Here is a 68,267-nt window from a genome sequence, read left to right on the forward strand (position 1 = left end):
AAAAACAACAACAACAACAAAATCCACTAGTCTAGCCCTACATGCTCACCCACTGCTAGCCAGTTTCCACCCTCTACAGCAGAGGTCCCCAACCTCTGGGCCAGGGGCCGGTACTGGTCCATAGCCTGTTAGGAACCAGGCTGCATAACAGGAGGTGAGTGGCAGGTGAGTGAAATTTCATCTGTAGTTACAGCCACTCCTCATCACTCGCATTACCACCAGAGCTCCACTCCCTGTCAGATCAGCGGCGGCATTAGATTCTCATAGGAGCTCGAACCCTATTCTAAACTGTTCATGTGAGGGATCTAGGTTGCAAGCTCCCTATGAGAATCTAATGCCTGATGATCTGTCACGGTCTCCCATCACCCCTAGATGGGACCATCTAGTTGCAGGAAAACAAGCTCAGGGCTCCCACTGATTCTACACGATGGTGAATTGTGGAATTATTTCATTATGTATATTACAATGTAATAATAATAGAAATAAAGCACACAATAAATGTAATGCGCTTGAATCATCCCGAAACCATCCCACCCTGGTCTGTGAAAAAATTGTCTTCCATGAAACCGGTCCCTGGTGCCAAAAACGTTGAGGACCACTGCTCCACAGAATCTATCGGTCACTCTTCCTCCCCTCACCCCCTTGCCCTAAAAGCACACCCTGCAAACCTGCCATGAATTGACACTCTGTTTCTATCCCTTTTCCCCTTGTGTCTGTGTCTGGAGGAAGAAGATAAAGGACAAGCTGCCCCAAGTCCTAGCGGGCAGCTCGAAGAAGTGAAACTTACACGTTGGTCTCCTGTTTCCTTACCAAGCTTTTACCATGGTAACCCCTGGTCCCGTTCAGCCACCACCACCCCACCCAGCACACCTCCAACCTCAGCCAGACAAGGTTGTTGACACAAGAGAGCCCTCAGGGGCACAGAGAGAGTCTGGACACGTGGGGGAGTCAGCCGTGTATCATCGGAGGTGGCCGGGCACATGGCAGGGATGAGGGAAAGACCAAGAGTCCTCTGTTGGGCCCAAGTCCTAGACAGACAAAACCTAGACAATCATGTGGCTGGCTGCATGCCCTGTGGCTGTTGGGCTGGGCCCAGGAGGAGGGAGGGGCGCTCTTTCCTGGAGGTGGTCCAGAGCACCGGGTGGACAGCCCTGGGGGAAAACTTCCACGTTTTGATGGAGGTTATCTTTGATAACTCCACAGTGACCTGGTTCTCCAAAGGAAAAGCAGGCAACGTGAGCTGTTTTTGTTTTTCTCCAAGCTGAACACTAGGGGTCCTGGGCTTTTTGGGTCACCCGGCATGGCAGACAGTCAACCTGGCAGGACATCCGGGAGAGACAGACACAGGCAGAGGGCAGAAAGGTCAAGGGAGCTTCTCAGGCCAAGGCTATTGGGGTTTGCTCAATTGTTCCTGAATGCTCTTACACACGTACACACACAGAGCAGCACACACACACACACACACATGCCTCAGCAAGTCCCAGAGAGGGAGGTGTCGAGGGGGACCCGCTGGCTGTTCAGACAGACTCCCAGAGCCAGTGAGTGGGTGGGGCTGGAACATGAGTTCATCTATTTCCTGCCCACATCTGGTATAAAAGGAGGCAGCGGCCCACAGAGGAGCACAGCTGTGTTTGGCTGCAGGGCCAAGAGCGCTGTCAAGAAGAGCCACACGCCCCACTCCAGCAGCTGAATTCCTGCAGCTCAGCAGCCGCCGCCAGAGCAGGACAAACCGCCAATCGCAAGGCACCTCTGAGAACTTCAGGTAGGAGAAAAGCAAACTCCCTCCAACCTCTTACTTCGGGCTTAAGGCAGAGAACTCGCCTCCCCAGAATCTCCTCCCTCCATGATCCCCCGCTATTCCTCTATTTTCTTTTCCTCGGACCTGCAGCCTTGGGTCGACCCTGCCCTAGGGGTGACTGCAGGAGAGCAGGGAGGATGGTCAGGCGTCACCAACAACCCCATCACCCAGTAACAAGAACCTTGACACTCTCAGTCCCTCTGCATCAAGACACTTACCCATTTCCCACCTCATGCCTGCTAACTTGAATGAAACAATCGCTGGGAAAGCATTAAGAGAATTAAGGCTGGGCACTGTGGCTCATGCCTGTAATCCCAGCACTTTGTGAGGCTGAGGCAGGCAGATAACTTGAGCCCAGGAGTTTGAGACCAGCCTGGGCAACATGGCAAAACCCTGCACTCCCAAAAAAATACAAAAATTAGCTGGGCGTGCTGGTGTGCCTGTATTCCCAGCTACTTGGGAGGCTGAGGTGGGAGGATTGCTTGAGCTGGGGAGGCGGAGGCTGCAGGGAGCCAAGACTGAGCCATTACACCCAGCCTGGGTGACAGAGCAAGACCCTGTCTCTAAAAATGAATGAAAGGAAGGAAGAAAGAGAGAGAAAGAGAGGAAAGAAGGAAGGAAGGAAGGAAAGAAGAAAGAAAGAAAGAAAGAAAGAGGAAAGAGGAAGAAAGAAAGAAAAGAAAGAAAAGAAAAGAAAGCAAATTTAAAGCTTATGCAAATCAAAGATGTTGTGATAACTGATAATTGAGTCTGGGCTAAATTCCCCCTGGGCTGCAAAGGCAGAGAGTGGTAATGACTTCTCACCTGCTTTTCTTCTAAGGCTTTTTTTACGGGACACAGAGGGAAGGGAGATGGACTGGATTCCAAGATTCCCACAGGGCAAGATGGGCGAAGACTCCCTGCCACTGCCCGGGGATAAGTCAGTCTGAGTGAGACGGAGTGGGATGGGCTTAGAACCTGAACGTGTCATGGTCTCTTCCTGCACCTTGCCCTAGTGTTCACTTACCACCTGCTTGCAGGAAACAAGAAGAGCAGGGCCCACAGCTGGCCAGCTCCCCTCCCCTCCCGCCTGTCTTCCAGAACGATTCCTTCACCAGCCCTCTTTCCATTGCTCTAGGATGCAGATGTCTCCAGCCCTTGCCTGCCTAGTCCTGGGCCTGGCCCTTGTCTTTGGTGAAGGGTCTGCTGTGCACCATCCCCCATCCTACGTGGCCCACCTGGCCTCAGACTTCGGGGTGAGGGTGTTTCAGCAGGTGGCGCAGGCCTCCAAGGACCGCAACGTGGTTTTCTCACCCTATGGGGTGGCCTCGGTGTTGGCCATGCTCCAGCTGACAACAGGAGGAGAAACCCAGCAGCAGATTCAAGCAGCTATGGGATTCAAGATTGATGGTGAGCCACGGGACACCAGGGGAGGTGGGTGGCATGCAGAACAGACCTACCAGAAGCCAAGGAAAGGCTGGCTCTGGCTTAGCCGAGCCAAGCCCCATACAGCTGTGCTGCAGGGGCCACCCCATCTTCTTCCCACTACACTCCAAGTCACTGGACCCTTGAATCTCCAAGGGTGTCTGACCAGTAGATTTACCGCTTATTCACCACAGTGTGATCTTAACCTCGTTAAGTTTGCCCATCTACAAAATGAGGATTATTTGCTGTCCTAAAGAATTCATGAGCCGGGCGCGGTGGCTCAAACGCCTGTAATCCCAGCACTTTGGGAGGCCGAGGCGGGCAGATCATGAGGTCAGGAGATCAAGACCATCCTGGCTAACACAGTGAAACTCCATCTCTACTAAAAATACAAAAAAAATTAGCCAGGCGTGGTGGCAGGCGCCTGTAGTCCCAGCTACTCGGGAGGCTGAGGCAGGAGAATGGCATGAACCCAGGAGGCAGAGCTTGCAGTGAGCTGAGATCGCGCCACTGCACTCCAGCCTGGGCGACAGAGAGAGACTCCGTCTCAAAAAAAAAAATAAAAGAATTCATGGAATTACACTTGTGAAATACTTAGCATAGCCATCACTATAGGAAAAAAATCTAAGGCCAGGCACAGTGCCTCATGCCTGTAATCTCAGCACTTTCAGAGTTTGAGGCAGGAGGATCACCCGAGGCTAGGAGTTCAAGGCCAGCCTGGGCAATACGGTGAAACCCCGTCTCTAATAAAAATATAAAAATTAGTCTGATGAGGTGGTGCACCTGTAATCCCAGCTACTCAGGAAGCTGAGACACAAGAATCACTTTAACCCGGGAGGTGGAGGTGGCAGTGAGCTGAGATCACACCATTGCACTCCAGCCTGGGTGACAGAGTGAGACCTGTCAAAAAAAAAAAGGAAAGAAAGAGAGAGAGAGAAGAGAGAGAAAGAAAGAAGAAGAAAGAAAGAAAGAGAGAGAAAGAAAGAAAGAAAGAAACAAACAAACAAACAAAGAAACAAAGAAAGAAAGGAAAAGAAAAAAAAAACTAAGGCCAGGCAAGGTGGCTTATGACTGTAATTTCAGCACTTTGGAAGATTGAGGCAGGAGGATCACTTGAGGCCAGAAGTTCGAGACAAGACTGAGCAACAGGGAGACCCCTGCCTCTACAAAAAAATTTACAAATTAGCCAGATGTGGTGACACATACCTGTAGTCCCAACTACTCAGGAGGCTGAGGTGGGAGGATGGCTTGAGCCCAGGAGCTGGAGGCTGCAGTGAGCTATGATTGTACCACTGCACTTCAGCCTGGGCAACAAAGGGAAGCCCTGTCTGAAAAAAAAAAAAAAAGAAAAAGAAGAAGAAAGAAAATATTTAGGGTTCATCCAGGAAGCAGAGGTTGCAGTAAGCTGACATCGCACCATTGCACTCCAGCCTGGGAGACAAGAGCAAAACTCCATCTCAAAAAAAAAAAAAAAAAACAGGAAGAAAATATTTAGGGTTCATAACTTAAGAACAGAGAAAAATATTCTAGCCCAAAGAAAGGGTTGGGATCTGAGACTTTTGAAGAAAGGAAGGAGATACAGAAAAGAGATTTCATCCTGGAATGAAATCTCCCTCCAGAGAGCCCTGGGAAAGCACGGTAGCCCCCATCCATCAGAGTGGAGCCCCTTGTGAGGGAAGTGGGCTCGGCTGGGAACCCTCAATTCAGCATAAGCCTCACATGTCCTCTCCTCTCTGTCCCGGTGCAGACAAGGGCATGGCCCCCGCCCTCCGGCATCTGTACAAGGAGCTCATGGGGCCATGGAACAAGGATGAGATCAGCACCACAGACGCGATCTTCGTCCAGCGGGATCTGAAGCTGGTCCAGGGCTTCATGCCCCACTTCTTCAGGCTGTTCCGGAGCACGGTCAAGCAAGTGGACTTTTCAGAGGTGGAGAGAGCCAGATTCATCATCAATGACTGGGTGAAGACACACACAAAAGGTGAGCAGGCAGGGAAAGGAAACCCATTCCCTGGGCCTCAAGAGAAAGGGAATTTGGAAATAAATCCACATATCCCAGTTGGGTGCAGTAGTTCACACCTGTAATCCCAGCCCAACACTTTGGGAGGTCTAGGCGAGAGGAAGGCTTGAGGCCTGGAGTTTGAGACCAGCCTGGCCAACATAACAAGACCTCATCTCTTCAAAAAATTTAAAAACCAGCCGGGCATGGTGGTGCACACCTGTAGTCCCAGCTACTTGGGAGGCTGAGGTGGGAGGATCACTTGAGTCCAGCAGTTCAAGGCTGCAGTGAGCTATGTTTGCACCACCACACTCCAGCCTGGGTCACAGAACAAGACCTCATCTCTAAAAAACAAACAAAAACCAAATCCACATATCCTAAAAAATGCTCCTTTTCAGCATTCTCTTCTCTATGGACAGAGGGCTGGATGCTTTAAGAACCAAATCTTACGCTGGGCACGGTGGCTCACGCCTCTAATCCTAGCACTTTGAGAGGCCAAGGCGGGCAGATTGCCTGAGCACAGGAGTTCGAGACCAGCCTGGCCAACATGGTGAAACCCTGTCTCTGTCAAAAATACAAAAAATTAGCCAGGTGTGTTGGCGCGTGCCTATAATCCCAGCTGCTCGGGAGGATGAGGTTCAAAGAATCACTTGAACCCGGGAGGCAGAGGCTGCAGTGAGCTGAGATCATGCCACTGCACTCCAGCCTGGGTGACAGAGCAAGACTTTGTCTCCAAAAAAAGGAACTAGACGGGTTCATTTAAACCCCTGACTGCAGCCCTTTGACATACATCCAATTGAGGACTGGGGACTCCGGGAAACATCTAAAAGGCTTAAAAACTTTGTCTAACTTCAGCCAGGCATGGTGGCTCACACCTGTAATCCCAGCACTTTGGGAGGCTGAGGCAGGTGGATCACAAGGTCAGGAGTTTGAGACCAGCCTGACCAACATGGTGAAACCCCGTCTCTACTAAAAATACAAAAATTAGCTAGGCATGGTGGCAGGCGCCTGTAATCCCAGCTATTCGGGAGGCTGAGGCAGGAGAATTGCTTGAACCCCGGAGACAGAGGTTGCAGCGAGCCGAGATCGCGCCACTGCACTCCAGCCTGGCAATAGAGTGAGACTCCATCTCAAAACAACAACAACAACAACAACAAAATCGTCTAACTTCCTGATCTTCCTAATCATTGATTTTCCCATAGGTATGATCAGCAACTTGCTTGGGAAAGGAGCCGTGGACCAGCTGACACGGCTGGTGCTGGTGAATGCCCTCTACTTCAACGGCCAGTGGAAGACTCCCTTCCCCGACTCCAGCACCCACCGCCGCCTCTTCCACAAATCAGACGGCAGCACTGTCTCTGTGCCCATGATGGCTCAGACCAACAAGTTCAACTATAGTAAGTCCAAGAGCCCCTTCCCCACAGCCCACAGCAACTGCATCTCATTCCTGGGGTCTCCCAAGGAATACCCAAAATGTCACCCTCTGAGGGAGGAAGACCACAGGGAATGCTCCCCTTTAAGGGAGGAGAGACCCTAGAATATACTCCAGCTTTGACAAAGATTTCCCAAGCAGGAGACATCAGGATAATGGGAACAGAAGACAGGAGGTTTATCCCATGAAGGATGAAGAAGCTGAAATCCAGAGATTCCCTCAGGGCCACATTTGTCCACCTGACTCCAGGGTCTCACCTTCGTGTGTTGCTAGTGTGATTACCTGGGGATGAGAAATCCTGCTGGGGGAGTTGAGGTTAAGAGGATGAGGACTCCAGGTGCTGTGGCTCATGCCTGTAATCCCAGCACTTTGGGAGGCCATGGCAGGTGGATCAGGAGTTTGAGGTCAGGAGTTTGAGACCAGCCTGGCCAACATGGTGAAACCCTGTCTCTACTAAAAATGCAAAAATTAGCCAGTTGTGGTGGCAGGCGCCTGTAATCCCAGCTACTCGGGAGGCTGAGGCAGGAGAATCACTTGAGCCCGGGAGGTGGAGGTTGCAGTGAGCCGAACGAAATTGAGCCACTTCACCCCAGCCTGGGTGAAAGAGTGAAATTCCATTAAAAAAAAAAAAAAAAAAAAAAAGGATGAGGACTGGGATGAATTGGTGGCTGGGTGTGGGGAAAATGGAAGTGAAGGAAGGCCAAAAGAGACAGAGAAGGCCTGGCGCGGCGACTCACGCCTATAATCCCAGCACTTTGGGAGGCTGAGAAGGGGGATTGCTTGAGGCCACAAGTTGAATACCAGTCTGGGCAGCATAGCAAGACCCTGCCTCTACAAAAAAAAATTTTTTTTAATTAGCCAGGCTTGGTGACATGCATCTGTAGTCTACTCAAGAAGCTGAGGTGAGGCCAGGCACGGTGGCTCACGCCTGTATTCCCAGCACTTTGGGAGGTCAAGGCGGGTGGATGACCTGAGGTCAGGAGTTCAAGACCAGCCTGGCCAACATGGTGAAACCCCATCTGTATAAAAATACAAAAATTAGCTGGGCATGATGGCAGGTGCCTGTAATTCCAGCTACTAAGGAGGCTGAGGTGGGAGAATCTATTGAACCCGGGAGGGGGAGGTTGCAGTGAGCCGAGATCATGCCATTGCACTCCAGCCTGGGCGACAGAGTGAGACTCCTTCTCAAAACAAACAAACAAACAAACAAAATACAGAAGCTGAGGCGGGAGGAACATTTGAACCGGATTCGGAGGCTGCAGTGAGCTATGATTGCACCACTGCGCTCCAGTCTGTGTGACAGTGAGACCCTGTCTCTTACACACACACACACACACACACACACACACATGCACACACACAGAAAGAGAGAAATTAGAAGATACTGAATTGGCAGAAGAGAAGGGAAATAGAAATTAAAATACTGAATAGGGGAGCAGTGAACAGGGGATACCCAAAAGCCAAGAGCGAGAGAGAGCCTGGCTTCCAGAAATAGTGGAGAAGCCAGGAGAACTAGGTGAAAACCCAGTGCTGGGTTGCCATCAGCGAGAGCTGGAGCCATTTCCAACGAACCATCTTGTCGTCTTCACAGCTGAGTTCACCACGCCCGATGGCCATTACTACGACATCCTGGAACTGCCCTACCACGGGGACACCCTCAGCATGTTCATTGCTGCCCCTTATGAAAAAGAGGTGCCTCTCTCTGCCCTCACCAACATTCTGAGTGCCCAGCTCATCAGCCACTGGAAAGGCAACATGACCAGGCTGCCCCGCCTCCTGGTTCTGCCCAAGTAAGCCACCCCGCTATCTCCCCGACCTACCAACCCCTCTCTCCTGGCTCCCTAAAGTCACCGCCCCCAGGTTGAATTTCCCAGATCTGTGACGCTTGCAGGACATGCATGTGTGGGAGGCTGATGGGAAACTGTGGCCTGGGTTTGATTATGAGTCTTGCAATCATCCCTCCCCCTGTTTCTGCTGGAGGGCAGGAGACAGCTCTTCCTGACCACACCCCCACATTGACTATCCCCAGAATACCCAGCAAAAGCCCCCAAAAGGAGAGTCAGAGAAATGAGGGAGGTGGGGGCCCAATCAGTCCACATCTACTTAGGGTCGCCCCATCAGCACTTCCATCCCCAACCCTTTCAAGTCAACATCCAAACAAAAGAAATCACTTCCAAGGATGGAGCAGCTCAAAGCGCAGCTTCTAGCTGGGGTTCCAAGAAAGCAGATTTTTCGAAATCCTTCTGCAGAAGGAAGCAAAGAGATTTTTTGAAATCTTTCTGCAGAAGGAGAAAGCTGGAGCTGGGGAACTCCAGAATTATAGGGAAGCCTCCCACCACGCTCATCCCAAATTTCCGGATGCTATAATGCCAGGCTTGGGGAAAGAGGAGAATTTAGTTGGTTAGCTGGTGCGTGCTCTCACTTGCATCCTCTCTCTTCCTCTTTTTTTTTTCTCCTCTCTCTCTGGCTCATAAAAATGGAGGTAATTAGTTGTGCCCTGGTGAGAAGCAGAGAGTGCACAAAGGCCCCCTGCTTGAGTCCTCTTCAGGGTTAGCTCTCAGAAACACAATCTGCAGAACAGATTTTTGTTCCAACATCCTTGCAGGAGAATTTGCCCTTAGCTTCCCCCACCCCAGCCAGGCTGAATAAAATTATGCTGAAACTACTGTCTTATTTGAGGAAAGTAATTAGTCATAGGTGCGAGGGGGTGGGGAGATTGCAGAAGAATGTTCATGAATATTAGGATTTTCAGCTCTAAGGGGGGACTTTGTAAACAGCTTTAGAAGAAGAACAGGCCGGCTGGGTGTGGTGGCTCATGCCTGTAATCTCAGCATTTGGGGAGGCCAAGGCGGGTGGATCACTTGAGGTCAGGAGTTTGAGACCAGCCTGGCCAACATGGTGAAACCCTGTCTCTATTAAAAATACAAAAATTAGCCGGCCGTGGTAGCGAGCGCCTATGATCCCAGCTACTCCGGAGGCTGAGGCCAGAGAATCACATGAACCTGGGAGGTGGAGGCTGCAGTGAGCCGAGATCGCGCCACTGCACTCCAGCCTGGGGGACAGAGCAAGAATCTGTTTCAAAAAAAAAAAAGAAAAATAGGAAGGAAGGAAGGAAAGGAAAGGAAAGAAGAGAGAGAGAAAGAAAGAAAGAGAGAAAGAAAGAAAGAAAGAAAGAAAAAGAAAGGAAGGAAGGAAGGAAGGAAGGAAGGAAGGAAGGAAGGAAGGAAGGAAGGAAGGAAGGAAAGAAAGAACGAACGAACCAGGCCTCCCTCTCCAACCTTCACCTCCGTCCCTATTCTGGCCACTTGATTCGGGGGACACCTGGTAGGGGATGGGGAAAGGTGGGAGCTGCCAGCCAGAGGGGACCCCGGCTTGAGCAGCCTCTTGCTGCTATCTGCAGGTTCTCCCTGGAGACTGAAGTCGACCTCAGGAAGCCCCTAGAGAATCTGGGAATGACCGACATGTTCAGACAGTTTCGGGCTGACTTCACGAGTCTTTCAGGTAAGAAGACTTTCCTTTGCATTTTCTCACCCCAGTGGACTGCGGGGGCCCCTAAGAGGAAAAAGGAACCTCTCCTTGAGAGCGGCAGCTGATCTAATCCTGTATCCACATCTGTTTCAGACCAAGAGCCTCTCCACGTCGCGCAGGCACTGCAGAAAGTGAAGATCGAGGTGAACGAGAGTGGCACGGTGGCCTCCTCATCCACAGGTGAGTCTGGCTCAGGTGAGGCTCCACGGGTGTCGCCTCCATCGCCCTTCAGGATAACTGGTCCCCAGACCCGGAAAGGACCCCGCAGCCCTCTCGGCACAGAGCAGCTCTGTCTGTGCTCAGCCATCACCCGCTCCCCACCTGTTTCTCAGCCTGGAAAACGGGCTTGGGACCATGGAACCCTGTTTCCTCACCTGATGGCTCCTAAGTTCCCTGACTGTGAAAAGGCCTCCTAAAGGAAAACCCAAGTTGTTCCCACAGTGGGAAGTAAACTTAAGAAACATGCTTATCAGGCTGGGCGTGGTGGCTCCCACCTGTAATCCCAGCGCTTTGGGGGACCAAGGCAGGTGGATCACTTGAGGTCAGGAATTTGAGACCAGCCTGGGCAACATGGCAAAACCCTATCTCTACTAAAAATACAAAAATTAGGCAGGCGTGGTGGCATGTGCCTGTAGTCCCAGCCACTTGGGAGGCTGAGGCAGGAGAATCACTTGAATCCAGGAGGCAGAGGTTGCAGTGAGCCGAGATCACGCTGCTGCACTCCAGCCTGGGCAATAGAGCACGACTCTGAAGAAAAGAAAGAAAGAGAGAGAGAAAAGAAAGAAAGAAAGAAGAAAGGAAGGAAGGAGAAAGAAAGAAAGAAAAAGAAAGAAAGAAAGAAAGAAAGAAAGAGAAAGAAAGAGAAGAAAAGAAAAGAAAAGAAAAAGAGCTTATCAATAAGCCCTTAAAGGATTTAGATAAATGTGTGTAAGGGAAGAGCTGATCCATTGCTACCAAGCTCCTGGAGGAAACCAGGTCTCAGAGGATGTCCCTAAACTTTTAAGGTTCATATTCAGGAAAACAAACAACTTCCAGCTGGGCTTAGTGGCTCACACCTGTAATCCCAGCACTTTGGGAGGCCGAGGCAGGAGGATCGCTTGAGCCCAGGAATTTGAGACCATCCTGGGCAATATAATGAGACTGTGTCTCTATAAAAATTAGAAAAAAATTAGCCAGGCATGGTGGCATGCACCTGTAGCCCCAGCTACTTGGGAGACTGAGGTGGGAGGATCACTTGAGCCCATGAGTTCAAGGCTGCAGTGAGCCATGAAGGTGCCACTGCACTCCCGCCTGGGCGACAGAGGGAGACCCTGTCTCTAAGAAAAACAGCGGGGGTGGGGGTGGTGCCAGTGCCAGCATCCCTCTGTTCTAAGACATTGTCCCTTCTCTTGCAGCTGTCATAGTCTCAGCCCGCATGGCCCCCGAGGAGATCATCATGGACAGACCCTTCCTCTTTGTGGTCCGGCACAACCCCACAGGTGAGCCTGGAACCCATCACGTTCCACATCCTCCCACCCATTCTTTCTCTCAGGAACTAGTCCCGACAGATGCAGACATCCCTCTATCCCTGAGAGGGCTCTGGGCAGGGAACCCATAACCCTACCCTGCTTCCTGTCCCAAGAGGAGGCTACCTTCTATCACCCACAGACAGTGCCGGGTCCCCGCTCTGTGACTCAGGCAGCTGCGACTCCAGACAGCTCACTCATCTGCCTAGATCTCAGTCCTTCCACCCACATCCAGCCTGATGAGCTGTCCCACTCCTTCTGCTTCTCAACCCCCATGATTCTTCCACCCTCAGGAACAGTCCTTTTCATGGGCCAAGTGATGGAACCCTGACCCTGGGGAAAGACGCCTTCATCTGGGACAAAACTGGAGATGCATCAGGAAAGAAGAAACTCCGAAGAAAAGAATTTTAGTGTTAATGACTCTTTCTGAAGGAAGAGAAGACATTTGCCTTTTGTTAAAAGATGGTAAACCAGATCTGTCTCCAAGACCTCGGCCTCTCCTTGGAGGACCTTTAGGTCAAACTCCCTAGTCTCCACCTGAGACCCTGGGAGAGAAGTTTGAAGCACAACTCCCTTAAGGTCTCCAAACCAGACGGTGACGCCTGCGGGACCATCTGGGGCACCTGCTTCCACCCGTCTCTCTGCCCACTCGGGTCTGCAGACCTGGTTCCCACTGAGGCCCTTTGCAGGACGGAACTACGGGGCTTACAGGAGCTTTTGTGTGCCTGGTAGAAACTATTTCTGTTCCAGTCACATTGCCATCACTCTTGTACTGCCTGCCACCGCGGAGGAGGCTGGTGACAGGCCAAAGGCCAGTGGAAGAAACACCCTTTCATCTCAGAGTCCACTGTGGCACTGGCCACCCCTCCCCAGTACAGGGGTGCTGCAGGTGGCAGAGTGAATGTCCCCCATCATGTGGCCCAACTCTCCTGGCCTGGCCATCTCCCTCCCCAGAAACAGTGTGCATGGGTTATTTTGGAGTGTAGGTGACTTGTTTACTCATTGAAGCAGATTTCTGCTTCCTTTTATTTTTATAGGAATAGAGGAAGAAAGGTCAGATGCGTGCCCAGCTCTTCACCCCCCAATCTCTTGGTGGGGAGGGGTGTACCTAAATATTTATCATATCCTTGCCCTTGAGTGCTTGTTAGAGAGAAAGAGAACTACTAAGGAAAATAATATTATTTAAACTCGCTCCTAGTGTTTCTTTGTGGTCTGTGTCACCGTATCTCAGGAAGTCCGGCCACTTGACTGGCACACACCCCTCCGGACATCCAGCGTGACGGAGCCCACACTGCCACCTTGTGGCCGCCTGAGACCATCGCGCCCCCCGCGCCCCCCCCGCGCCCCTCTTGTTCTCGTCTTTTTCCCCTTGATGGAAATTGACCATACAATTTCAGCCTCCTTCAGGGGATCAAAAGGACGGAGTGGGGGGACAGAGACTCAGTTGAGGACAGAGTGGTTTCCAATGTGTTCAATAGATTTAGGAGCAGAAATGCAAGGGGCTGCATGACCTACCAGGACAGAACTTTCCCCAATTACAGGGTGACTCACAGCCGCATTGGTGACTCACTTCAATGTGTCATTTCCGGCTGCTGTGTGTGAGCAGTGGACACGTGAGGGGGGTGGGTGAGAGAGACAGGCAGCTCGGATTCAACTACCTTAGATAATATTTCTGAAAACCTACCAGCCAGAGGGTAGGGCACAAAGATGGATGCAATGCACTTTGGGAGGCCAAGGCGAGAGGATTGCTTGAGCCCAGGAGTTCAAGACCAGCCTGGGCAACATACCAAGACCCCCGTCTCTTTAAAAATATATATATTTTAAATATACTTAAATATATATTTCTAATATCTTTAAATATATATATATATATAAAAGACCAATTTATGGGAGAATTGCACACAGATGTGAAATGAATGTAATCTAATAGAAGCCTAATCAGCCCACCATGTTCTCCACTGAAAAATCCTCTTTCTTTGGGGTTTTTCTTTCTTTCTTTCTTTTTTGATTTTGCACTGGATGGTGATGTCAGCCATGTACAGGATCCACAGGGGTGGTGTCAAATGCTATTGAAATTGTGTTGAATTGTATGCTTTTTCACTTTTGATAAATAAACATGTAAAAATGTTTCAAAAAAATAATAAAATAAATAAATACGAAGAATATGTCAGGACAGTCACTGCCTTCACCTTCTCCATTTCACACCGGTGGTACAAGAAATCAGAAGCCTAGGCCAGGTGTGGTGGTTCATGCCTGTAATCCCAGCACTTTGGGAAGCCGAGGTGGGTGGATCACCTAAGGTCAGGAGTTTGAGACCAGCCTGGACAACATGGTGAAACCCCATCTCTACTAAAAATACAAAAATTAGCCGGGCGTGGTGGCTGGTGCCTCTAATCCCAGCTACTCAGGAGGCTGAGGCAGGAGAATCACTTGAAGTCAGGAGGCAGAGGTTGCAGTGAGCTGAGATTGCACCACTGAACTCCAGGCTGGGTGGCAGAGCGAGACTCCCTCTCAAAAAACAACAACTACAACAACAACAACAAACCCAGAATCAAAATCCTGTTGGTCCATAGACCTCATGGGTGGAAGGGACCTTCCTACATCCAGGTTGGCCCAACATGGGGGAGTCCATGAAATGGTCACCTCAGCTCTGCCACAAGCCCCAGGGATAAGTTGATTCTGCCCCTGGGAATCATCCTCAAAAAGGAAAAAAATGTTCCCCTGCCATAAACTTTCCACTTACGCAGATGGGCCTGCTCGTAAGTCACTGTCACTGTGGGTTCCCAACTCTGTTCATGACACTTCCTTCCAGCACCAAATGCTTCCCACCCCTCTACTCCCACTCCCCATTCTTCAAACCCAGCTCAAGTTCCAGTTCCTCCACCTAGGACTTCCCATGGATCCAGCCAATATCACTCTCAGGTCCAGTGCAGTGGCCCACGCCTGTAATCTCAGCACTTTGGGAGGCCGGGGCAGGAAGATTGCTTGAGGCCAGGAGTTTCAGACCAGCCTGGACAACATAGTGAGACTCTTCCTCTAAGAAAAGAAAGAGAGAAAGAGAGAGAGAAAGACAGAGGAAAGAAAGAGAGAGAAAAATAAAGAAAGAGAAAGAGAGAAAGAAAGAGAGAGAAAGAAAGAAAAAAAGAAAGAAAGAAAGAAAGAAAGAAAGAAAAAGAAAGAAAGAAAAAGAAAGAAAGGAAGGAAGGAAGGAAAGCAAGGAGGGAGGGAGGGAGGGAAGGAAGGAAGGAAGGAAGGAAGGAAGGAAGGAAGGAAGGAAGGAAGGAAGGAAGGGGATCAAAACATCATCACTCTCAACTCGACACTGACTGAGTTTTCTTCTCCCTGGTCTGTAACAGTGCTTGGATTCTCGAGTGTTCTTTAGCTTTGTGTGTGTGTGTCTTACCCTCCCCAAGCCCATCAAGGTATCAGGTTTCTTGAAAACAAGGCTCTCTTGTTATATATACTCTAGCATCTTCTTGAAAATGGCTTCCTGAAAAGTCTTTTATTATCTTCCTCCAGCATCTCGAAGGCTTTTGGCAGAGGGCACACTTCCCTCCATTAGTTTCTGTTCAAATATTCAAAAATAATTTTTTAAACTGAAAAAAGACCAATAACCATCTGTCGAACTTGTATACTGTCTAACTCCAGAACCCTGAAGATAGGATTCAGAGATGCAGCCCCCTGAACACCCAGCTCATTTCTATTGCTTTTTAAACAATTTTTTGTAGAGACGGGGTTGCACCATGTTTTGAACTTTTGGGCTCAAACAATCCTCCTGCCTTGGCCTCCCAAATTGCTGGGATTACAGTTGTGAGCCACCATGCCCAGCTTGGCTCAGGTGTATCTTTCAACCTCCTTATACCCTGAAAGTATGACTAATTCCAGGCCCCAGGCTAGTGGCTGAAAAGTTACCTGTCTCTAACAGATTTGCTTGGAAAGCTAAACAGCCTCTTTTTGCACAAAATGCTTCAAAAAGCAGAACAAATTAGCCCTAACTCTGCAGTATACAGTTCAAAAACTGCTCATCCATGCTGAGATGGCTCTAGAGGAAAAAGAGTTCTTCAAAAAGCCCCCTCACCACAGAGAAGGCTTGTTCCAGGAAATGCCCCATTTAACAGACTCTCAGCTATTGTGAGGACAAAAATGATGTAGACTCACAGCGCGAGACCTGCCCAGCCCTGTTTGACTTTGCCTGGCCCTGTCCCTTGCCTGTTCTAAGTTTGTCTTCCCTTCTCTATTTTTTTTTTTTCTTTTAAGACAGGGTCTCGCTTTGTTGCTGAGGCAAAAGTGCAGTGGCACAATCTTAGCTTATTACAGCCTCCATCTCCTGGGCCCAAAGCCATCCTCGCACCTCAGCCTCCCGAGTAGCTGGGACCACAGGTGTGCGCCGCCAAGCCCTGCTAATCTTTGCATTTTTTGGAGAGATGGTGTCTCACTATATTGCCCAGGCTGGTCTCGAATTCCTAGGCTCAAGCAATCCACCTGTCTCGGCCTCCCAAAGTACTGTGATCACAAAGTGCTGGGCCACCATGCCTGGCCCGCTGTTCTTTAGGGATGAAAAATTAAAAAGATCTGCCTCCAGCTACCATTATTGTACATTTCTTGTAAACCTCAAACAGTGGAATTATTTATCTGCTCATCTGTGGGCAAAGAGTGTGAATGTTGTAAATCCCTTAACGGTAAAAATATTCAGTCAAAAGCAAATTTGTCAAGGAGACACCATCTTTTTTTGAAATCATTTTTTTAGGTGGTTTCTCAAGTAAGGTTTGTTGAAATAATAGTAGCAAGCGGCTGGGCGCGGTGGCTCAGGCCTGTAATCCCAGCACTTTAGGAGGCCAAGGTGGGCGGATCACCTGAGGTCAGGAGTTTGAGACCAGCCTGGCCAACAAGGTGAAACCCTGTCTCTACTAAAAATACAAAAATTAGGCTGGGTGCGGTGGCTCACACCTGTAATCCCAGCACTTTGGGAGGCCAAGGCGGGTGGATCACGAGGTCAGGAGTTCAAGACCAGCCTGGCCAGGTTGGTGAAACCCCGTCTCCACTAAAAACACACAAAAAATTAACGAGGCGCAGTGGCGGGCGCCTGTAGTCCCAGCTACTCAGGAGGCTGAGGCAGGAGAATGGCGTGAAACCAGGAGGCAGAGCTTGCAACGAGCCGAGATCACGCCACTGGACTCCAGCCTGGGCAACAGAGTGAGACTCCGTCTCAAAAAAAAAAAAAAAAAAAGTAGCAAGCACTCAGGAAAACTGAGACACAGAGAGGTTGAGTAACTTGATCTCATTATTATCATTATTTTAGAGAGAGGGTCTCTGTTGTTTAGGCTGGAGTGCAGTGGTGCAATCACAGCTCACTGCAGCCTTGAACTGCTGGGCTCAAACAATCCTGTCTCAGCCTCCCAAGCAGCTGGGACTACAGGTGCGCACCACTCACTACCCAGCTAATTCGTTTTCTTTCTTTTTTTTTTTTTTGAAAAAAAAAGTCTCACTCTGTCGCCCACGCTGGAATGCAATGGCTTGATCTCTCTGCTCACTACAACCTCCGCCTCCCAGGTTCAAGAGATTCTCCTTTCTCAGCCTCCTGAGTAGCTGGGATTACAGGCATGTGCCACCATGCCCGGTTAATTTTTGTATTTTTAGTAGAGATAGGGTTTTGCCATGTTGGCCAGGCTGGTCTCGAGCTTCTGACCTCAGGTAATCCACCTGCCTCAGCCTCCCAAAGTGCTGAGATTACAGGTGTGAGCCACTGCACCTGGCCCCAGCTAATTTTTTAATTGTATTTTTTGTAGACACAGGGTCTCACTATGTTGTCCAAGCTGGTCTCGAACTCCTGGGCTCAGCCTCCCAAAGTGCTGGGATTACAGGCGTGAGCCACTGCACCCGGTCCCAGCTAATTTTTTAATTTTATTTTTTGTAGAGACAGGGTCTCACTATGTTGTTCAAGCTGGTCTTGAACTCCGGGGCTCAGCCTCCCAAAGTGCTGGGATTACAAGCATGAGCTACTGTGCCCAGCTGCTGCTATCATCATTATTACTTAACAGCCACAGGTAGTTGGGCACCCTGTGTTCCCTGCCTCTACACCATATTGCCTCTCTCTGTGGCACGTGTGAACAGGAACAGGTCTCCCCAAATACCAAGAAGGGCTCAGACGTAGGCAGGACGCGGTGGCGAATCACTTGAGGTCAGTAGTTTGAGACCAGCCTGGCCAACATGGTACAACCCCATCTCCATTAAAAATACAAAAAAAAAAAAAAAATAGCTGGGCGTTGTGGCGCACAACTGTGGTCCCAGCTGCTCAAGAGGCTGAGGCAGGAGAATCATTTGAATCCAGGAGACGGAGGCTGCAGTGAACTGAGATCGCACCACTGCACTCCAGCCTGGGCGATAGAGCAAGACATCAAGAGAGAGAGAAAAAAGGAAAGAATGAAAGAAAGAGAGAAAGAAAGAAAGAAAGAAAGAAAGAAAGAAAGAAAGAAAGAAAGAAAGAAAGAAAGAGAAAGAAAGAGAGAGAAAGAAAGAAAGGGAAAGGAAGGGAAAGGAAAGGGAAAGGAAAGAAAAGAAAGAAAATGAAGAGAAGGAAGGGAAGGAAGGGAAAGAAGAAAGAAGGGAAAGAAAGAAAGAAGGGAAAGAAAGAAAGAAGAGAAAGAAAGAAAGAGAGAAAAGAAGGGCTCAGACGTGGTCGAGTATAAAGGTGCTGGCCAGGCAGTGGCTCATGCCTGTAATTTGAGCACTTTGGAAGGCCGAGGCAAGTGAATCACCTGAGTCCAGGAGTTCGAGACCAGCCTGGGCAACATGGCAAAACCTCGTCTCCACAAAAAAAAAAATACAAAAATGAGCTGGGCGTGGTGGCGGGCGCCAGTAGTCCCAGCTACTCTGGAGGCTGAGGTGGGAGGATTGCCTGAGCCAAGGAGGTCGAGGTTGCAGTGAGCCAAGATCACGCCACTGCACTCCAGCCTGGGGTGACAGAGCAAGACCCCGGCTCAAAAAAAAAAAAAAGTGCTGCCCTCACGTGCCAGTCATCAGCAGCTTCTGTGTTGCCACCAGCCGCGGGGCCAGCCTGAACACTTGCTTCCTGAACCAGGTCTTTGATCTCCTCGCCACCAGAGGTCGCTTTCGCTCCAGTGGAAAGCTCTTCCCTGAAGCAAAGCAGCTGTGGCTTCCACCAAAATCTTGCCAAGTTGGAACTCCATTCAATTTAACGAGTATTTATTTAAAAGCTGACCTTTAGACTGGGTACTGTGAAGCATTAAAAAGAAAGTGTCAGCTATTCTTAATAGCAGATATCTAATGACAAGGGACATCAAAAAGCTGGGGAAAAAAAGCTATGCTGACCAGGTGCAGTGGCTCATGCCTGTAATCCCAACATTTTGAGAGGCCAAGGTGGGAGGATCACTTGAGGCAGCCAGGAGTTTGAGACCAGCCTGGACAACATGGCGAAACACGCAACTAAAAATCAAAAAACTTAGCCAGGCGTGGTGGTGCATGCCAGTTACTCTGGAGGCTGAGGCCGGAGGATCACTTGAGCCCTGGGAAGTCGAGGCTACAGTAAGCTGTGATTGCACCACTACATTCAAGCCGGGGCAACAAAGTGAGACCCTGTCTTGAAAAAGAAAAAAGAAAAGAAAAGGAAGAAAAGCTATGCAAGTCACTGCAAAAATAATGGAAAGGAACACTGTATAAATGATCGCTATAGTCTGAAATAGAGTGTAGACTCATCAGAGGAGGGGCTGTTTGAAACCATAAAGGATAGGCTGGGCGCAGTGGCTCACGCCTGTAATCCCAGCACTTTGGGAGGCCGAGGCGGGCGGATCACGAGGTCAGGAGATCGAAACCATCCTGGCTAACACGGTGAAACCCCGTCTCTACTACAAATACAAAAAATTAGCCGGGCGTGGTGGCGGGCGCCTGTAGTCCCAGCTACTCAGGAGGCTGAGGCAGGAGGATGGCGTGAACCCGGGAGGCGGAGCTTGCAGTGAGCCGAGATTGTGCCACTGCTCTCCAACCTGGGCGACACAGCGAGACTCCTTCTCAAAAAAAAAAAAAAAAGAAACCATAAAGGATAAATCAGATGGGTTTGGGGTCTATAGGGAGGGAATGGCAGGGCATTCCAGAAAACAGCATGAACAAAATCACGAAGGAAAACGTATAGCAGGGCAGATGCAAGGGACACGTGAGAATGAACTCTCAGATCTCCAGCTGGTTTCAGCCTGTCTCCTCCTCCCTCCTGATAACCCAGCCATTCCTCTCTAGGCCCTCACCTAATCTAGTCCAGCAAGTCTTCCCTGGGGCCCTTGAATAAGCCACAATTTCGTGTTACCCCCCTCATGTCCCAGGCTTACAGCTTGCAAGGCTAGAAAAAGGCAGTAACATCAACCACAATGGAAAACCAAGAGGGGATAATTTCAGGGGAAGGAAGTGGCAACACGTTTTTGGCAAGTGAAGTTTGAGATGACAATGGAATACTTACTTTATTTCATTTTATTTTTAAAAAATGGAAACCGGCTGGGTGCAGTGGCTCACACCTGTAATCCCAGCACTTTGGGAGTCCAAGCATGTGGATCACATGAGGTCAGGAGTTCGAGACCAGCCTGGCCAACATGGTGAAACCCCGTCTTTACTAAAAATACAAAAATTAGCCGGGCATGGTGGTGGGCACCTGTAAACCCAGCTACTCGGGAGGCTGAGACAGAAGAATTGCTTGAACCCTGGAGGCGGAGGCTGCAGTGAGCCGAGATCACACCATTGCACTCCAGCTTGGGCGACAGAGTGAGGCTCCAAAAAAAAAAAAAAGGAGGAGGAGGAGAAGGGAAGGAAAGGAAGGAAGGAAGGAAGGAGGGAAGGAAGGAAGGAAGCAAGGAAGGAAGGGAGGGAGGGAGGAAGGAAGGAAGGAAATTGGGCATTTCAGGGAATCGCTGGGGCAGCCAGAGAACCAAATTGGAGGGAGGTCTCACACTATTGCACTAGGAACAATGCCCCACATCAAACCTGTGCCCCTGCCTGTCCTGTGGATGCAAGACACCGCTAATAGCGCCACTCCACTGCCACCCTAGGAACTTGATCCTCTGTCCTTCTGCCAGGGCTTTAACTACTTTCCATCTCCTCATGCCCACCCCAGTCTCTCCTGGAGCAAAGTCTGGCAGGTGCACAGATGGGCAGAGTCCAGCTGACATGCCCATGCTATGCCCAGAAACAACGCTGCAAAAGTGAATATCTGGAAATTGCAAATACTACTCTGGGAGGTTGGTCTATCTGCTCCCTAAATTCATAAGACATGGGATTCCCACACTCCAAGAAGGGGGGTTAGAACCTGAGTGCTGAAAAGAATGACAAACATCAACCACAGAGAGTGTTCCAGCCGGGTGTGGTGTATAGGATTACGTCTGTAATCCCAGCACTTTGGGAGGCCAAGGCAGGAAGATCACTTGAGCCCAGGAGTTTGAGACCAGCCTGGGCAACATAGCGAGACCTGGTGTCTGCAAACAATTTTTTTTTTTTTTTTTGAGACAGAGCCTCACTCTATTGCCCAAGCTGGAGTGCAGTGTCGAGATCTCAGATCATTGCAACCTCTGCCTCCCGGGTTCAAGCAATTCTCCTGCTTCAGCCTCCCAAATAGCTGGGATTACAGGTGTGCGCCATCACGCCTGGCTAATTTTTGTATTTTTAGTAGAGACAGGGTTTCACCATGTTGGCCAGGCTGGTCTTGAACTCCTAACCTCAAGTGATCCACCCACCTCGGCCTCCCAAAGTGCTGGGATTATAGGCGTGAACCACCACACCCAGCCCTACAAACAAATTTTTAAAAATAGCTAGGTATGGTGGTGCATGCCTACAGTCTCAGCTACTTGGAAGGCTGAGGCAGGAGGATCACTTGAGCCCATGAGTTTGAGGGTGCAGTGATCATGATCACACCACTGCACTCCAGCCTGGGCAAGAGAGTGAGACCCTGACTCTAAAAAAATTGAAAAAAAAAAGGTGGGGAGGAACATGGATCATAGACTCACAAAGATGAGAGACTTCAGAATCCATCTGGCCACCTCTCAACCACCGCAGGAACCACCTCTACAACCACATGAGAAAAGGCATGGGGAGGTGTCAGTGTGGTTTGTAGGATGACAGTACAAACACCATTCCTAATAGTGAAGAAGAATCTCACCTCTTCAGCTAGGCGCAGTGGCTCAGGCCAGTAATCCCAGCAATTTGGGAGGCCGAGGCGGGTGGATCACTTGAGGTCAGGAGTTTAAAACCAGCCTGGCCAACATGGTGAAACCCCGTCTCTACTAAAAATACAAAAGTTAGCCAGGTGTGGTGGCGTGCGCCTGTAATCCCAGCTACGCAAGAGGCTGAGGCAGGAGAATTGCTTGTACCCAGGAGGCGGAGGTTGCAGTGAACTGAGATCGCGCCATTGCACTCCAGCCTGGGTGACAGAGCGAGACGCCATCTCAAAAAAAAAAAAAAAAAAGAAGAAGAATCTCACCTCTTCCATGTTTCCATTTATACAAGTGGCACCACTAACCCTCCAGGATTTTTCTCCCTTCCTCTCTACTTAGATGATGATCAACTTCAGATCACCAGCTCCTTTGAGGCATCTCTCCTGATTTGTCCCTCCCATTTCATCCTGGAGTCAGGATTCCCAAAACTCTCAGACGATCTTTCAGCTTTCCAATTGTCCTTTCAAATTCTCCCACATATGACTATAAGATTAATCTTTTTTTTTTCTGAGACAGGGTATCGCTCTGTCACCCAGGCTGGAGTGCAGTGGAAAAATCGACTCACTGCAGCCTCTACCTCCTGCACTCAAGCGATCCTCCCACCTCAGCCTCCTAAGTAGCTGGGACCACAGGCACGTGCCACCATGCCTGGCTAATTTTTTTTATTTTTTCTAGAAACAGGGTCTACGTTGCCCAGGCTGGTCTCAAACTCCTAAGCTCAAGCAATTCTGCCACCTCAGCCTCCCAAAGTGCTGGGCTTACGAGCCTGAGCCACCATGTGCCTGGCCAAGATTAACTTTATTAACACTGTTTTCACCAAGTTATTCACTGGTTCACACAACCATAATGACCCTAAACTGCCAACTGCATCAAATCTCAATTCATCTCCATGCACAAGCTGTATCGGATCAACTAACTCATAGATCCTCCACATTCACCATTCGCTAATAATGAAGAAATCCAAGTCGGGTGTCGTGGCTCACGCCTGTAATCCCAGCACTTTGGGAGGCCAAAGCGGTGGATAACTTGAGGTCAGGAGTTCGAGACCAGCCTGGCCAATATGGTGAAACCCTGTCTCTACTAAAAATACAAAAAAATTAGCTGAGTGTGATGACGCATGCCTATAGTCCCAGCTGCTCAGGAGGCTGAGGAGGGAGAATCGCTTGAACCTGGCAGGCAGAGGTTGCAGTGAGCCGAGATCATACCACTGCACTCCAGCCTGGGAGACAGGGCAAGACTCTAGTTTCAACCACTTGAATTCTATGACTCCCTACAAGCAAAACCCATATTTCTTTTCATTTGTAATTTCTTTAATTTTTTGAGACAGGTTCTTGCTCTGTCATCCAGGTTGGAGTGCAGTGGTAAGATATCGGCTCACTGCAACTTCCACCTGCCAGGCTCAAGCGATCCTCCCACCTCAGCCTCCTGAGTAGCTGGGACCACAGGTGTGCGCCACCATGCCCGACTAATATTTGTATCTTTTGTAGAGACAGGGTTTTGCCAGGTTGCCCATGCTGGTCTTGAATTATTTGGCTCCTGCAATCCTCCCACCTCAGCCTCCCAAAGTGCTAGGATTACAGGCGTGAGCCACTGTGCCTGGCTGCAAAACCCACATTTCTAACAATTCTCTCATGAAGCCTATCTTTTCTGCAGTTAGGCGTATCACATTGAGGCAAGGAATTTTAAAGAGTGTCGGCTTTCCAAGAAGTGTAGGAGTTGATATCTCTCGAGCTTCCAAACTTCTGCAAGCTGCTGCCCGGCCCTCTGCTTTATTTCTTTTTCTTTTCCCTTTTTTTTTTTTTTTTTTTTGAGGCAGAGTCTTGCTCTTTAGCCCAGGCTGAAGTGCAGTGGCATGATCTCTGCTCACTGCAGCCTCTGCTTCCTGAGTTCCAGCAATTCTCCTGCCTCAGCCTCCTGGGTAGCTGGGATTACAGGCACCCGTATTTCTAGTAGAGATGGGTTTCACCATGTTGACCAGGCCTAGTCTCGAACTCCTGACCTCAGGTGATCTGCCCACCTCGGCCTCCCAAAGTGCTGGGATTACAGGCCTGAGCCACTACACCCAGCCTGCTTTATTTATCTCACCACTCATACCACTCATTCCTTCCTTATACCTTCTCATCTCTCTCCTAAGCACGTTTCCTTTTTTTCTTTTTTTCTTTTTTTTTGAGACAGAGTCTTGCTCTGTCTGGAGTGAAGTACAATGACACGATCTAGGCTCACTGCAACCTCTGCCTCTCGGGTTCAAGTGATTCCCTAGCCTCAGTCTCCCGAGCAGCTGGGATTATAGGCACCCGCCATCACCCCTAGCTAATTTTTTTTGTATTTTGTAGAGACAGGGTTTCACCACGTTGGCCAGGCTGGTCTTGAACTCCTGACCTCAGGTCATCCACCTGCCTCCGCCTCCCAAAGTTCTGAGATTACAGGCACGAGCCACCGCGCCCGGCCATACTTCTAGTCCTTGCTTTCATTCCATATGATTTATCCTTTCTAATCCTAACAACTTGCTTTATTGATCTTATTCTTGACCTAACAAATGATAGCAGGTGAAGGGGTGGGTTGCCCCCCACACCTGTGGGTGTTTCTCGTTAGGTGGAACGAGAGATTTGGAAAAGAAAAAGACACAGAGACAAAGTATAGAGAAAGAAATAAGGGGACCCAGGGAACCAGCGTTCAGCATATGGAGGATCCCGCCAGCCTCTGAGTTCCCTTAGTATTTATTGATCATTCGTGGGTGTTTCTCCGAGAGGGGGATGTGGCAGGGTCACAAGACAATAGTGGGGAGAGGGTCAGCAGACAAAAACACGTGAACAAAGGTCTTTGCATCATAGACAATGTAAAGGATTAAGTGCTGTGCTTTTAGATGTGCATCCACATAAACGTCTCAATGCTTTACAGAGCAGTGTTGCTGCCCGCATGTCCCACCTCCAGCCCTAAGGCGGTTTTTCCCTATCTCAGTAGATGGAACGTACAGTCGGGTTTTATACCGAGACATTCCATTGCCCAGGGACGGGCAGGAGACAGATGCCTTCCTCTTGTCTCAACTGCAAGAGGCATGCCTTCCTCTTATACTAATCCTCCTCAGCACAGACCCTTTACGGGTGTCGGGCTGGGGGACAGTCAGGTCTTTCCCTTCCCACGAGGCCATATTTCAGACTATCCCATGGGGAGAAACCTTGGACAATACCTGGCTTTCCTAGGCAGAGGTCCCTGCGGCCTTCTGCAGTGTTTGTGTCCCTGGGTACTTGAGATTAGGGAGTGGTGATGACTCTTAAGGAGCATGCTGCCTTCAAGCATCTGTTTAACAAAGCACATCTTGCACCACCCTTAATCCATTTAACCCTGAGTTTGACACAGCACATGTTTCAGAGAGCACGGGGTTGGGGGTAAGGTCATAGATTAACAGAATCTCAAGGCAGAAGAATTTGTCTTAGTACAGAACAAAATGGAGTCTCCTATGTCTACTTCTTTCTACACAGACACAGTAACAATCTGATCTGTCTTGCTTTTCCCCACAACCAGGATAGTCCAGCCAGCTAACTGTCTGTGCCATCTTATTCTTGACCTAATAAATAGCTGCCGGGCTTGGTGGCTCACACCTGTAATCCCAGCATTTTGGGAGGCCGAGGTGGGTGGATCACGAGGTCAGGAGTTCGAGACCAGCCTGGCCAACATAGTGAAACCCCGTCTCTACTGAAAATACAAAAATTAGCTGGGCATGGTGGCATGCACCTATAATCCCAGCTACTTAGGAGGCTGAGGCAGGAAAATCACTTGAGCCCAGGAGGTGGAGGTTGCAGTGAGCCGAGATCACACCATTGCAGTCCAGCCTGAGCGACAGTGCAAGAGTCTGTCTCAAAAAATAAATAAATAAATAAATAAATAAGTAGCACCACAATAGTTCAGGCAGCCAATAATCTATGCCACTGGTAAGATATTCCACTAGAATATGTCATATATCTTAGACGATGGTGTTGAAAAGCCTAAGGTGGAGGCAGAGGAGAAAAGAAAACAAAAGCAAAAGGAAGAAGAAAAAGTAAAAGAAGAAAGAAGTTGGGCCCGGGCGCGGTGGCTCACACCTGTAATCCCAGAACTTTTGGGAGGCCAAGGCAGGCAGATCACTCGAGGTCAGGAGTTTGAGACCAGCGTGGCCAACATGGTGAAACCCCATCTCTACTAAAAAAATAAAACTTAGCGGGGTGTGGTGGTAGATATCTGTAGTCCCAGCTACTTGGGAGGCTGAGGAAGGAGAATTGCTTGATCCGGGGAGGTGGAGGCTGCAGTGAGCCGAGATCGTGCCACTGCACTCCAGCGTGGGCAACAAGAACAAGACTCCGTCTCAACAACAACAACAACAACAAAAAAAAAAAAAAAAAAAAAAAAGGAAGAGGCTGGGAAGAGGAAATGACAGGTACCATTATGAAGTGTTTACAGATACTTGCTATACATTACCTCTAATCCTCAGAACCACCTTGCAAGATATGTACTACTGTCCTCTTTTTTTTTTTTTTTTGAGACAGAAGGCTGAGTCAGGAGGCTGAATCAGGAGAATCACTTGAACCCGGGAGGTGGAGGTTGCAGTGAGCCGAGATTGTGCCACTGCACTCCAGCCTGGGCAACAGAGCAAGACTCCATCTCAAAAAAATAAATACACAAAATAAATAAATAAAGTGGAGACAGGAGGTGAGGCCTTAACAACAATTGCATCATGTGCTGCTCAAAAATAATAGCACATTAGTTGCCAACAATTATCTACCATTAACTTTTCTGCATGACAAAATTTAAGATTTTCTCTTATCCTTCTATCCAGACCTCTTTACTTTATCATTTGTGCTAGGGAAGCAGGAGCCTCAGAGAGCCAGCATAAAGCCATTTTAAGTTCAGCTCCATCTTGAAACTAACAAGGCACATTCCTTGTCAGTCACAACCCATAGCTGTTTACAGTTGGGGAAACAGCTTAAAGATACCTGCAAGGACAGACTCCTCCAACTACAGAAAATCCAGATGCCCCAATACCCATAACAATATGTGCTTTTAAGATAATTATAATTCTGGCTGGGTGTGGAGGCTTAGGCAGGAGGATTGCTTTAGGCCAGGAGTTCGAGATCAGCCTGGCCAACATTGCGAAACCCCCTCTCTACTAAAGATACAAAAATTAGCTGGGCGTCGTAGCACATGCCTACAATCCCAGTAGTGAGACCCCATCTCTACAACAAAATATTTTTTTAATTAATTGGATGCACTGGTTCATGCCTGCAGTCACAGCTACTTGGGAGGCTGAGGTGAAAGGATGTAGCTGTAATCCAGCTACTAGGGATGCTGAGACACAAGAATGGCTTGAACCCAGGAGGTGGAGGTTGCAGTGAGCTGAGATCACGCCACTGCACTACAGCCTGGGCGACAGATCAAGACTCTGTCTCAAAAAAAAAAAAAAAAAAAAGGAAGAAAGATAATTATAGTTTTGCTTTGATGTACTTACCTACTAGAATGTCAAGGATAGTTAAATTAACAGAATAATAAATTTTGTCATGCCATTGGCCCATCTGCACATTGACTCGGCTTAGTTTAGTCTCTACAAAAACAAGACCCCTATATAAGAAAAACTTAAAGGTCAGGGGCGGTGGCTCATACCTGTAATCCCAACACTTTGGGAGGCTGAGGAGTGTGGATACCTTGAGTCCAGGAGTCCCAGACCAGCTTGGGTAGCATGACAATACCCTGTCTCTACAAAACATACAACTATTAGCTGGCTGTGGTGGTGCATGCCTGTAGTCCTAGCTACTTGGGAGACTGAGGTGGGAGGATCGCTTGAGCTCAGGAGGTGGAGGCTGCAGTGAACTATGATCATGCTACTACACTCCAGCCTGGGCAACAGAGTAAGACCCTGTCTCAAAAAAAAGAAGAAAAAAAAAAAAAGAAAGAAAAGAAAAACTTAAGACAGTGTGTTCCTCTGTTTGATTTCTGAAGACGCCCTACTCCGTAAGGGTGTAGCTTTCAATAAACTCTCTCTTCTCATTGCACTCTGCGACTTGCTTTGGGTTCCTTCCTGCATGAGATCCAAGAATTCTCTCTTGGGGTCTGGATTGGGACCCCTTTTTCCAGTAACACGTAGACACACACACACATTCAGTTTAAAAGCCCATATTACAACGTACATCCACCTCATCTTCACACTGAGATTTGGGTGACATCTGTCCCTTTTTGAGTTTTGACCCAAGTTAACCTTTTAAGACGCTCTTTATTTCTTCCCCTTTTGCCTCAGTTCACGTTCCTCCCCCTTCTCCTTACATGCCTTTTATAGCAGCCTCTCCTTTTCTCTTTTATTCTTTTTCTACACATTTCTCTTACTGTAAGATCAGAAGCCAGGCGCGGTGGCTCACGCCTGTAATCCCAGCAGTTTGGGAAACCGAGGCGGGAGGGTCTCTTGAACCCAAGAGTTCGAGACCAGCCTGGGCAACATAGTAAGACCCCCGTCTCTACTAAAAAAAAATTAAAAATTAGCTGGGCATGACGGTGTGCGTCTGTAGTCCCAGCTACTCAGGAGGCTGAGGCGGGAGGATCGCTTGAGGCCAGGAGTTCAAGGCTGCAGAGAGTCACGATCCCACCACTGCACTCCAACCTGGGTGACGCGGCCAGACCCTGTCTCTAAAAAGAAAAAAACTAGAGGGGTGTATCTATCACGCTTTCAATAGATATTTAGCTTGGGTTCTATACTTTTCTCATGACCCTTTGTCTTTCTGTTTTCCAGGTCACTCCTCCTCCCCTACACTTAATTCCCACCCTGCTCCCTTTTCACGGCCCACTCCCCTCCCAGGAGTCCTGCCTGCTGCTTCGAACTCCAATGATCGTCCCATTCACCTCTCACCCCTTTTCCCGCCTTTTTGCCCCACAAGGCTCCAAAGCGCGAGGACCTTATTGTCCTCCTCCCCCATCCTCCAACCAGCCCACAGGACAGCCGCGTTACCATGACGACCGGGCTCCTAGAAGCTGCAGTCAAGGACCTGGTTACCATGGTTTCCGCTTCTCCGCCTCCAGCCCCGCCCGCGCTCCCCGCGGCGTCGGCGCCTGCGCAGTGCGTGGCGCGCCGGGAGTCAGAGCCTGGGCGGGACGGGGCGGGGCTTCGGGCGAGAGGGAGGGAAGCCGGAGAAAGGATAAGAAAGGGAGTGGGACTGGCGCCTACGGTGGCCGAAGTGGGACGCGCCGAGCCGGAGGCTGCAGGATGGTAGGCTGTGCGAAGAGGGAGGGGAGGGGGAAGCGAGGGGCGTGGGCTGCACCTGCGGGGGTCCTCGGGGGCCGCCCTCGGGGTGAACCGCCCTGTCTTCCCTCTGGTCCTCAGAGGCCTCCCTTGCCTCGGCGGGTGGGCGAGCCGGGCTCGGGAGGAAGAGGGGGAGGTGGCATTCGGGAGAGGGGCGGGGAGGGGGCGCATTTGCAGGGCGAGCGGGGGCTGACGAAGGGGCGGCGGGGCCGTCCCGAGCCGGGAGGGGCGCTCTGGTCTTGGCCCCTGGGGTCCCTCGATCCCCGCTGCAGGGAAGCCGCCCGAAGCAGAGGGTTGCGGGAGTCTCTTTGCTGAGGGAGGGAGCGGGGGTCACCAGTCACCGAGACCCTCTTCCCGGGCTGCACAGGCGGGAGCGGGGACCCGGGTGGGGAGAGGGGTGTGGGAGGGGAGTTTCCGGGTCGGAAAAGGGAGCGCCCTACTGGGTTCGTGGCCGTGCTTGCCTAGAGGCTGGGCCCAGGTAGGGAAGCGAAGTGGACTCGTGGTTTTTCTCCGAGGGACCCAGGCTTTGGGATCCCGGGCTCCGGCGCTCTCTGCCCCCCTTCCCACTCTCTTTCCGGAATCCAGGCCTTCCGTCTTCCTGCTTGCTCCCCACCCCCCTATCTGAGCGCCGCACGAGGCTCCCCAGCGCCCCTCTTTTCCCCTCCACCAAAAAAATCAGTTCTCCTGAATTCTGATTTTTCACTTACTAAGCTAGTACAGTGCCACACACCCAGGGATTCCAAGCCTGGGCATGTCCATGAATAGAAGAGCTATTGGGGGAAGGAGAAGACTCCAGGATGTGGCCCAGACCCCCCGGAACTGGGAAGCTGGGGTACACTGGGCAGTGAGGGTTCTGTCTTCCATCCCACTTGACCCAGCTTGCTGTCTGTTCTGTAGACATTCTTTTAGGGGAACCCCCTGGGTGGCGGGGCCCTAACTGAGGGAAATTGGTCACCTGGTGTCTGGGGAGGAGTGGGCGCTTAGCAGGAGGCACCCTAAAAGGAAGAAAAGTTAAAGAGAAATGTCGAAGACCAAATGCCTGGGTGCCTGCAGAGAGGAAGATAGGATTTGGGCATCTGCATACCCTGTGTGGTGTTGGAGATACATACTACAGAGGAGGATACCCCTGGGCATAGGCCTGGCACTGGAGGATGATATGTTTGGGAGATCATTAAGATCTTATGGCTATGATGGGGTGGAAAATTGAGGTAGCTTCTCCAGGGACAAAATACCAGATTTCAGCATGGTGATGGATAGAGAGAGGGTGGAAGAAAACAGGCATTTCTTTGGCGTCAGTTACTGTCGTCTTGTCACTGTGCTAGGCATTTTACTTACCTTTAGAAAGCAGACCAGAAAGCAAGAGGTCAGGGAATCATGGTAATAATAGTAATAACTAACGACCGGGCGCAGTGGCTCATGCCTTAATGCCAGCACTTTGGGAGGCCTAGGTGGGTGGATCACCTGAGGTCGGGAGTTCGAGACCAGGGCCTGGCCAACATGGTGAAACCACGTCTCTACTAAAAATACAAATATTAGCCGGGCGTGGTGGCACGTGACTGTAATCCCAGCTACTCAGGAGGCTGAGGCAGGAGAATCGCTGGAACTTGGGAGGCGGAGATTGCACTGAACAGTGATTGCACCACTGCACTCCAGCCTGGGCGACAGAGAGAGACTCTGTCTCAAAAATAATAATAATAATAGCTAACATGTTATACTGCCTGCCTGTGCTAGGGACTTGCATATATCAACTCATTTAGTCTCACCTAACAACTGTGCAAGGCAGGTACAATGTCCATTTTACAGATAAGGAAACTGAGGCCCAGAGACTTACAGTAGTAATTGGCCCAAAGCCTTGCATAACTAGTAGAGCCAGGATTTGAACCCAGCTGACAGACTCAGAAGCTCTGACTTCCCCCTGCTGGTGGAAACACCCAGCCTTGAGAGCAAGGGGCTGGATGTTGGAAGAAAGTAGAGAAGAATTAGCTGGAGATAAGTTTGGGGAATGTGTGGTTACCCTCCGTTCTGCCCTCCCATCCCCCACAGATGCGGTTCATGCTATTATTCAGCCGGCAGGGAAAACTGCGGCTGCAAAAATGGTACCTGGCCACTTCGGACAAGGAACGGAAGAAGATGGTGCGCGAGCTTATGCAGGTTGTCCTGGCTCGCAAGCCCAAGATGTGCAGCTTCCTGGAGTGGAGGGATCTCAAAGTTGTCTATAAGAGGTGACTCCCCACCTACTTTCAGACCTGCCTAGATTCAAGTTGGGCAGTGGGTTAAAATGTCTGAGAAATGGTCGTCCCTTAGGTCAGGGAGACCTGGGAGCTGAGGACATCTGGAGGACAGTAATGAATGTCAGCTTACTTTTTTTTTTTTTTTCTCCCCAAACTCTTAAAGAAGTTCTTGTTTACCACTTGGTTTTGCTCACGTGCAACACCTGCCTCACTCACGTGTCCCTTTGGGCCCTGTCTTGCCCCACTGCGCATGTCCCTTGCAGTCAAAGGTCCTGCCCTACTTTTCCTAACACACACGCACACACACACCCTTTCCGGTTCCTTCTCCTCGGAGCAGGTAAATTACTTGGCTCGGGTTTTTGCTGAGTCAAACTTAGGAGGTCAGAGGGCAGGAAGGAAAAAGCATGCGTTCTTTGCATGTTTTTAAGACAGCACAAAGAGGCAGGTGAGTTACTCTTTACATGCCCTAGGGCCACCTCACCTGTGGCCAGCCAGGGCACAGACCACCCCCAGGCTGGTGAGAGGTTGAGAGCAGAATGCCTGGGTCCTGAAGCAAGCTTGTAGCGATGTCTCATGCGCTCCTCTCCGCAGATATGCCAGCCTCTACTTCTGCTGCGCCATCGAGGGCCAAGACAATGAGCTCATCACACTGGAGCTGATCCACCGATACGTGGAGCTCTTAGACAAATACTTCGGCAGTGTAAGTCTCCTCTGCCCACCAGTTTCCATTCCCAGCAATCCCCTTTGGTAATCCACCAAACTTTGAGGCCCCTCCAGTCTCTGCCCTGGAAGTCTCAGGGGAGAGGTGAAGTTGGAGCAGTAAGAACAGTAATTAATTTCCCTTTTTAAGCTTTAAGCCTATTAACCATGTCCCATAATCGTCCCTGAGTGGGGAAACTGGGGGCAGGATCAGGCACTTAATCTCCACTTAGAGCTTAGCTCGGACTTTTCACACAGAGACCAAGTTCAGATGTTTTGTTTAGTTCAAATTTTTATTTTTTTAGAGACACAGTCTCACCCTGTCACCTGGAGGAATGCCGCCTATGGCTGGAGTGCAGTGGCACAATCGTAGCTCACTGCAGCCTTAACCTCTGGGCTCAAGCCATCCTCCTGCCTCAGTCCCCTGAGGAGGTGGGACTGCAGGTGCACACCACTATGCCCAGCTAATTTTTCTATTTTTTTTTTAAGAGATGAGGTCTTGCTATGTTGCCCAGGCTGGGTCTCTAACTCTGGGGCTCAAGTGATCCTCCCACCTCAGCCTCCCAAAGTCTGGGATTATAGGCGTGAGCCACTGTACCCAGCCCCATATTCAGATTTTTATCACTGGTTGTTGATCTTGGATTTGCATTGGAGTTTTCTGGAGAATTTTTTTGAATGGCAATGTCCAGGTTCCACTCCCAGAGATTCTGAATTAACTTATCTGAGGGACAGCTCAGATCTTAGATGGGGCGTAGTAGTAACTCCATAATTTGTGTTATAAAGTGCTTTTGCGTCCTCTCGTTTGCTCCTTATCCCATCCTAGCAGTAGGTGTTGGTATCCCCATTTTTGAGGCCAGAAAACTGAGACTTAGAGATGTTTCATGACTTGTTTAGCTAGATGGTTAGTGGCAGAGCCCTGCTTGGAACTCAAGTCTTCCACCCCATGGTCCAGAATTCCCTCATTCCCTGCCCCACAGTGTCCAGGAAGCGGGGCTACCACAGCCTTTGGTGGGAAGAACGTCACAGATTTTGGGGGGAAGGCAAGGGGAACCATAGACAAAGGTAGATAAGGCAACTAATGTTTCATGATCAGGAGGAAAGATGCAAGAGGAAGAGGGAAAAAAACTGATCCAAGGCAAGGCGCGGTGGCTCACGCCTGTGATCCCAGCATTTTGGGAAGCTGAGGCAGGTGGGTCACTTGAGGCCAGAAGTTCGAGACCAGCCTGGCCAACATGGCAAGACCCTATCTCTACAAAATATTTTAAAAATGAGGTGGGCGTGATAGCATGCACCTGTAGTCCCAGCTACTCAGGAAGCTGAGGCAGGAGGATCACTTGAGCCCAGGAATTTGAGGCTGCAGTGAGCTGTGATCATGCCACTGCACTGCAGCCTGGACGACAGAGCAAGAGACCCTGTCTCTAACAAAATAACGAAACAAAAAAACTGAAAAAGCTGACCAATGACTAAGGCTTGGAGGTTGGGGGCACAACCCAAGGTGGGAGGCACCGTCTTGAAAAGGAAGTGGCTCCAGTTGCCCCTCCATGCTCAACTTAGCCTCTCCCCGCCCTCCCAGGTGTGCGAGCTGGACATCATCTTCAACTTTGAGAAGGCCTACTTCATCCTGGATGAGTTTTTGATGGGGGGGGATGTCCAGGACACCTCCAAGAAGAGTGTGCTGAAAGCCATCGAGCAGGCTGACCTACTGCAGGAGGTACGGGCCAGGGACAGTGAGGAGGAGGAGGAAGCACACAGTGGCGGACAGGGTCCTCCCTCCCCTGGACGCCCTGCCTGCCCTGCCCACCATCGCCAAGGAGCCCCCCCTCCCTGTGGTATCTGACCCCCACCACGCCCAGCTCTCCACCTTACTCTCAAGCCCTGACCCCATGGGGTGGAAGTTAGGGTGGCAGATAGCCCACCTGTGCACCCCTCATTCCAAGCTCTGTCCTTCTCCCAAGCCCCCAGATGTCTCGTGGCCACCCAGTCTCCTTTGTCCAATTCTCTGAGCAAGGCTTAACACCAAAGGGTTAAGGGTTTGCTCTGGAGTTAAGGGTTGCTTGGAGAATTGGAGAAGGGGCACCTGGTAGGTCATTCTTTTCTTCCCTGATTTCTTCCCCCACCTCTCTTTTTTTTTTTCTTTTTTCTTTTTTTTTTTTTTAACACACACATACTCCAAAGCCTCTGCGTCTCAGGAGGAAAAGGCTATGGGGATTTGGGGGCTGGCAGAGGGCACCTGGATGTTGGTTCTCCCTGCTCCCCAGCACCCCCACCCTCACCCCATTACTGCCTGCCCCCTCTCTGCTGTGCCATCACCGAGCCCTGGTGCAGGGAGATGAGTCACCGGAATCTGCAGTGATGAGCGAGCCCGGCCTGAGCTGGCTCTGAGGAGGGGGAGAGATGGGGGGCGAGGGAGGGCTCATCTCTGCAGTGGGGGAGAGGGCAGAACTGAACTTGCCACCTCACTGGTCGAGCTTCACCTTCCCACACGCACACACACACACACACCCTGGCACACACACACACACATGCCCTGGCACACACACCCATCGTGTCACCAGTGTTGCGCTCAGACCCTAATGACGCATCTCCCTGCGGCCTGGTTCACCTTCCCTCAGGGACCTGGCACTCACCTCCCTCTGCCTTTTCCCCACTCTGAAAAACAGGACCCAGTCAGCTGTACCCCCCAGGGCCCCAGAAAGATCCCCCACCTCCTTGTCCCGGCTTCACTCCCTTTACCCCCAGGTGTCAAGGCGGGGCCCCTGCTTACCAAGGTCCTGGCTTTGGGTTCTCTGGGTGGTGACGGACTCAACCTGGACCCCCCCTGCCACTGTTGGCTGGCTCTGGGGCTGGCCCTGGGAGGCTGGTGGGCGCCCCATAAAGGGCTCACTGGTCCGGCCTTGGGCTCACATTGGCTTCTCTCCCCCTCCCCCGTGTCTGTGCCTCCCCCGTCTGACTCCTCCTCGTGACTGCTGTCTTGCCCACCCTGTCGGCCTCTCCTGGTGTCTCTGCGTCACCCTCTGTCTGTCTCTGCCTTAGGAGGATGAGTCGCCGCGGAGTGTGCTGGAGGAGATGGGTTTGGCATAGCCCCTGCTGGGCTGGGGTGTGGCGATGGGGTCCTGGCAGCGTGGCGGGAACGGCTGCTTCTCCTCTGCCCAGGGCCCTGTTCTTGGTGGGACTCGGCTGCCCCTCCTCTGCTGCCTCACCTTTCGGAGTGAGCTGTGGGCTCAGGCCCTTCAAACATTCCCTCCCTCCACCCCCTACCTCCACTTTCCCCTTTTCCCACTGAAGGTTTTAGAAGCTAGGAGGCAGGAAAATGTGACCCAGATGGGGGTGCTATTTGGCTTTTATTCCCTGCCTTTGCAGAACTGATGTCACCCCAGACGTCCTTCCCTCCCTAATAACTGTAAATATATAAATATGTCAGGTTAAAGGGAAAAGGTGTTCAGGGCACTTCTCGTCCTCTCTGTCCCATAACCTACCTCCACCCTCCCCCTAGCCAGCCAGGCAGCTTCTCTGCCTGGGAGGGGAGCCTGGACCCCCCTCTTTCTCCTTGGCTGCAGTGGGGCCTTTATCCAGTGCCAGGGAGGAACAACATAGTTAATTTTTTTCTAACCTTGCCACTTTGAGGGAAGGAAGGGTTGGGGGAAGGGCGAGCTTTATGGGACCCTGGTCCTGGCCCTGGCCTTCTTTCACTCCAGTTCTGGGTGAGGCAGGAGCTGGGAGGGGCGGGGAGGGGGAGGAGGAAGTGTCTGCCTTTATGTCCTTTCTTCTGAAATAAAAGGAAAAGCATTTCTGGACTTTGCTGGCCTCGGGCTCTGTGAAGGAAGGCAGGGCTGCTGGCATCATCGGGAGGCCAAGGGGATCCTGCCAGCCTTGGGAAGAAACGGAGAGCACGCTGTTAAATGAGAATTCCAAATACACAACAAATCATTTTAGGGATAAATGTGTTGCATGCAGTGTTTGGGACACACTTAACTCTAAAACTCCATCTGTTGTGTATCTGGAATTTCAGATTTCATTTCCTGTATTTTATCTGGCCACCCTACCTTAAACGGATTTTTATGCCCAATGCGTCTCCAAACGGGCTGCCCCCAACTCCCTGAGCTGCCTTTATGGAAGGAGGAGCAACTCTTCAGGATGCGGGTCTGTTGTGGGTGATTTCGTTTGCCCAGTTTAGTTTTATTTGAATCAGTTCACAAGTACCTGCGATTAGAAAAGGCTTAAGATGGGAGGCCAAGGTGGGGAGGTCGCTGGAGCCCAGGAGTTCCAGACCAGCTGAGCAACCTGGCAAAACCCCATCCCTACAAAAAATGCAAACATTAGCTGGGCATAATGGTGCACACCTGTAGTCCCAGCTACTCAGGAGGTTGGGGTAGGAGGATCACCTGAGCCCAGGAAGTCGAGGTTGCAGTGAGCTGTGATTGCACCACTGCACTCCAGCCTGGGCAACAGAGTGAGACCCTGTCTCAAAAAAAAAAAAAAAAAAGTTAAGAAGTGGCTTTAGCCAGCATGTCTCTGTGGCTGCCACTCCCTCCTCCCCGCATTTCTTGCAAAGTACCTAGGACCAGGAATGTAGGGATCAGTGGAGGGAGGTGGGTGGGTGAACACAGGAAACTCCGGCATTACCCGCGCGGCCCCAGGATCTTGGGAAAAAGGAGCCCACTGGCACCCAGAGTTGTGGCACCTTCTGCGGGTCGCCTTTTTCTTTTGAACCAGAGGTCGCTGGACTGATCGCAGACAATTGGCTCTTTTATTGCATTCCGCTGGGCCTCTCTCTGTCAAGCCCTGGGGAAAGATGACTTTACCACCAGCCCCCAAGCTGGAAGTGGAATTTCGGGTTTCTTAATGGGTGCGAGCCACATTCTTCTCCTCTAAAAACAGTTTGAGGACTTTCCCCACTTACCCCTCGCCTTAGTTTGGGGGCAGGAAGCAGGAGGAGATGGGGACTGTGGCTGGCGCTTCCCTCACCGCCCCTTGGGAAGGACCACACAGGCCCAAGGGGACGGGTGAATAACCGAGAACAAAGTCCTAATAAAATAGTCACTTTTATTTCTTAGCAAAACTATTTCCTCCGTGAGGGGTATTTACAACAGAGAAAGGAAAGAAGGGGTCAATTCACAGCGACTTGGAGAGGCTGGAGGGGCTCGTGGGAGGCCCGAAGGGCTGGAGACAGACACACTTCACACAATTAACTGGAACTGCTTTTTCCGGTTTCCGACGGGGACGTCCCCAGAGGGACTTGATGGGGCCGGGGCCCCGCGTGGGAAGGGAACTCGCACAAACCACCCGCCCTCCTGGGCTGGTCCCCGGTCACCCGCGGGTGAGCTCTGGGAGTTCGGGCTGAGGACCCGGGAGCGGGGTCTGGCAGGTCCCGACGCAGCCCGGGGACGGGGGCAGGGCCAAGGGGCAGGACCGGGGCGCATGCAAACACCGAGGGGGAGCGGGCAACACGGAGGGGGGCGCCGCCGGGAAGGGCAGTCACGGGCGCCGGAGCAGCACGTGCTCGATGTAATTCTCCAGCTCCTCCTGCTCCTGCAGCCGGCGCTCCTCCGCCTCCGCCTCCTCCTGCGCGCGCCGCGCCTGGGCCTCCCGGCCGGGATAGTGACGCGAAGGCGGCAAGGCGTGGTGGTAGTGGCGGCGGCGCAAGGCCGAGGGCGGCTGCAGTGTCCGCGGCCGGATGTAGTTGGGGAAAGGGTGGTACGGCCCTGGCGGGTACACCTCGTCCTCCTCCCGATCCCAGGGCGGGAGCACCTCGTTCCAGTCCGGCAGCTCGTCTCGTGCGGGAGCGGGGGCGGGGGGCGGGGGCTGCGGGGAGCGGACGTGGGCGGGGGCGGGGGCGGCACGGGGGGGCGGCACGGGCTCGGGAGGGGCGTTCTTCTTCCGCTTCCGCTTCTCCTCCACCTCCTCGATGATGCTGACCACGTCGTCCGCTGGCAGGTGGAGTTTGGTGGACAGCTCAATGAGGCTGTCGATCGTCTGCGGATCCATCTCCTCGTCGTCCTCCTCCTCCTCGCCCTCCTCTGTCCCCTCGGCCTCCTTCCGCCGGTGGCCCGGCGTCTCCTCCTGGGAGCGCTTGTCCTCGGCGCCGGCTTCCCCGTCCTCCTCCGCGAACAGGAGCGCGTTCTGCCGCGCCCTCTCCGCCTCCTCCGCCTCTGCCTCCGCCTCCGCCGCCTCCTCATCCTCTTCCCCCACCCTCTCCTCCCCGCCGCGTCTCTCCTGCTCCGCCTCCTCCTCCTCCCTTGCACTCTCTCGCTCCTCCGCCGCCTCCTGCAGCCCCCGACCCCCGAGGCCGCGCTGCCGGGCCCCGCCCTGCAGCAAATACTGGAGCAGCAGGTCCGAGGCGAGGTCGGCCAGCCGCTCTTCCTGCGCCGCGGCCTGCCGCGTGGCCTCCGCCTGCCGCCGCCCGGCCTCCACCTGCGCCAGCCCTTGCTGGAGAAGGCGCTCGCCCGCCTCGGAGCCGCCCAGGAGTGCGCTCTCCGGCCGGCGCGCCTTGGGGAACGGGGCGGCCAGGCCTTGGTACGCCTTGGACAGGGGTGCCAATGCCTCGCCTAGGTGTGTTTTGGGGGAGGACACTCCTTCCCCGAACTTGTGGGTTTCGGGAAGGGGCCCGCTGTCGGGCATACGCGCCTGGAATTGAGAGGGGGCCGGGGGCGGCAGGGGCGCGCGCTCCGGGACACGCGCCTGGAACTCTCCCCAGGAAGCGCGCCATACGCGCTCTGGCCCCGGGCTCTCCAGATTCACTCGGGTCAGCGTGTGCGTGCGGGTTTCCGTCTCTGCTGCCGCCGTCTCCTGCTGGCGCTTGGCGCTACTTGGACTGAAATCTCGCAGTTCCTGGAGCAGGGACGCTAGCGCCTCGAGCTCCTCGGAGGGATCGCTCGCCTCGGGCCCATTCTCCGGAGTCTGAGGGCGAGGCGGAGCCGCGGGCTCCGGGCTCTCCGGCGCCGGGAGGCTGTGGGTCTGGCTGCGCACGGTCTCGGTCAGCAGAGCTTCAGCTGCTTCTTCCTCCGGCCCCTGCTGGGAGCCGCTTGGTGCCGGGGGTGAGGCGGGACGGTCGAGTGCCTGCAGCAGCACCGCGGCCAGCGCCCGGGGATCCACGCCCTGGAAAAGCTCTCCCTCGTCCTGCGGCTCGGAATTCCGAGCGCCTCGGGCCTCTGGGGCGCTGCCATCCTTTGGCCCGGGCACTGCGTCCCCGGCTACCGGCTCTTTATGCTCAGAGCTGAGAGGAGGAGGCTGCGCCTCAGGGCGACCAGGGGGTGCTGCCCCTAACCCGTTGATCAGCAGAAGGCAGAAGAGGGCGGAAGCCGACAATCTGAGGGCTTTCATGACCAAGAGGCTGCCGGAGACTGAAAAATAGAAGGGACCAAAAAAAGAGGATTTCTGTAAGAATTCCCCTCTCTAGGTCTACGTTCCCTTCCCCCACCTTTCAGCAGGAAACCCGGGGCTTCCCTGATCCCCCAAACCTTACCCAGAAGAGGAACGTTTAGGAGCAAAGGAGGAAGATGTTGTGCCGATCTCTGGAGCCGTGTAAATGGGAAAATAACCCCCGAAGCCCTCGCTTACCCAGGGCCTCCTCGCCCCCTTCCCTGAGCCATCTCACTGCCATCGCCCACGTACTAAGCAGCAGCAATATGGGGGGAAAAAAAATCTGTGCTCCCTCCCCATAGGACTCCCCGGATGGTGCGTGGGCGACTTCAGCAAGAGAAAAAGCTGCGACTCCCCCGTTTACCGGGGACCCTTACCAGGGGGCTCCCCGCTGTGTTTGCAACACCCCCATCGAGAGGAGAGAGAACCCTCCCTCACGCCCACGGCTGGCTGCCGAGGGTTTGAGGGACGAACAGCGGAGTATTTACCAGCTGGTGTCACGACGCGAGAGGTGGAGAGGAGGGTCGGGGCAGGGTGGGGACAGGGGAAGATCGGGACGCGTCCGCCTCGGCTCCGAGCGGTGGCCGGGGTAGGAGCGACGGTCGAGGTCTGGCGTCCCGTGGGCTGGGCTCAGCTGGGTCGGCGCGGCTCCGGGCGGCTAGCTCGCTCCGGCTTCAGCACGCTGGACAGCGCCCGCGCCTCCACCGCCTTATAAAGGGGAGAGCGCGGGGTCACGTGGGCGCGCCCCGCCCCATTGACGTCAATGTTCATTCATGGGGAAGCGGGCGGCCGCCCGGAGGAGGAAGGACGCCCGACGATTGGAGGGTGCCTGCCTCTCCCGGCCTGCGCCTGCGCGCTGGGGCCTTCGGCTGAAGGGGTGTGCGCTAGCGGAGCTCCGGGAAATGAATGAATGAATGAATGAATGAATGAAATGCTGAAGCGGGCAGGGCGGGGGGCTATGAATGAATGAAGGAGGGACGAGGAGAAAAGGATGAATGAATGAATGGGAGAATGAATGGAAGGGTGGATGCAGAGGCGCTGGAAGGCGGGAGGGTGGGTTGCAGAGCAACTTGGAGCTGCTGGATGGAGCCCGCGTTGCTGAGTGGAATAGAAAAAGGGTAGTCCCAGCGTCTGACTGGGCACCAGTGGGAGATCAATACTGGGGAGGGGAAGGATAAAGATTCAAGAGCCGACCAGGGGGCCGGGTTCCCCACCCCGAGACCACGCGCCCAAGGACGGCGTGAACCTGAGTGCAGAGGGACAGATCTGCACGCCTGCGGGCGCTGTCCGCGAATCAGCAGTGCAGGTGGCAGCCCCCTGACAGGGGCAGATGGGTGGATCTTGCGGTTTTGGTAATCCCATCGGGAAGGGTCCGAGTCGGAAGAGAAAAGGGAAAGAATGAGGATGTGTGTGCCTCTGGGTCGTGTCTGTTTCACGACCCGTGCTGTGTCTGGAGAAAAAGGTGTGTCTGTCCTTCTGTCCCCTGACTGCCGCTTGTGTCAAGGCCCCCCGCTGTGCCCCCTTCGGCCCATCTCTTCCCACACTCCCCCAGTCGCTTTCCCTCCTGCTGCTCCCCTCCCCCAAGGACGTTTGGAGGGCGAGACCAGAGCAGGTGGGGAGGGGGTTGCGCAGGTTGGGGGGGGGGTGACTCAACTCCAGCTCTCTCCACCGCTTAAAGGGAAGGTTTGAACGCGATGGGAGGGGGACCTGCAACGTCAGAGATAGCCCCTCTCTGCCACCAGCCCCTTCGACCGTATCTCCTGCCAGAGAGGTTGGGGCTGGGGGCTTGGACAGCTAGAGGTTCCGGGGGTAGGGGGCGATGACGCACAGATTTGCGCAAAGAGAATCCATCAGAGAGCTGGGTCCGGTGAAGGGAGACCAGCCGTGGGCGGGGGTGGGGGGGAGGACGGAAATGGGGAGGGGGCAGGGGAGAGGAGAGGGTGGCAAGGGGGGCAGCCACTGCAGGAATGAAGGGGAGGGAGGGAGGAAGCCTGGAGGGGGCTGCGGTGCTGTCAGAGAGCGGTGCGGGGGCGTGGGCAGGGAAGGGGGGAATGACAATGACACACGCCAGACACACACGAACTGCGGACATAGGGGTGCTCGTGGGCACACGCAGGGCACCCGCACCCTGAGACTCTGGAAACCGAGGTCAGGGCTGTCTGTCAGGGTCTTAGAGACTCTTTCAGAAACGGTCCTCGCCCCCCTCCTCACCTCTTCCTGGCACTGACCCTCCTTCTAACCTCCCCCTCCCTACACACACACTCACGTGCTTTCTCTCTATAACCAGCAGTGGCTTCTCGCTTCCATCAGTGGCTCGACTTTCCCAGAAGAAAGCCCATCAGCTCTGCGGGGAAAGAAATGGGGAGGAGTGGAGAGGGAGAAAAGAGAGAAGAGATGGGGGCAGGGGAGGAGGAAGGAATGAAGGGATCTGGAACAGGTAGAAGGAGCAGGCTAAAGGAGAAAAAAAAAACTGAGAACCAAGGTGACAGTGGAGATTCCAAAGAAAGGAGGGAAAAGAGGGGGTAGGAGACCCCGAGGCAATGCCTCCCATCCCCACGCACAACTAACCACGGCCTCCTCTCCTTCCTCTCCCCGCCCCCATCTCCCCTTCATCTTCCCAGCCTGGATACAGAGAGCAGTGGGATGGGGAGGGGGTCACGTTACCTTCCTGAGGAGGATGAATCAGAGAGAGATGGCTCAGACATCTGGAGAGGGGGAGGGGAAGCCATCCAAGAGAGAAGGGAGAGGGGAGGGAGGGAGCCAAGGGGGCGGACTGAGTGGCTGATGGGGATCAGAGACCAAGTTGCAAGATGAGAGAAGACAGGCACCTGGAGAAACTGTATTTGCCTGTTGGCTTGTGTATGCACACACACCTGCGTGTACATGTACATGGCTTGTGCATGTGTGTTTATGTGTGTATGGAGATGAATGAGATACATGGCCGGGGCGGGGAGAAAAAGAAAGGGAATGGGGGGAAGCAATTGTGTATTTAATCAGATCAAGAGTGGATGGGCATGGTAGTGTTTCCAATTTAACTATGTGATGTTCTATTCCAGTCTGTGTGGCTGTGTTTGTGTTTGCTTCCAGGTGTGGGTGTGTGTGCACGCGCGCGTGTGTGTGTGCTGGGTTGTTTTTTTGTTTGTTTTTTTTGTTTGTTTTTTTATCTCTTCTGCATGCCTGTATGCCCATGCAGTTTGGAGTCTTTGAGCACACCCAGTTCTGGGCATCCGCTGGTGTCCAAAAAGTGTGCCTGGCTTGGTGGTACACAACAATGTGTGTGTAAGCACACACATGCCCCCACTCCACATCCCTCCCTTCCTCCACTTAAGCTCACAAGCCCAGGAGAGTTTCTCAGAAATCAGCATCCCCAAGGCTCCAGTCGTCCTGTCGTGAGGGAGCGGGGTGGATATGAATGCCTGGGGCACAAAAGGCTTGGAGATTCCACAATCTGGGTCTTGACTCTGTCTGCATGGTCTCTGGACTCATTCTGTTTCTGCCTCTCTCCATCCCAGTTCCCTACCTGGGTCAGCTCATTCACACACTACTCGCCTCTACTGGGGGTGAGCTGTGCCCTTCATACCCTGCTGCCTCTAGGGGCTTCTGGACTGGGCACAGGTTCTTGGGATAGGGAAAGGAGGGAGACAGTAGAAAAAGAAAGAGAAGTGAAGAGACTGGGAGAGACAGAGTGCTGGAAAAGGCAGAGCCCATATGGGGACCTAGTTGGGGATGCCTGGTATTGGTTCTGACTTGTTTGTGTGAATCCACCATCTCTCTTTGTATTTGTTTCTAAATCTCCCTCCAAGAGGGTAGCTGGAGAAGATGGGGTCCAGCATCATAGGGTTCCAAGCTGAAGATGTGGAAAACCAGGAGAGTGGGGAAGAGCACTGGGTCTTTTCCCTGAGAAGGTCTGGGAGAGAAAGAGAGAGCAGGGGCTTGTGGACCCCGAAGCTCACCGTTCCCCTCTTCTCCTCCCCCTCCCCCCAACCGGTGACTCACCTCTGCAGCCTTTAACTGCGTCAGCCATGGTGGAGGGGCAGGCAGGGAGGGGGCACTTTATGAGAGGGGAAGGGGTCTCCACTTTGAACTTACAGAAGATGCTGAAGGCCCCCTGAAAATTGCCCCATTTAGAACACACTCTTGCCCTATACTCTCTCCATCCCAGAGCTGGGGAGTCCTGGGGAAGGGACTGAGGGGTGGGCTGGGGGCTACGGGAGGGTCTGGAATGATGAGTGATGGGAAGGGGGTGCCCACCCTGATTTTTAGTCCCGAGGTCCCATTCGCCCTCAGACCCCCACCCACTCCTGAGTGGGGGAGGGGAGACCCAGCAAGCGGGGGAGGGCAACGCCGCAGAGATGAGTCACCAAGAAAGAGAGAGAGAAAGAGACAGAGATGGGGAGAGACACGAAGAGAGAGCCACTGGAGAGACTAACACACACACACACACACACACTCAAATACACACACAGACACACACACACCATCAAGGTGGTATCCACCAAGAGAAAGAAAACCACTTCTGTCATCCTGAACCAGCCTCCTTCAACTTCCACCTGTCACACACATAACACACTGTCCTACAGAATCACACTGAGATTCGGAGACACACCCACTTACACAAACACAATGTCACACCTAGCCTAGCAGTTACCCAGACCTAGGCTGGAGATGTGTGCAGGGCAATGGAGGTGTGCTCTAAGTGTTCTCACTCATTCCTTTTACCAGGTGGAGGGAGGGGCGCCAAAACCCTCAAGGAATGCGACTTCAGAGACCCAAGACGCGGTTGCAGGGACTCACAGGCTGCGCTGTGCACACTCGACAATACACACAAGTCGCCTGCCTCCCCGTCCACACGCACATAGTAACATATCAAGCATCGTCCTCATCAAAAAGCAACAGAAAAAAAACCACTTGAGGTACCTGATTCTGGGGTACACCAGGCACGTTGTCCCGAATCCATCCCACCCAGACACCCCCTGACTCGTACACACATGTACAGAAACGCAGACACACAAAGACGCCCACGGACACACTCACACGGACGAAAACCACCTTGTGCTGCCTTGCCCGCGTCCGCGCACGTCCTGGCGCCCCCGTGTGTTACTTTGGGGGATCGCAGTCTCCGCCAATCCAGAGCAGGCTTCGCGGGGGCGGTGCCCAGGCTCTCTCCACCTCCTCCACCCACCACGGGTTGCCCACCTAGAAAAGGGGAAAGCGATACCGGCTGGCCACGGGCAAGTCTGGAACTGGGGGTTAGATGCCTGGATCCTGGCTGATGGAAGCTGGTCTTGGATGCCAAGTGGGACTTGGGAGAAGAACTCACAGAATTTGGGTAGCAGCCGACTCCCAGGTCCAGGGAAAAGCGAGGCCCAGGGCGAGTCAGGAGGCCGTGCTGCTGCCCACCTCGGTCCTGAGCAGCGGCTTCTTTCCTCCGCTTGGCAGGGGTGGGGTAGGGGCGCAGAGCCAGCAGCCCTCCTCAGAACCCCTCTCCACCTCCCCCCTCTCCCCGGGAAGTCATTAGCCCCATTGCCACAGGGCTTAGAGATCCTCTCTGATACAGGCTGCTGGGGAAAGGGGAAGATAATGTGTCTCATTTCTCCCCATTGGGAAGTGAAACAGACACAGAAGGTGGCCAAAAGGTCCATTTTATTGTCATACAATCGTGGTCACCGTGACAAGGAGGGTAGCAGCGTGGCCAGGCACAGGATGCACCCAAGGAGAGCAGCACAGTAGCAAAACCAGAGCTGCGGAAAGTGGCGAAGCGGCGGCTGCCCCTACTCCCCACCTTGTCCACATTCTTCCACCTGCTGGTGTCCACCTCTGCCCACATCTCGGATCCCATCCCCAGCGAACCCCGAACTCACTGTCAACATTCTCCTAGCACCTATGCATTGCCCAACAAGAAGCTCAAGCTAACATCATCCCACAGAGTGAAGTTCTAGGTCATGCTCTAGGCTTGGGACACCCGGGTTCTATTCGCTGGGAGGCTCCTAGCTACTTTGAATGACTTAGAAGTCACTTTGATCTTTCCCAGCCTTCTGTTTTCTCCCTCTGCCTTTGATGTGGGGAACCAGTATTGGAGACAGCGCTGTGCAGATGCAGCTGTTACTACTTGCAATTAAATAGAAGACTCTCAAAGTTCTAAAAGCATAAATGATCCAGAGAAAGGGAGTGGTGTCCAGAAATACCAGGAGGTGGGAATTCCAGTTGCACTAGAAGGCGGCCTGGTTGGAACCAGGAGACAGCCCCTATGCCAGGCTGAGGGACCTGCCCTCCACTGTACCAAACTCTTCAGCTAGAACCACACCACACACACACCACCACCACCACCACCCCCCCGCCCGGCTCGGGTGAGCTGGGGCACGGGGGAGCCTGCGAAATAGCAACGTTGTGCAAAGCAGGAGGAAACCCCAGTGAGAGAGGCAGGCTCAGAAAGTGCATCACCAGATGAACAAGGACCCAAATGGGGGAGCATTCTAAATACATTTCATTTTACAGTATCACTCTCTCTCTCTCTGGATTGCACACTGGGCTGGTGATGGGAAGGAAAACAGGGACAGAAAAATGGGCACTGCGGTGTTAAGCGTCGTAGAGATCCAGAGAGGATGAGGATGAGGGGCTAGAGAGAAGTGGGGAGAGGGCACTGATCTCTGGCACCAGAAGCTTGAGCAGGGGGAGGGGATTGGGGTGTGGAGGGCAATGCAGGACCAGTTTTTAGGGCTTTAGAAAGGGCAGAAGGAAGAAAAGAATCGCGGATTGGGCGGCTGCGCTCGGGAACGAGGCTGGGCATCCCACACACTCCTGAGTGCTTCCACCCACGAGGGGGCAGAAGGGAGAAGCCAGGAAAGGGGGAGTTCACGCCCCGGGTGAGGTGATGGAGAGGGAAGGAAGGACTCTGAAGCCTGTGCGGGGACCAGTTCTTTGGAAAAACAGAGGGTGGATAACAGCAGCTCAAGGCCCCCACCCCCACCCCCCACCTAATAGTCCGCAAGTTCAGGTCAGGGAATGGGCAATGGTGTTTGGGGGAGCTAGAGGCAAGATAGTAGGGGGAAAAGGGACAGAGTGGGGGGACCTGCGCCGGTAAGGGCAGGAGGGCAGGAGTCAGAGGGGACTTCCCAGGAGACGCAGCGTCGGAAATGGCAGGAAAGAGGCTGGCTGGGGAAACTGCGGAAGGGGGCGGGTCTTTTTCCCCCTCCCCGCCAGAGGAGAGGCCTCAGATGTCGGCCTCCAACAGGTACTGTTCAGTATAACCCTTCACCAGCTCCAGCCCCAGCCCGACCTGGCAGAAGTCAGCCAGCTGTGACCACAGCTGGGGCTCCAGGAAGAGCTGGCACATGACGTTGAGGCCGACGAGGCGTGGGGCCTGGCGCTGCAGGTGCCACAGCAGCTGGCTCTGCACCTGCGCGCCGTCGCTACCGAAGGCGTCGATGTTGAGATAGCGCCAAGTGCCGTCCCCTCCGTGCGGGATGGGGAAGGGGCGCGTGCACAGCGTGAGCACGCGCGGGCGCGCGCGGCTGTCCACGCGCCACTCCAGGCCCTTGGCCGCCAGCAGGCGCAGGTTGCTTTCGCTAGGCCGGTAGGGCTGCCAGTCCTGGATGATGGTCCCGCCTGGAAGCACGTCGCGCTGCACGGAGGGCGACAGCAGGAGGCGTGCCACGTCGCCGCCTGCCTCGGACACGGCCTCGGTGGGCAGCGGCGAGAAGGTGCCAGAGGTCCGCAGCGCCGCCAGCCGCGCGCCCAGCCCGGCCAGCAGCGCGGACGCGTTGAATCGGACCAAAAGGATGCCCTGCGGGGGGCACGAGTGAGCGCGGGGAGGGGGGGCGCAGCAGGGCTGGCGAGCCCGGCGCCTCTCGGCAGGCATCTTCACTCCCACGTTCGCGCCCACGGGCTCCCACCTGGGTCCCTCTGGAGGAGCGACCGTGAGGGCTCCGGGCCGAGTGGGGTATGGGAAAGCCTGGGTTTCAAGGGTACCAGACAGGGACCAGGGGCACGGGCTCCCAGTACGTGGATCCCCAAGAAGAGGTGGGATCAGTATGGAGTAGCCAGGGACTGAGGGTACGGGTCCCCGGGTCTCCAGGGACGTGAAAGCCAGGGAGGCCGATCAGTCAGTAGGATTGGGGAGGAGCAGAGGGAGGACAAAGGCTCAGAGGAGATGGCTTGGGGCCCTGAGCAGAGGCAGGATCCTAGGGGAGGCAGGGTCCCCGAAGTTGGCAAGTAAGGACTAGGGTTTCAGGCTGGGAGTCGGGAGTTTGACTTCCCCTGGGTCAAAGGGTCTGGTAAGGACTGGGAGTCCCAGGGCAAGGCTCATGGGCCGCGCCACTCGGTAAAGCCCAGAGAGAGAGCAAGCCCGTGTTCTGCTGGGGGTGGGGAGGGTCTCCCCGTATGCCCCAGCAGAGAGGCCCAGCCATCCGAGCTCCCTGTCCTTCTCACCTGCTTGGTGATTAGGCGGTATTTCTTCAGCTCCCGGGGGCCCAGCTGGTCGTCCCGGGTGAGCCGTGCCACCTTGACCCCCGGGTGCTGTCTCTTGACCAGCTGCGAGCAGAAGCGCTGCAGCAGCCCGGCCACGCCCTTCCCGCGCTCCCAGGGCGCCACGCGCAGCCCCTCCACCAGCGCCGTCTCCCCGGCGTCGATCACGTTCACCGACTCCAGCGCGATCTGCGGACCGAGGCCGTTAGCGCGGGGCCCTCACCGCCTGCGCCCCTGCCAGGGCTGTCGGTTCACTGGGCTCTCCTCTTCCCACACGCTGAGCACTCCGCGTCACCACCCGGGCACCAGGCCAGGCCTGGGGTGGCACGGCACTTGGGCCTCAGATTACAGAGCCGGCAGAACAGTCATTCGCCGGGGCTTCGTCCACCTTTTTATTTTTATTTATTTTAAATTTAGGACAGGGTCTCCTCACCCAGGCTGGAGCGCAGTGGTGCGATCACAGCTCACTGCAGCCTCAAACTCCTGGGCTCAAGCGATCCCCTCCACCCCCAAGACTTCCTAGTAGCTGGGACAACAGGCACGCACCCCTACTCTCGGCTTTTTATTTATTTTTATTTTTTGGAAACAGGGGTCTCGCATGTTGCCCAGGCTGGTCTGGAACTCCTAGCCTCAAGTGATCCTCCTGCCTCGGCCTCCCAAAGAGCTGGGGTTACAGGAGTTAGCCGACGCGCCCGGCCCCTTCCACCTCTTGAGATGCTCCAGCTCCGAGTGTGTCAAGTTCCGGACCGCTCACCACGCCCCTTCCTTGGCTCCTCCCCCGGGAGTTTGCCACGCCCCACTTCCTCTTAGCTCCTCCCCCAGCCCAATTCTAAGCTCTTCCTGCTCCCACCCCTAGCCTACCCTCTCTCTCCTGCTCCCCACCTCCTTTGCTTTTACCCCCAGAAATTCCTCCGGTGGATCCTCGAACTTTCAAACGCTCACCTGTCCCTCTGTTTCCTCTGCTTTAGGAGTCCTCCACCCCACCCTCACTGACATAGCCCCTGGATCCGCACTGCACGCCCTGCACTTTGGTCCCAAAGCAGGCTCTATTTCCTCAGCCTCCGGAGGAAGGCTGGGGAGAAGCTCTCATCCTCCTCTTCCTAAGATCCACGCACCCGCAGGTGGCTTCACCCCATGTCACCTGGGCCCTGCCCCCGGGCTCACCACGCCTCCGTTGCGCTTGGCCAGCACCACCGTGCGGTCGGGGTCCCGGAGCCAGCTGTGGTAGCGGCTAGGAAGGTAGTCCAGGCCGTCGTAGATGCCCCCCGAGATGTCCAGCACTTCCTCAAACTCCCGTTCCGTGGCCACCACGAAGTCCAATGGCTCGGCCTCAGCCTCAGGCCCCGATCCTGACCCAGGATCGGCCCCCAACAACTCGGCCTTGGCCTCAGGCCCTGACTCAGCCCCCAGGGGCTCAGCCTCAGCCTCAGGCCCCGATCCTGACCTGGGCTCGGCCTCCACCTCCTGTGGCCGGGTTTCAGAGCTTGGCTCTGCATCTCGGGCAGTCTTCTTTTCCGGCTTAGGGACCTCTGAGGTGGCTGTGCCATAGCTGGCTTCCAGCTTCATGACCCTGCAGAAAAAAAAAGAGAATTCAGCACCTGGATCAGCCCCTTTGTTTCCACATCTGGGCCCCTGCACACAAACGGTCCTAATGCCCCTTCCTACACAAACACCCTTTCTTTTTCTTTTATTTATTTATTTATTTACTTATTTATTTATTTATTTTTTGAGACGGAGTCTCGTTCTGCCGCCCAGGCTGGAGTGCAGTGGCGCGATCTCAGCTCACTGCAACCTCTGCCTCCCCGCTTCAAACTATTCTCCTGCCTTCACCTCCTGAGTTGCTGGGACTACAGGCACGTGCCACCATGCCTGGCTAATTTTTGTATTTTTAGTAGAGACGGAGCTTCACCATGTTGTCCAGGCTGATCTTGAATTCCTGACTTCAGGTGATCCTCCTACCTCAGCTTCCCAAAGTGCTGGGATTACAGGTGTGAGCCACCACATTGGCCCCTTTCTTCATTTCTTCTTCTTATTTTTTTTTAATACAGATAGGGATCTCACTATGTTGCCCAGGCTGGTCTCGAACTCCTGGGTTCGAGATCCTCCTACCTTGGCCTCCCAAAGTGCTGGGATTACAGGTGTCAGCCACTCTACCTGGCCCACACCCTTTCTTTTCTGCTGTCCACACAGACCCTGGGAGTGGAGGTCTCCCAGCTCCCTCCCGTTTCCCACCAGCTTCCAGAAATCTCAGCTCTACCCACCCCACTCTTATGGGATGCTCCCTAACAGTCAGAAACTTAGAACCCTGTGAGATCCCCATAGACCAGCCCCAGATCCAGGGACCCAGGCAAAAGAAAAAAGGCACTTGGGGGTAGTTTTAAAAAAAAAAAAAAAGAAAAAGGCTGGACACGGAAACTCATGCCTGTACTCCCAGCACTTTGGGAGGCCAAGGCAGGTGGATTGGTTGAGTCATGGAGTTTAAGAACAGCCTGGGCAATATAGTGAGACTCTGTCTCTACAAAAAATTAGCCGGGCATGGTGGTGCAGTGGGCCTGTAGTCCCAGCTGCTCTGAGGCTGAAGTGGGAGGATCGTTTGAGCCAAGGAGACAAAGGTTGCAGTGAGCCGGGATCACACCACCGCACTCCAGCCTGTGTGACAGAGAGAGAACCTGTGTCAAAAAAAAAAAAAAGAGGCACACTCCTTCAAGGATCCCATCACCTCTCTAAGACCTCTGCAAGGACAACATGAGAAAGAAACTCCCACTCTCACCCCTCTGTCCACAAGAAAGTTCCCAGAGAACAGTGGAGGACTCACCCTCACCCCATTTCCTGCCACTACCAGCTACAATCCCAGCCAGGGCCAAGGGGGAGGGTGTAGACCCCAAATATCCTCCATATTGCTACCCCAGTTCCCCGTCCCCCCACCTCCACCTCTTGACATACACATTCAAATATAAGCAAGATAGATAGCTCCACTAGAAAATGTCAAGCCAGCCTAGCACGGCGGCTCAGCCGAGGCGGGCAGATCACCTGAGGTCAGGAGTTCGAGACCAGCCTGGCCAGCGTGATGAAACCCCATCTCTACCAAAAATACAAAAATTAGCCAAGCATGGTGGTGGACGCCTGTAATCACAGCTACTAGGGAGGCTGAGGCACAAAAGTCACTTGAACCCAGGAGGTGGAGGTTGTAGTGAGCCTGAGCTGAGGTTGAGCCACTGCACTCCAGCCTGGGCAACAGAGTGAGACTCTGTCTCAAGAAAAAAAAAAAAAGAAGAAGAAGAAGAAGAAGAAGAAAATGTCAAACCATTCTTTCTAAGCCAATCAACGCCCCCCGCCCCCGCCCCTTTCCTTCCTTCTGCCCCTCTTCCCCATAGGGAGACTTGGGCTCTGTCCACTCCAGGACTAGGAATTGTTTGAAAAGTGTTCTGTCGGAGCTCCACCAAAATGAAAGAGAAAGCCCCCTATCCAAGTCCCAGCAACTTCTATTTCTGGGCCTGTCTCTTCCAGATCAGCCAAATCAACCAATCAAATCCCCCCTCTCTCTTTCAGCCAATGATAATGCTCACCTCAGATAACCTACGTTAAGCCTCATTAACCAACATCCCAAGGGCACACAGACCAGCTATTCTGTGGGGGTGATATTGACTTATTGACTTAACTGGAATTTTTTTTTTTTTTTTTTTTAACAAAAGTCTTACCTAGGTTTGGGGAAGGTTGACCAGCAGTGGGACCAAGGAGTGGTTTGCACTTCCAAGCCATAAACAGAGCTTGCCTAAACGCGGTATGCTTGCTATACAAACCAAGCTTCAAGACAAGAGTTCTATCTCCCTCTTTGTTTTCTGATTCTTTCTCATCTGATTCCAACACCTGGAGATTACCTGGATATGGAGCCAGAATTATCAGAGAGGAGGAAGCCAGGCTCAGAGGATTTAGATCCTCTGCTGGGGCCATTAGAGACCATCAGGTTCAACCCATTCATTTCATAATCAAGGAGATTAAGAGCCTTGCCCGAGGTGACTCAGTCTGGGCAGAGCCAGGCTAAAAGTTAAGTTTCCTTGGCTTCCAGGCCAGGGGCGAGAACTCTTATTATTATTGTTGTTGCTTATTTGTTTATTTTATTTTGTTCTTTTGAGTCGGGGTCTCGCTCTGTCACCCAGGCCGGAGTGCAATGGCATCATCGTAGCTCACTGCAGCCTCAACCTCCTGGGCTCAAGCGATCCTCCCACCTTAGCCTCCCGAGTAGCTAGGACTACAGGCATGTGCCACCACACCTGGCTACTTTCTAAAATGTTTAATTTTTTGTAGAGATGGGGGTCCCACTATTTTGCCCAGGCTTGTCTTGAACTCCTGGGCTCAAGTGATCCTCCCACCTCCACTTCCCAAAGTGCTGGGATATTAGGTGTGAGCCACCATGCCCGGCCAAGATCTGTTTTTAGCGTATCTGGATCTCTGACCCCAGCCTGAAGAGCAAGGAGGGGAACTACTGGGTCCTTGAACAGGAGTTGAAGGGCCCAGGTGGGATAAACTGATGAAGAACCAGAGATGCGGTTGCTAGGAACTCCCTCACTGTCTGGCCCACACTGTCAGCAATCCCTATGCCAACACACAAGCCTCCATGCCTGGAACCAGCCCAAGCCCCAGACCTCTTGCACCACGCTCTGAGGACAATGGGTCCCAAAGAAGAGCAAGTTAGCTCCTGACTCCATCTGCAGCTCCAGGCAACATGAACCAGCTGTTCATGGGTCCCAGGAAAATGCAAGCTAGTGGTTCAGTGGTGCTTCCAGCAATACCCTCACTACCCCCAAAGGTGATAAGTTGTGAGCAACCGGTAGACTGGAACCCACCTGACTCATTCAAGACATTTGACTCCAGTCTCCTTCCCTTGCTTACAGTGGGGAGACCCTTTCCAAATGGCATTTATACGTCTCAGATAAGGTTGTTTGTCGTGGGAGGTAAGGGTAGGGGTGGACGTGGGGAGTTCCCAGAGTCATGGGGAAGGAAGAACTTTCCAATGCATCCCCCATCTTTCAATCCAGGCACCACCTCTACCCCTGTTCCATTTTGGGGGACATGAACAAAGGTTCCCAGGTCCTTAAACCTTGGAGGAGGTGAGTAATAAAACAGGTCAGCGACTCCAGGCCAAGCCAAAGCTGTGGGCTAGCCTGTAACCCTTGCTTCACATGGTGACCACTTCCTACCCTCCAGTCCAGCACCCTCCAGCCTGGCTCCATGGAACTCTTAACTCTCATCAGATGTCTAGGCAGAGGCGGAGGCAGCTGGTGAGTCCAGGGCACTGTTAGAAATGTAGTCCAGGTATCTCCTGGACCAAGCGCCCTCCTAAAAGAGGGACAGCATTTCTTGGCCGGGTGTGGTGGCTCATGCCTATAATCCCAGCACTTTGGGAAGCCAAGGGAGGCGGATCATCTGAGGTCAGGAGTTGGAGACCAGCCTGACCAACATGGAGAAACCCTCTCTCTACTAAAAAAATAAAAATAAAAATAAATACAAAAGTAGCCGGGCGTGCTGGCGCATTCCTGTAATCCCAGCTACTCAGGAGGCTGAGGCAGGAGAATCGCTTCAACCCGGGAGGCCGAGATTGTGGTGAGCCGAGATCACGCTATTGCACTCCAGCCTGGGCAACAAGAGTGAAACGCTGTCAAAAAAAAAAAAAAAAAAAAAAAGAGGAATAACATTTCTCTCTTCATGTCTATCCCCACATCCTTGGGGACATTCTTTAAATCTCATAAATATGAATGATCTCTTTGGGGAGGGGGTGATCAGAGTCATAGCTGGGCATGATCGGAGTCAGAGCTGGGAATGCCGGGAGCCCACCCACCCGCACCCCACTCCCACCACACCCCACACACCTGAAATATCGATGCCCTTGAGGCCGATGGCTTCTTGACACTGGGGGAGGGAGGAGAGGGAGGGAAGGGAGAGCCCAGTCGCCGGAGAGGCGGAGACAAAGAAGGCAGCTGCACAAAGCGCCCAAAGATGAGAGCGAAAAGGACGGGAATGGAGGCAGAGAGCAGACAAAAGCGGACAGGAGATGCGGCCGCAGGGGACAGGCAGGGAAGCGGGAGGAGGCTTCGACACCGAATCACAGACATGACACCTCGTGACTCTGGGCCCAGCAGATGAAAAAAAAAAAAAAAATCCTAGCACGCACCCCCTCCCCTGGGACACTGTAAATAGAAAGGAGCGTGACACACCCCCTTCGCCCCGGGGTATGGGGGGCGGGGATCCGTGGAGGGGAAGGGGTCAAGGGGAAAAGAAAGTCAGAAAAAAGGCTGTAAGAGAACAACCTTGGAAACAGAGACAGGGGAGAGGCGATGAAGTGGGGGCGGGAGAGAAGGCCTAGGGGGTGGGCAGAGGCAGGGGCCGAGGAAGATGGCCCAGCCAAAGGGGGTGGGGGGAGGGCCCCAGAGGGCCACAGTAGTGGAGGAGGGGGGCTGTCCTGCAGGGTCTTCCCGAGTGAGGGTCTTCCCTCTGCCTCTACCCCGGATTGGGGGCTTGGGCTTGGGGGAGAGGGAGATTGCAAAGGGAGCGATCTGCTTGGCGGGGTTTCCCCTGGGCGCCGGACCCTGGGGACAGGTGGGAGCGACATGGCAACAGAGGGGGGCGGGGGAGCGCTTCTGGACACCTGAAGCGCAGCCTCTGACTCAGTTTTCTGGGTCTTCGGACTGGGAGGGGCTGGGCAGAAGGGGGCGCAGCCGCTTGGTCCCCCTGAGGGGCGGTGGCCTTCTGCTGCCCCATTCTGCGGTGGAGGAGCACGCTAGCCCCCTCCCCAGTCCCCAGGCCCGGCCGCCCCCCTACCTCGCCGGAGCCGGAGCTGGAGCCAGGGCCGAGATGCCGCAAAGCCAAGCGGGGCGGGCGGCGGGCGCAGACACCCCCGGTGCCAAGAGAGAGGTCCCTTTGGAGCCCCCAAGAGTCAAAGGAGGATGACGCGCGGGGACTCGGCCGCGCTGTCGGAGCCCGACTCTAACGTCGGTCAGCGCTGGGGCAGCGCCGCAGCTCCGTTGGCGACGCGGGCCGGGGCGCCCATCGGTTCAGGGGTTCGGGTGGCACGCGTGGCTCCCCCGGCGACGCTCCGGCGGCAGCTTCGAGGGGCGGAGACCCCGGCGACGCGGAAGAAACCCGGGACGGATCCGGAGCGGACTTGTGCCCTGCTGGCGGGGCCGGGGGTCGGGGTGCGCCCTGGGCAGCTGGGTGGCCTCAAGCCCTACTGGCGAGACTCCGCCCTGTGTCCCGGCTGGGGAGTGGGACTGAGGATGGTGGTGTCTCGGGTTTTGGTGGTGGTGATGCTGGTGTTGCTGGCTTAGTTATCTCCCCACCCCACGCCCAGCACCTCCGTTCTCTGTCCGGGGGTCCCCCACTGCCCTGAAGTCCCCCTCCTCCAGGAGCCACCCCTCAATGGAATCTCCTCTCTCCATTATAAGAGCGGCTGGGAAGGGGACTCCGAGCCTTCGTCCCCGGAAACTGATAGAGGGAATCAGAAACCCTAGAACACCGGGAAGGCGAAGAGACATCAAGAGACAGAAGTTGAAAGGCTAAAAAGGGCAGAGGGAGGCCAAGACCTCTCCATCTTCTCACCACTGCGTGGGTGCCTGAGCACCCTGGTTCCCCGGGTGCACAACGCCCCTAAATCCACAATGTACCCCACGGGACAGCAGGCAGAAAGACCTCCAGGTACACAGCGCACACCCAGGCACATTCACACAGACCTCTGCACGCAGGAGGCGCTGCACCCCACGCTGATCCTGGTGGCTGGGGAGGAAGAGGGAAGTGTGGAGCTGGGACCCGGGTGGGTGCAGCGCTGCCCCTGCTCTAATAAGGCGGTGGCCCAGGCTCTTAACTCCTACAAGGTTCTCCATCCCACCTATAAAGTGAGCTCAAGACTGGGTGCGGTGGCTCAAGCCTGTGATCCCAGCACTTTGGGAGGCCGAGGCGGGGGAATCACTTGAGGTCAGGAGTTCGAGACCAGCCTGGCCAACATGGTGAAACCCCGTCTCTACTAAAAATACAACAATTAGCCTGGCCTGGCCGGGCACGGTGGCTCATGCCTGTAATCCCAGCACTCTGGGAGGCCGAGGTGGGAGGATCACCTGAGGTCAGGAGTTCAAGACCAGCATGGCCAACATGGCGAAACCCCGTTTCTACTAAAAATACAAAAATCAGCCGGGCACAGTGGCCTGCGCCTGTAATCTCAGCTACTTGGGAGGCTGAGGCAGGAGAATCGCTTGAACCCGGGAGGCAGAGGTTGCAATGCGCCGAGATCGTGCCACTGCACTCCAGCCTGCGCGGCAGAGCGAGAATCCAACTCAAAATAAAATAAAATAATAAATAAAGTGAGATCAGAACACCTTCAGTTCTACCCTGTAAGGAGCCAGGAAAGTGATGGACAAAGCCCTTAGCAACTGTAAACTGCTTTGGAGATGCAGGGAATAATTTTTTTTTTTTTTTTTTTTTTTTTTTTTTTTTTTTTTTTTTTGAGAGGAGTCTCACTCTGTCGCCTAGGCTGGAGTGCAGTGGCGCGATCTCGGCTCACTGCAAGCTCTGCCTCCCGGGTTCATGCCATTCTCCTGCTTCAGCCTCCCCAGTAACTGGGACTACAGACGCCCGCCACCACTCCCGGCTAATTTTTTGTATTTTTAGTAGAGACGGGGTTTCACCGTGTTAGCCAGGATGGTCTCGATCTCCTGACCTCGTGATCCGCCCGCCTCGGCCTCCCAAAGTGCTGGGATTACAGGCGTGGGCCACCGTGCCTGGCCGATGCAGGGAATAATGTTAAGGCCTTTCAAGGTCTGCTGGAGTCCTCTCTCCAGGGGCCGCCCAGCTCTCATGCTCCCCCTACCCTCTCCCCCACCCCAAAATTCATTGTTCACCCATCTTATTCCATTTTTTCTTTCTTTACTTTCCGAGGTGATAACTTCATAATCAGGCAAACTGATCCCATTGGATGTGCCAATGCAATAAGAAGGAAGGTCATGTTCCTGGAATCCCACATACAGGAATTCCAACAGAGGGTTAAAGGGCTAAACAGGAATAACACCAAGGGTTAAAGGGATGAGAATCAGGACTTCTAGGCTGAGGCAGGGCAAAATGCAACTGACAAATTACTCAACATTTTTTTAATAGGACTTCCCCCCATTTCTGATTTCTGAAAGTGCTAACACACTGTGCGTCTCACCAAACTGCAGATTGCAGTTAAGGTGCCATATGCTTCATGATGGGAAAGAACTTCAAAAAGTTACAGGTTTCAAGGAAAAAATCACTAGTGGCCAAAGGGAGAGACTATCATATGCTAATCCCGCCCCTTTCGCCAGAAGCCACACCTTCCACCAACAGAAACTCTTGGATTGGCCCAACCCTCACACACTTCCAGTTCCATCAGCCATTCAGAATTAAAAGTTTACCAACGTTTCGGCCCCTCCCCTTAAGTCCAAGCCACTCAGAAGCAAGTTGTCACTGTAAGTCCCGCCTCCAAACAGCTCACTGGGCCAATGGAAAGCCATCTTGTTCCAGGCTTCATTCTCACACATCTAGGAGAGCCGGTTTTCCTCTCAGCTAGAGAACAAGTGGCTTTCAGCTGCCTGAGTGCTCAGAGGTTGCAGGGTGGCGGCCTATTCTGGGATGGAGGAGAGATCTGGCTGAGAGGAGACAGCCCTGGCGTGGCTGGCCTAGGTTCCAGGATTACCCTCTACCCAGTAGAGTGGTGGTGATGTGGTGTGAACCACTGAACCACCCAATGTTTACTAAGCACTGTAGCTTAATCTCCATAACGCTGTAGGGGAGGGCGGATTGTTTAGCCATTTTACAGAAGAGCAAAGTATATTCTGAGAAGGCTATGGACTAGATCTCATAGGAATTTTTTTTTTTTTTTTTTTTTGAGACAGTCTCCAGCGCCAGGCTGGAGTGCAGTGGCGCGATCTTGGCACACTGCAGCCTCCGCCTCCCGGGTTCAAGCGATTCTCCGGCCTCAGCCTCCTGAGTAGCTGCACCACCACGCCCAGCTAAATTTTTTTTTTTTTTTTTTTTTTTTTGAGACGGAGTTTCGCTCTTGTTGCCCAGGCTGGAGTGCGGTCGCGTGATCTCGGCTCACCGCAACCTCTGCCTCCCGGGATCAAGAGATTCTCCTGCCTCAGCCTCCCAAGTAGCTGGGATTACAGGCATGTGTCACCATGTCCAGCTAATTTTTGTATTTTTAGTAGAGACGGAGTTTCTCCATGTTGGTCAGGCTGGTTTTGAACTCCCAACCTCAGGTGATCCACCCGCCTCGGCCTCCCAAAGTGCTGGGATTACAGGCATGAACCACCGCACCCGGCCATGCCCAGCTAATTTTTGTATTTTTAGTAGAGACAGGGTTTCACCATATTGGCCAGGCTGGTCTCGAACTCCTGACCTCAAGTGATCCTCCTGGCTCAGGCCTGTAATGCCAACACTTTGGGAGGCCGAGGCAGGAGGATCTCTTGAGGCCAGGAGTTTGAGACCAGTCTGGGCAACATAGTGAGACCTTGTCTCTACCAAAAATAAAAGAATTAGCCGGGCACAGTGGTGTGCACCTGCGGTCCCAGCTACTCAGGAGGCTGAGGTAGGAGGATCGCTAGAGCCCAGGAGTTTGAAGTTGCAATGAGTTCTGATGGTGCCACTGTGCTCCAGCCTGGGTGACAGAGCGAGACCTTGTCTCTCTCTCTACACACACACACACACACAGACACACACGTATATATGTATATATATGTGTATCTATGTGTGTGTATGTGTGTGTATATATACACATACATACATATATACACACATATATATGTATATGTGTGTGTATATATATATAGAGAGAGAGAGAGAAAGAATAAAGCGCCAATCAGTATTAGTGCCATTAATAATGGAGATAGGCCAGGCGCCGTGGCTTACGCCTGTAATCCCAGCATTTTGAGAGGCCGAGGCGGGTGGATCACTTGAGGTCAGGAGATCAAGACCAGCCTGGCCAACATAGCAAAACCCCTTCTCTACTAAAAATACAAAAATTAGCCGGGCATGGTGGCACGTGCCTGTAATCCCAGCTACTCTGGAGGCTGAGGCAAGAGAATCACTTGAACCCAGGATGTGGAGGTTGCAGTGAGCCGAGATAGTGCCACTGCACTCCCGCCTGGGCAACAGAGAGAGACTCGGTCTCAAAAAAAACTTTTTTTTTTTTAAGAGACAGGATCTTGCTCTTTCGCCTAGACTGGAGTGCAGTGGCACAAATCATAGCTCACTGCAACCTCAAACTCCTGGGCTCAAGAGATCTCCCACCTCAGCCCCCTGAGTAACTGAGACTACAGGCACATGTCACCACACCCAGCTAATTATTGTATTTTTTGTAGAGGCAGAGTCTTGCTATGTTGCCCAGGCTGGGCTTGAACTCCTGGTCTCAAGCCATCCTCCTGCCTTGGCCTCCCAAAGTGCTGGGATTACAGACATGAGCCACCTCGCCAGGCCATAATAAGCCACCTTGAATCTTCATACTTGCCAAGCTGAAAGCCTGGGCATCTCAGGATTCTGGTGACCAAGACTTCCTCCTCTGGATTTTTGCTTTTGAGTGTTTCCCTCTTAGACCCCTCTTCTCCCTGTCCCACTGTGAAATCATTGCGAAGTCTTCTGCCATCCCCCTTATCACACCCCATTCGGTGACCTATCTGGACAATTCCCCAATCTGTGAATCAAGTCTCGACCTTCCAGGCTGTCTCCAACTATCTGTGGAACATCTGTGTTGTGATGAGAGCAGTGAAATAAAAGATGTGAATGATTTACACGAAATGACCTGGATCCCTCATAAGCTTTTTCTCTTTTTATTTTATTTTTAAAATTTTTCATGGACACACCATCTTGCTACGTTGCGCAGGCTGGTCTCAAACTCCTGGCTTCAAGTGATCCGCCCACCTTGGCCTCCCAAAGTGCTGGGATTACAGGTGTGAGCCACCACCTCTGGCCAATACCTTGCATGCTTTACAACATTCACAATCAGCTCCTCTTGCAGACAGAGGAAGGAGACCAGAGATGAAAGGGTTAAGTAATTGGCTCCAAGTCACAGAGCCAGTGAGCTCCTAAAAGGCTTGCTCAGAATGATAGACTAAAAGGAATCATCTAGATCATCCCACAAGGCAGATATCAGAGATGCCACACTCTCCTGGTGAGTCATGAAGTCACGGCTTTCTCAGCCTCAAAGAGGATGTAGCACCCAACTTCCAGTAAGGATGAAATAAAGTAATGTGTGTAAAGTGCCTGGCAGAGCATTCCTGGCACAACATTTCAATTGATGGTAGGTATTATTATCCAGCCAACTGGAGCAGCAATTCTCACATGGGGTGTATCACAGCCTGTACTTTGGAATTCAGGCATAACAGAAGCCTCTTGTTTATTCTGCAGTCAGGACTGTCAGGGCTCGAGGAACACCCACAGGAACTTCAGGAATCAGGCAAGAGAAAGAGGGAAAATCACTACGTGTGACCATGAACTGTTTTATTTGATTTTTGGAGACAGGGTCTTGCTCTTTTGCCCAGGCTGGAATGCAGTGGCACAAACACAGCTCACTGCAACCTCAAACTCCTGGGCTCAAGTGATCCTCCCGTCTCAGCCTCCCAAGTAGTTGGCAGCACCGATGCGCACCACCAAGCCCTGCTAATTTTTAAAAAAATTTTTGTAGACACAGAGTCTCACCATGTTGCCCAGACTGGTCTTGAACTCCTGGGCTCAAGTGATCCTCCTGCCTCGGCCTCCCAAAGTGCTGGGATTACAGGTGTGAGCCACCGCACCTGGCTATAAACTATTTACTTATTTATTTATTTATTGAACAGAGTTTCGCTCTTGTTGCCCAGGCACGATCTTGACTCACTACAACCTCTGCCTCCTAGGTTCAAGAGATTCTCCTGCCTCACCCTCCCAAGTAGCTGAAATTATAGGCATACACCACCACACCTGGCTAATTTTGTATTTTTTAGTAGAGAAGGGGTTTCACCATGTTGGTCAGTCTGGTCTCAAACTCCTGACCTCAGGTCATCCATCCACCTTGACCTCCCAAAGTACTGGGATTACAGGTGTGAGCCACCACGCCAGGCTTAATATAAACCTCTTTTAGAACAGGGATGATGTCACAGTTATTTTTATGCCGCTGGTACTTAGGTACTTAGTTCAGTTCTTGGCACATAGTAGGTGCTCAATTCGTATTTCTGAATGCACGAATGCCTCCAGCCTATGTCTGCAGTTGGGGACAGTGAGACAGACGGATCACTTATCTCAGGTCACCCAATTGACCTGAGGTAAAGATAAAACCTGACTCCTGGTATCCCTGTTTTCTGTTTGTTTGTTTGTTTTGTTTTTGTTTTTGTTCTGAGACGGAATCTCACTCTGTTGCCTGGGCTGGGCTGGAGTGCAGTGGTGCCATCTTGGCTCACTGAAACCTTTGGCCCCCGGGTTCAGGCCATCCTCCTGCCTCAGCTTTCCGAGTAGCTGAGATCACACTCAGCTAATTTTTTTGTATTTTTAGTAGAGATGGGGTTTCACCATGTTGGCCGGGCTCTCAAGTGATCTACCCGCGTTGGCTTCCCGGTCTGGTTTTTTTTTTTTTTTTTGAGAGAGAGTCTCCCTCTGTCCCTCTGTCCCCCAGGCTGGAGTGCCATGGTGGTGGGATCTCAGTTCATGGCAACCTCTGCCTCCCAGGTACAAGTAATTCTCCTGCCTTAGCTTCCCAAGTAGCTGGGATTACAGGCACCCACCACCACACCCAGCTTTTTTTTTTTTTTTTTAAGTAGAGATGGGGTTTCATCATGTTGATCTCACATGTTTCATCACATTTAGTAGAGACAGGGTTTCATCATGTTGATCATCACCTGATCTCAAGTGATCCGCCTATCTGGGCCTCCCAAAATGCTGGTATTACAGGCATGAGCCACTGTGCACCCTGATTCCTAGTATCCTAATCCCAAACCAATCCATAGCCCAGCCTCACACTATACTTCTGAAGGTTAGAAGTGTGACTAGCGTGCTTAGATGTACATGAAGTTTCACATCTGTGCTCCTCCAATTGTCAGCTTCCTCTTTCCCATGCACATAAACCAATACTGGCTACAAGGTCTGTTCATTTATTCAGCAAGCATTATTGTCATCTTCTCAGGGCCTGGTTAATTCCACTTCTTCTTACAAGTAGCTCACTTTAGCTGGCTGTTAAAAATACACTGTTTTGAGCCGGGCGCCGTGGCTCACGCCTGTAATCCCAGCACTTTGGGAGGCCGAGGCGGGCGGATCATGAGGTCAGGAGATCGAGACCATCCTGGCTAACACGGCGAAACCCCGTCTCTACTAAAAATACAAAAAATTAGCTGGGCGTGGTGGCAGGTGCCTGTAGTCCCAGCTACTCAGGAGGCTGAGGCAGGAGAATGGCGTGAACCCGGGAGGTGGAGCTTGCAGTGAGCCGAAATTGCACCATGGGACTCCAGCCTGGGCGACAGAGCGAGACTCGGTCTAAAAAAAAAAAAACCACGTTTTATTTATTTATTTATTTGTTTATTTTATTTTATTTTATTTTATTTTTGAGATGGAGTTTCACTCTTGTTGCCCAGGCTGGAGTGCAAATGGCGCTATCTTGGCTCACCACAACCTCCGCCTCCCGGGTTCAAGCAATTCTCCTCCCTCAGCCTCCTGAGTAGCTGGGACTACAGGCATGTGCCACCATGCCCAGCTAATTTTGAATTTTTAGTAGAGACAGGGTTTCTCCATGTTGATCAGGCTGGTCTCAAACTCCTGACCTCAGGTGATCCACCTGCCTCAGCCTCCCAAAGTGCTGGGATTACAGGTGTGAGCCACCATGCCTGGCCTAGGCTAGACCAGCCTGGGCAACATAGCAAGACTTTGTCTCTACAAAAAAAATTTAAAAAGTAGCCAGGTGTGGTGGTGCACACCTGCAGTCCCAGCTACTCAGGAGAATGATGTGAGAGGATTGCTTGAGCCCAACAAGTCAAGGCTGCAGTGAGCCCTGATCGTGCCACTGCACACTGCAGCCTGGGTGACAGAGCGAGATCCTATCTAAAAAAAAAAAAAAAAAAAAAAAAAGCCCAACACTTTTTTTATCTGGAGAATATTTAACATACACAAAACCAGAGAGAATACATATTTCAAAGTATCACTTTGTATATGATAAATATATATAGTTTTAGCCAGGTGTGGTGGCTCATGTCTGTAATCCCAGCACTTTGGGAGGCTGAGGCGGGTGGATCACTCGAGACTAGCCTGGCCAACATGGTGAAACTCCATCTCTACTAAAAATACAAAAATTAGCTAGGCGTGGTGGGGCACACCTGTAATCCCAGCTACTTGGGAGGCTGAGGCAGGAGAATAGCTTGAACCTGGGAGGCGGAGGTTGCAGTGAAAATTTACAGAACAATCTCATTTCTTCCACAAATAAGTTGGAAGAAGAGACAGAGAGAGACGGAGAGGAAATCTACAGATTAAAAGAAAATTAAGGCTGGGCACGGTGGCTCACACCTGTAATCCCAGCACTTTGGGAGGCTGAGGCAGGCAGATTGCTTGAGATCAGGAGTTCGAGACCAGCCTGGCCAACATGGTGAAAACCCATCTCTACTGAAATTACAAAAATTAGCCCGGCTGGGCGCGGTGGCTTACGCCTGTAATCCCAGCATTTTGGGAGGCCAAGGCGGGTGGATCACGAGATCAGGAGTTCAAGATTATCCTGGCCAACATGGTGAAACCCTGTCTCTACTAAAAATACAAAAATTAGCTGGGTGTGGTGGTGTGCACCTGTAGTCTCAGCTACTCGGAAGGCTGAGGCCGGAGAATCGCTTGCACCCGGGAGGCGGAGGTTGCGGTGAGCCAAGTTTGGGCCATTGCACTCCAGCCTGGGCAACAGAGTGAGACTCCATCTCAAAAAAAAAAAAAAAAAAAATTAGCCGGGCGTGGTGGCATATACCTATAATCCCAGGTACTCGGGAAATTGAGACAGGAGAATTGCTTGGACTCGGCAGGAGGAGGTTGCAGTGAGCCGAGATCCCACCATTGCACTCCAACCTGGGTAACAGAGCGAGATTCAGTGAAAAGACAGAAAGAAAGGAAAAAAGAAAAGAGAGAAAGAGAGGGAGGGGAGGGGAAGAAGGGAAGGAAGGGAAAAGGAAGGAAGGGAAAGAAAAAAAAAGAATCTTGTGGCCAAATGTGTGGGGGTTTTTTCCCCACACACCAAGTAAGCAATCAATTCTGCAGCCGGTGTCTTTCAACCCAGTTCAATCCGGACACTACCTGGAGGTAGTGATAGATCCCACGTGGAGGCTCAGTCCCACAAGACTGTCCCCCACTACCAATGCCACTCACAAGCCTCAGGTTATTCTACCTGCACGTCTGACTGACCGGCTATATACTGAGGGTCCCATGACCCCCTGTTGGGTTCAATTAATTTGCTAGCATGACTCACAGAACTCAGAGAATCACTCACTTATATTCACCTGTTTATTATAAAGGATATTACAAAGGATACAGATGGGCCAGGTGTGGTGACTCACGCCTGTAATCTCAGCACTTTGGGAGGCTGAGGTGGGAGGACTGCTTGAGGCTAGGAGTTTGAGACCAGCCTGGGCAACATAGCAAGACTCCATCTCTAAAAATAAATAAATAAAATGAACAAACAAACAAAAACAAAGGATACGGATCGGCCAGAGGCAGTGGCTCAAGTCTGTAATCCTAGCACTTTGGGAGGCCAAGGAGGAAGGATTACTTGAGCTCAGGAGTTCGAGACCAGCTTGTGCAACATGGTGAAACCCTGTCTGTACAAAAAATAATACAAAAAATTAGCCAGGCATGGTGGTGCATGCCTATAGTCCCGTCTACTTGACAGGTTGAAGCAGGAGGATCACTTAGGCCAGGGAGGCGGAGGTTGCAGTGAGCTGTGATGGTGCCACTGCACTCCAGCCTGAGAGACAGAGTGACAGCCTGTCTCAAAAACAAAAACAAACAAACAAACAAAAACAGGGCTGGGCTCATGCCTGTAATCCCAGCCCTTTGGGAGACCAAGGCAGGAAGATCACTTGAGGCCAGGAGTTCAAGACCAGCCTGGCCAACATGGCCAAACCCCATCTCTATTAAAAATACAAAAATTAACCAGGCATGGTGGCACATGCCTGTAATCCCAGCTACTTGGGAGGCTGAGGCAGGAGGATTGCTTGAACCTGGGAGGCGGAGGCTGCATTTCAGCCTGGGTGACAGAGTGAGACCCTGTCTCAGAAAAAAGAAAACAAAACTATACAGATGAAGACATGCCTAGGGTGAGGCATGGGGAGTGGGGTTTGGAACTCCATGTCCTCCCAGAGTGCACCACCCTCCAAGAACCTCCACATTCTCACCTATCCAGAAGCTCTCCAAACCCAGTCCTCAGGTCTTTTCCAGGTGCTTCCTTGGATAGGCATGATTGACACCAGTGTAGAAGTGTGATTGGAAGCTGGGGCGTGGTGGCTCACGCCTGTAATCCCAGCACTTTGGGAGGCCAAGGTGGGCGGATCACTAGAGGTCGGGAGTTCGAGACCAGCCTGATCAACATGGAGAAACCCTGTCTCTACTAAAAATACAAAATTAGCCAGGTGTGGTGGCGCATGCCTGTAATCCCAGCTACTCGGGAGGCTGAGGCAGGAGAATTGCTTGAACCTGGGAGGCAGAGGTTGCAGTGAGCCAAGATCGTGCCATTGCACTCCAGCCTAGGCAACAAGAGCAAAACTCTGTCTCAAAAAAAAAAAAATGTGATTGGACAAAAAGGGTACCACCTAATACTAACAGACCGAGTGGGGAAGCCCAGCCAGGCCTGTCTGTTCAGATTCTCCTCGGCCTCTCTCTGTGTAGTGTTCCTTCCTCCAGGGGATGGGGCAGGACCTTTTCTGAAATGAGGGTCTCATGACCCACAAGCAGACAAGGTAGGTCAGAGCATCTCTTAATAACCAGCTTCAGACAGAACGGCGAGGGAAGAAGATTCCAGTATATTTTTAGTTTCTATGGCCTGCCTAGGTGAGAAAAAGGAGCAGGAGAGAGGAGGCCAGGAGGAGGTCAGAGACAGACAGATTGTGTTTTCTGAAGCCTGCTTCTGAAGCCAAAAGTGCCCCCACGTTCTAACAAAAGACTGTCTTTCACTTTTATCGCTCTGAAGCTGTTCCGAAGTTGCTTCGGGAATTGAGGACATAGGCCAACTACTCTAACAAGAGAAGGGCCGATTGTTTTAGTTACTTAGGAAATAACAAGGGCTTTGGGAGTTATGAGCCAAGAACCTCGGACCTATATATAGGATCTATAAATGGATATATAGATAATAGCACAGTGCCCTTAAAAAAGAGACCTGAGAGAGACCCTCCTCTCTTCTCTGTGTGAGGTTAGGGCGAGAAGATGACACACGTGATGAAGTGAACCCTCTCCAGACGCCATTTCAGCTGGTGCTTTGATCTCGGACGTCCCAGATTCCAAAACTTTGAGAGCTATATATATATATTTTTTGAGACGGAGTTTCGCTCTTGTTGTCCAGACTGGAGTGCAATGGCACAATCTCGGCTCACCGCAACTTCTGCCTCTCGGGTTCAAGCGATTCTCCTGCCTCAGCCTCCTGAGTAGCTCGGATTACAGGCATGCACCACCACGCCCGGCTAATTTTGTATTTTTAGTAGAGACAGGGTTTTGCCATGTTGGTCAGCCTCTTCACTCTTGTTGGCTGGGCACGGTAGCTCACTCTTGTAATCCCAGCGCTTTGGGAGGCCAAGGCAGGTGGATTGCTTGAGGCCAGGAATTAGAGACCAGCCTGGCCAACATGGTGAAACCCCATCTCCACAAAAAATACCAAAATTATCTGGGTGTGGTGGCACATCCCTGTAGTCCCAGCTACTCGGGAGGCTGAGAGGCTGAGGCAGGAGAATTGCTTGAACCCAGGAGGCGGAGGTTGCAGTGAGCCGAGATTGTGCCACTGCACTCCAGCCTGGGCAACAGAGCCAGACACCGTCTTAAAAAAAAAGAACCCATGGATTGAAACATGTTTAATGTGTTTCAATCCAATGCAGTTGCCTTTTTTTTTTTTTTTTCAGACGGAGTCTCGTTCTGTCGCCAGGCTGGAGTGCAGTGGCATGATCTCGGCTCACTGCAACCTCCGCCTCCCGGGTTCAAGCAATTCTCTTGCTTCAGCCTTCCGAGTAGCTGAGACTACAGGTGCACACCACCACACCCAGCTGATTTTTGTATTTTTAGTAGAGACGGGGTTTCGCCATGTTGGCCAGGATGGTCTCGATCTCTTGACCTCGTGATCCGCCTGCCTTGGCCTCCCAAAGTGCTGGGATTACAGGTGTGAGCCATCGCGCCCAGCCTGCTGTTGCCTTTCTTACCGATGCTCAAGTTATTTAATTTTTGGATAAATTGCTGTTTTAAAGCAATACAGAGGGCCAGGTGCGGTGGCTCACACCTGTAATCCCAGCAGTTTAGGAGGCCGAGGTGGGATGATCGCTCCAGCCCAGGAGTTCAAGACCAGCCTGGGCAACATGGTGGAACCACTGCACTCCAGCCTGGGTGACAAAGCTAGACCCTGTGTCAAAAAAACAAAATAACAAAACAAAAAAACACAGAAGGTCGTGACAGATTTTTTTTTTTTTTTTTTTTGAGATGGAGTCTCACTCTGTCATCCAGGCTGGAGTGCAGTGGCGCAATCTCTGCTCACTGCAACCTTCGCCTCCTGGGTTCAAGTGGTTCTCGGGCCCCAGCCTCCCAAGTAGCTGGGATCAGGGGCACCTGTCACCATGCCCAGCTAATTTTTGTATTTTTAGTAAAGATGGGTTTTCACCATGTTGGCCAGGCTGGAGAAGGTCGTGATAGATCTTTAAGCAGAGCTATGGGGATGGCAAGGAGGGCCCTGGACCAGCCTGGCAGGTTGGCAGGTTGGGGAAGGTGTCTTGAAAATGGAACCTAAACTGAGTCTTGAAACTCCCCTTCCAGATAAGAGGTGCTGGGTCCCTCAGGTGGGAAGGGACAGCCTGAGTAAAGCCCAGGGCTGAAACACAGCCTGGTTTGCAAGAACAAGCAGTTCTGGGTCGTCTGCCCTGGGTGGGGCTGCACCTTGGACCCAGCCTGTAGGCAGAGGCTGGCTAGCCCCCGAGGACTTCAAGCAAGAGAGGGACAGATTTGCCTTCTGTGTAGAGACCGCCCTCTGGTGGCCACATGGAGGATGGCAGGAGAGAATAGCGCGGAAAGAAAAGCGGCAGGCTGAGCTCATAAAGCTGCGAATGCTGTTCCTTCTTCCTCTTTTTCAAAAGACGGATTTTGGGCCGGGCTTGGTGGCTCACGCCTGTAACCCCAGCACTTTGGGAGGCCGAGGCGAGCGGATCACGAGGTCAGGAGA

At 52.6% G+C, this 68,267-nt stretch overlaps 4 protein-coding genes across 9 annotated transcripts; 2 read left to right on the top strand and 2 right to left on the bottom strand.

Moving 5' to 3' along the window:
* Positions 1–1,279: 1,279 nt before the first annotated feature.
* Positions 1,280–13,831, top strand: SERPINE1 (serpin family E member 1). 4 transcript variants are annotated; one of them, XM_034964639.3, is made up of 9 exons: positions 1,280–1,762; positions 2,916–3,187; positions 4,950–5,183; positions 6,404–6,598; positions 8,225–8,423; positions 10,034–10,134; positions 10,255–10,341; positions 11,556–11,639; positions 11,960–13,831. In XM_034964639.3, the coding sequence occupies exons 2-9, from the start codon at positions 2,917–2,919 to the stop codon at positions 11,995–11,997; spliced, it is 1,209 nt and encodes a 402-aa protein (XP_034820530.1). In that variant the 5' UTR covers positions 1,280–1,762; position 2,916; the 3' UTR covers positions 11,998–13,831. The 4 variants fall into 4 exon arrangements, with proteins under 4 accessions (XP_034820530.1, XP_063462147.1, XP_063462146.1 ...); XM_063606077.1 differs by lacking the exon at positions 11,960–13,831 and adding an exon at positions 11,809–11,906 and having other exon boundaries at positions 1,597–1,762; XM_063606078.1 differs by having other exon boundaries at positions 1,606–3,211.
* Positions 13,832–28,949: 15,118 nt separating this feature from the next.
* AP1S1 (adaptor related protein complex 1 subunit sigma 1) lies at positions 28,950–35,850 on the top strand. Its single transcript, XM_003807200.7, has 5 exons — positions 28,950–29,093; positions 31,170–31,348; positions 31,949–32,057; positions 33,630–33,767; positions 35,090–35,850. The coding sequence occupies exons 1-5, from the start codon at positions 29,091–29,093 to the stop codon at positions 35,135–35,137; spliced, it is 477 nt and encodes a 158-aa protein (XP_003807248.3). The 5' UTR covers positions 28,950–29,090; the 3' UTR covers positions 35,138–35,850.
* A 1,229-nt stretch (positions 35,851–37,079) lies between these two features.
* VGF (VGF nerve growth factor inducible) lies at positions 37,080–40,039 on the bottom strand. 2 transcript variants are annotated; one of them, XM_034964640.2, is made up of 2 exons: positions 39,904–40,039; positions 37,080–39,396 (listed from the first exon to the last, which is right to left on the bottom strand). In XM_034964640.2, exon 2 carries the CDS (start codon positions 39,374–39,376, stop codon positions 37,532–37,534), a length of 1,845 nt encoding a protein of 614 aa, XP_034820531.1. In that variant the 5' UTR covers positions 39,377–39,396; positions 39,904–40,039; the 3' UTR covers positions 37,080–37,531. The 2 variants fall into 2 exon arrangements, with proteins under 2 accessions (XP_034820531.1, XP_034820532.1); XM_034964641.2 differs by lacking the exon at positions 39,904–40,039 and adding an exon at positions 39,519–39,678.
* A 20-nt stretch (positions 40,040–40,059) lies between these two features.
* NAT16 (N-acetyltransferase 16 (putative)) lies at positions 40,060–54,981 on the bottom strand. Of its 2 annotated transcripts, XM_034964642.3 has the most exons (8): positions 54,695–54,981; positions 53,746–53,785; positions 49,043–49,448; positions 47,843–48,067; positions 44,736–47,198; positions 44,450–44,611; positions 41,682–41,759; positions 40,060–40,123 (listed from the first exon to the last, which is right to left on the bottom strand). In XM_034964642.3, exons 3-5 carry the CDS (start codon positions 49,442–49,444, stop codon positions 46,626–46,628), a joined length of 1,200 nt encoding a protein of 399 aa, XP_034820533.2. In that variant the 5' UTR covers positions 49,445–49,448; positions 53,746–53,785; positions 54,695–54,981; the 3' UTR covers positions 40,060–40,123; positions 41,682–41,759; positions 44,450–44,611; positions 44,736–46,625. The 2 variants fall into 2 exon arrangements, with proteins under 2 accessions (XP_034820533.2, XP_054970708.1); XM_055114733.2 differs by lacking the exon at positions 53,746–53,785 and having other exon boundaries at positions 54,695–54,979.
* Positions 54,982–68,267: the final 13,286 nt, after the last annotated feature.

The sequence above is a fragment of the Pan paniscus genome, chromosome 6 (genome assembly GCF_029289425.2).
Source record: "Pan paniscus chromosome 6, NHGRI_mPanPan1-v2.0_pri, whole genome shotgun sequence".
NCBI lineage: Eukaryota > Metazoa > Chordata > Mammalia > Primates > Hominidae > Pan > Pan paniscus.

Excerpts from the sequence above, each read along its gene's own strand:
- SERPINE1 (XM_063606076.1), top strand. The coding sequence starts at position 2,917 with ATGCAGATGTCTCCAGCCCTTGCCTGCCTAGTCCTGGGCCTGGCCCTT. Across the intron at positions 3,188-4,949 it reads TATGGGATTCAAGATTGATG|ACAAGGGCATGGCCCCCGCC; the intron begins GTGAGCCACGGG and ends GTCCCGGTGCAG. Across the intron at positions 10,135-10,254 it reads TGACTTCACGAGTCTTTCAG|ACCAAGAGCCTCTCCACGTC; the intron begins GTAAGAAGACTT and ends CATCTGTTTCAG.
- VGF (XM_034964640.2), bottom strand. The coding sequence starts at position 39,376 with ATGAAAGCCCTCAGATTGTCGGCTTCCGCCCTCTTCTGCCTTCTGCTG.
- AP1S1 (XM_003807200.7), top strand. Across the intron at positions 31,349-31,948 it reads CTCAAAGTTGTCTATAAGAG|ATATGCCAGCCTCTACTTCT; the intron begins GTGACTCCCCAC and ends TCCTCTCCGCAG. Across the intron at positions 33,768-35,089 it reads AGGCTGACCTACTGCAGGAG|GAGGATGAGTCGCCGCGGAG; the intron begins GTACGGGCCAGG and ends TCTCTGCCTTAG.
- NAT16 (XM_034964642.3), bottom strand. The coding sequence starts at position 49,444 with ATGAAGCTGGAAGCCAGCTATGGCACAGCCACCTCAGAGGTCCCTAAG. Across the intron at positions 48,068-49,042 it reads CCAAGCGCAACGGAGGCGTG|ATCGCGCTGGAGTCGGTGAA; the intron begins GTGAGCCCGGGG and ends CTCGGTCCGCAG. Across the intron at positions 47,199-47,842 it reads ACCGCCTAATCACCAAGCAG|GGCATCCTTTTGGTCCGATT; the intron begins GTGAGAAGGACA and ends TGCCCCCCGCAG.